Genomic DNA, 72,089 nt, shown 5'->3' with positions numbered 1-72,089 from the left:
GTTTCTTCTTTCTTTCCTATTGCCCATCTAAGCCCAAATGAATGTGAAGATTGTATGATGACACATCCCCAACCACTACTGTGCTGGCAAAGATACAAGGGAAGAAGGGAGGAAGGCTCTTTAGCAGAGTGTTCCTTCTTTTCTGAGCTTGGCAATAGTGTAGGCAGGCTTGCTCAAAGCAATAACTATCACATAGAATAACCACAACTCCATTGTTCAGCTAAGAAATATTTATCCTAGAAATACAAATTGAGTTAGAAAAGGCTTAATAATAATAATACATAGTGGCAGAAGATCAACCCAGGTGAAGAGCTTTGCAAATATCATCTTGTTTATGAGTTCTCACTTTGTGAGGCAGACAGGGCAATGTTATATTGTCCCCAAGGTAACACTGTTTCTTGTCACCATTTCTCATATGATAACCTGAGGCTCAGAGAGGGTAAATGACTTTCTTAAAGTGGGGAGGCCCACATGGGACGCCTGGGTGGCTCAATTGATTAAGCATCTGCCTTTGGCTCCGGTCATGATCCCAGGGTCCTGGATCAAGTCCTGTGTCGAGCTTCTTGCTCAGCAGGGTGCCTGCTTCTTCTCCCTCTGCCTGCTGCTCCCCTTGCTTGTGCTTTCTCTCTCTCTCTGACAAATAAATAAAGTCTTAAAAAGAATATGTATATGTATATATATATTATATATTCATATATACATATGACACACAACGGAGAAGTGGGGATCTGAGTTTTAACCCAACAGTGAACTCTTTCCCAGGAGCTGCCCTAAGTCATCAGAAGGGGTGAGTTCAGGAGACAGCTTTGAGATGTGAAATACGGTCACTTCTGTGAGGACTCCCAGACTGAGACCTCAATATCAGCTTCTGGAAAGGATGCATTCATTCTTTCAGACTCTCAGCCTAGGAATCTTTATTAGCCAGGATGACTAGAAGAAAGTAGATATGACAAATGGGAGGATTGCCTAGGGGGACCCTAGATTGAGGGAAAGAGAGAAATAGGTAGAGGCAGGAGGAAGCAAAGTAGGAAGGAAGTGAAAGTGGTGCCCTCCCCTCACTGCTGGTACATGCATATTTATTTATTTATTTTTCAGAATGCAACTTTCTTTTATTATTATGTTCAGTTAGCCACTGTATATATATATACATATACATATATACATATATACTATATATATATATAGTACATCATTAGTTTTGATGTAGTGTTCAATGATTCATTGGTTGCATATATAACACCCAGTGCTCATCACAACATGCGTATTTAAAAATATGTAGTCCATAAATGTCCTTTCCTTTCAAAGTATCTGATGTTTGTTGCTTGGAATGTTGGGGAGCTGTGTTAGCACTTTATATACCTTTTCAATGTGTCAGTAAATTGTTTCCAAATCCTTCCTCCAAATTCATGATTATCTTGTAAAAAAGACTATCTCATTCTTATGTTCTCTACCCTTTTCCATAGTGAACCCAGATCAGCCTTGGAGGTCTCAGGGTCTCTTCCCAAACCATGATATGTGAACACAAATATTGATCAGTATACATAAATATTTTCCCATTCAAAAAAGAGAGGGGAAAAAAAAGGAAAGGAAGAAGATTTGGGGAAGTTCCTCTGGTGAGCTGATTTCCCCCCGTCTGTTGTGCTCTCTCTCTCTCTCTAGACATTTTTCATTTTTTCCATTTTTTCAAGACATCACAGAACAGAAAAGAAACTTATCTCATCTAGGACAAGTCACCCACCCACACAATGAATACTGTAAGAGGGAGTGTGGTTAATCATTTCACAGAGAGAAACCTTTCTCTGGAGAAAGCAAAGGAGAAGAGGTTGAACTCTTTGGAGATTTACAAAATAAAATTGGAGAATTAGTATCCATAAGGCCAAGGGAGAAAGGGAAATATTGAAAGAACAGCTACATGGACTATCCCACCAATCTGTGTCTTTCATGACCCCACTGCCCTTCTCCATGTTTCTGGAAACCCAGATTTTGAGAGAACTTTGTTCAGGGATGATTATGGGGGGAAAGGGGATCTAGAAAAAACTTACAATCAAGTAGGATTTTTGCATTTCTGACCTCAAACCTGTGTGGACAATAAATGGAACTTTCCTTCTATAACTAGAATCAGTTTTTCTTTGTGTCCATTTAACTGGTTGGCAGAAACTTATTTTCAGCCAAGCTAGGCCTCTATCCCCTCCCCACCCACAAGCTTGTGCTCAATCATGAAAGCCAAGCTCTCTTCTTATGGTCCTATACAACCTCTGGACCACTCTCAGGTGTACAGGAAATCCCTCTATTATTGGCTGTTGGTGCCATGGCTGGAACACCATGAGCTGCACTGGGTCATCTTTCCAGACACACCATTTTTATTTTTGCTTTCTTGGTAATTCTTCTTTCACCCTGTGGCCATCTCTCACTCCATATTACCACTGTACTAGGAGTCATCTAGGTCTTCAGAGGAAAGTTATTCACAACATAAAGGGCAGTGAGAACTCTATGCCTGTGTTGCTCTTTGATCCTACAAGGAGAAGAAAACCTCTTAATTTGCTGCCAGCCTATTGGGTTATTTAAAAAATATTTTTAAGCTTTTATTTAAACTCCAGTTAGTTAACATACAGTGCAATATTAGTTTCATGTGTACAATATAGTGATTCAATGTTTCCATACAACACCCGGTACTCATCACAACTGGACTCCTTAGTCCCCATCACCTATTTAACCCATTCCCCCCACCCACCTCCCCTCTGGTAACCATCAGTTTGTTCTCCACAGTTAAGAATCTGTTTCTTTGTTTGTTTTTCTCATTTTTTCCATTTGCTCATTTGTTTTATTTCTTAAATTCCACATATGAGTGAAATCATAATGTATTTGTCTTTCTCTGATTGACTTATTTCACTTAACATAATACTCTCTAGCTCCATCCATGTCCTTGCAAATGGCAAAATTTCATTATTTTGTATGGCTGAGTACTATTCCATTGCATATATATACACCACTTCTTTAACCATTCATCAGTCAATGGACACTTGGGTTCTTTCCATAATTTGGCTATTGTTGATATATTGCTATAAACATCAGGGTATATGTATCCTTTCAAATTAGTATTTTTGTACCCTTTAGGTAAATACCTAGTAGTGCAATTGCTGGGTCATAAGGTAGTTCTATTTTTAACTTTTTGAGGAACCTCCATACTGTTTTCCACAGTGGCTGCACCAGTTTGCTTTCCCACCAACAGTGCAACAGCGTTTCCCTTTCTCCACATCCTTGCCAGCAACTGTTGTTTCTTGTGTTGTTGATTTTAGCCATTCAGACAGGTGTGAGGTGGTATCTCATCGTAGTTTTTGATTTGCATTTTCCTGATCTTTTCATGTGTATCTTGGTCACCTAAATGTCTTCTTTGGAAAAATGTCTATTCATGTCTTCTGGCCATTTTTTAATTGGATTATTCATTTTTTTTTTGGGTATTGAGTTTTATAAGTTCTTTATATATTTTGGATACTAATCCTTTATCTGGTATGTCATTTGCAAATGTCTTGTCCCATTCCATAGGTTGCCTTTTAGTTTTGTTGATTATTTTCATCATTGTGAAGAAGCTTTCTATTTTGATAGAGACAGATCTAGAAAAATGTGACAGCCAATGTCAGAGATCTGCCTATGCTCTCTTCTAGGATTATTGTGGTTTCAGGTCTCACATTTAGATTAATACATTTTGAATTTATTTTGTGTATAGTGTAAGAAAATGTTCCAATTTCTTTCTTTTGCATGTACCTGTCCAGCTTTCCCAACACCATTTTTTTAAAAAAGATTTTATTTATTTATTTGAGAGAGAGAGAGAATGAGAGAGAGAGAGAGAACACATGAGAGGGGATAGGGTGAGAGGGCGAAGCAGACTCCCTGCCAAACAGGGAGCCCGATGTGGGACTTGGTCCAGGGACTCCAGGATCATGACCTGAGCTGAAGGCAATCGCCCAACCAACTGAGCCACCCAGGCGCCCCAATACCATTTTTTGAAGAGACTTTTCTCCATTGTATATTCTTTCCTCCTTTGTTGAAAGTTGATTTGATCATATAATTGTGGGTTTATTTCTGGGTTCTCTGTTCTTTTTCATTGATCTGTGTGTCTATTTTAATGCCAGTACCATACTGTTTTGATTGCTACAGTTTTGGAATGTAACTTTAAGTCTGGAATTGTGGTAACTCCAGTTTTTTCTTTTTCAAGATTGTATTGGCTATTCAAGTCTTTTGTGGTTCCATATAAATTTCAGGATTGTTTGTTCTAGGTTTCTGAAAACTGCTGGTGGTATTTTTATAGGGATTTCATTAAATGTGTGTAGATTGCTTTGGGTAGAATAGACATTTTAACAATATTTGTTCTTCCAATCTATTGTCATGGAGTGTGTTTCCATTTCTTTGTGTTATTTTCAATTTTTTTCATGTGTTTTATAGTTTTCAGAGTACAGGTCTTTCAACTCTTTTATTAATTTTATTCCTAGATACTATTTTTGGTGCAATTATAAATGAGATTGTTTGCTTAATTTCTCTTTCATTATTAGTGTATAGGAATGCAACAGATTTCTCTACATTGATTTTGTATCCTGTGACTTTGCTGAATTCATTGATCAGTTCTAGTAGTTTCTTGGTGGAGTCTTTTAGGTTTCCTATGTATAATGTCATGTTATCTGCAAACAGTGAAAGTTTTACTTCTTCCTTACCAACTCGGATGCCTTTATTCTTGTTGTCTGATTGCTGTAGCTAGGACTTCCACTATTATGTTGAATAAAAGTGGTGAGAATGGACATCATTGTCTTGTTCCTGACCTTAGGGGAAAAGCTCTTAGTTTTTCCCTATTGAGGGTGATATTCCCTGTGGGTTTTTCATATATGCCCTTTATTATTTTGATGTACATTCCCTCTAGACCTACCTGTTTTTTTTTTTTATTATCATGAATGCATGCTGTACTTTGTCAGATGTACTCAACACATGTAGAAGATAGACTTGAAGCACCAGTTCTGGTGAACAGGAGACACTGCGCTGCAGGGCACTACCAAGCCTTTTCTTCATAATGCCACTACTTTCAAGAGCAGGAGATGTAGCTGACTTTTCTAACAAGAAACAGACACAGAGAATTAGACAAAATGAGGAGACAGGAATATGTCCCAAATGAAAAAACAGAAAAAAAAAATCACAGCAACAGAGCTAAGTGAAATGGAAATTAATATGCCTGATAGAGGATTTAAAATAATGGTCATAAAAATACTCACTGGAGCTAAGAAAAGAAGGGAGTCCCTCAGTGAAACCCTCAACAAAGAGATAGGATACATAAAGAAGAACCAATCAAAGATAAAGAACTCAATAACTGAAATTAAAAATACACTAAAGGGTATAAATACTAGACTAGAGGAAACAGAAGAATGAGTCATATACCTGGAGGACAGAGCATTGGAAAGCAATCATGCTGAACAGGAATTAGAGGAAAAAATAGTAAAAAATAATAGTAAAGAATACTAAAGGAACTCAGCAACACCATCAAACATAACAACATTCAGCTTATAGGGATCCCAGAAGGAGCAGAGAAAGAAAAGAGGGTAGAAAATTTCATTGAAAAAATAATAGCTGAAAAGTTCCTGAATCTGGGGAAGGAAACAGAAATCTGATCCAGGAGGCACAGAGATCCCTCAACAAAATCAACCCAAGGAGGTCTGCACCAAGATACATAGTAATTAAAAGTAGTGATAAAAAGAGAATTTTAAAAGCAGCAAGAGAAAAGAAAATGGTTACATACGAGGGGAAACCCCAAAAGACAATCAGCTGATTTTTTTACCAGAAACTTTGCAGGCCAGAAGAGAATGGCATGATATTCTTGAAATGATGAAAGAAAAAAAACCTGCAGCCAGAATACTCTATTCAGCAAGGTCATCATTCAGAGTAGAAGAAGGCATAAAGAGTTTCCCCAATAAAAGCTAACAAAATTCATGACTACTAAACCAGCTCTACAAGAAATGTTAAGGGGAACTCTCTGAGTGTAAAGGAAAGATGATAAGTACGAGTAAGAAAAGTAGGAAACACAAAAATAGTAAAATGAAGTATAGCTATAAAAATCAGTCAAGGGTTTAACAAAATTTAAAAATGTAAATTATGACACAATAAATCTAAAACTTGGTTGGGAGAGGAATAAAGAGTGAGTTCAAACTTAAGCAACCATCAACTTACTAATACTGCCATTTGCAGAGGATGTTATACACAAACTTAATGGTAAACACAAATCAAAAACAGTAATACATATGTAAAAAATAAAGAAAAAGGAATCCAAACATATCACCAAAAAAGCCAACAAACTGAGAGAAGACAGCAAAGGAATAACTGAACAAAGAGCTACAAAAACAACCATAAAACAAATAACAAAATGGCAATAAGTAGATACCTATCAATAATTACTTTGAATATAAATTGATTAAATGCTCCAATCAAAGAAAGACATGTATCATATGACCTCATTGATATGAGGAATTCTTAATCGCAGGAAACAAACTGAGGGTTGCTGGAGTGGGGGGTGGGGTGGGAGGGTTGGGGTGACTGGGTGATAGACACTGGGGAGGGTGTGTGCTCTGGTAAGCGCTGTGAATTGTGCAAGACTGTTGAATCTCAGATCTGTACCTCTGAAACAAATAATGCAATATATGTTAAGAAAAAAAAAAGAAGAAGAAGAAGTAGAAGGTAGCAGGAGGGGAAGAATGAAGGGGGGGAAATCGGAGGGGTAGACGAACCATGAGAGACGATGGACTCTGAAAAACAAACTGAGGGTTCTAAAGGGGAGGGGGGTGGGAGGATAGGTTAGCCTGGTGATGGGTATTGAGGAGGGCACATTCTGCATGGAGCACAGGGTGTTATGCACAAACAATGAATCATGGAACACTATATCTAAAACTAATGATGCAATGTATGGGGATATATAAGAATAAAAAAATTAAAAAAAAAGATAAATGTATAACATAGTGACATAGTAGATATTGTATTGTATACAATTGTATTGTATACAATTGTATAATGGAAATTTGCTAATAGAGTAAAATTTAAGTGTTCTTACAAAAAAAAGATATATATGTGAGGTGACGGACATGTTAATTAACTCAACAGTGGGAGTGTTTTACAATATATATGTATATAAAATCATCATACTATACACCTTAAATATATATAACTTTTATTAAAAATGTTTTACAAACAAACAAACAAACAAACAAACAAAAAAAGACATAGAATGATGGAGTGGATAAAAAACAAAAAGAGACTCAATTCAGACCTAAAGATACCTGCAGATTGAAAGTGAGGGGTTGGAGAAATATTCATCATACAAATGGGTGTCAAAGGAAAGCTGGGATAGCAAGACTTAGACAAAATAAACTTTTAAAGCAAAGACTGTAACAAGAGACAAAGTAAGACACTATGTCAAAATAAAGGGGACAATCCAACAAGAAGATATAACAATTATAAATATTTATGCACCCAGCATGGGAACACTCAAATACATAAAACAGTTAATAACAAACATAAGGGAACTAATCTATAGTAATAGAATAATAGTAGGGGAGTTTAACACCCCATTTACATCAATAGACAGATCAAACAAAAAATCAACAACAACAACAACAACAACAACAAAAACCAGTTGCTTTGAATGACACACAGGACCACTTGGATTTAACAGATATAGTCAGAACAATCCACCCTAAAACAGCAGAATATGCATTCTTTTCAATTGCACGTGGAATATGCTCCAGAATAGATCACATATCAGGCCACAAATCAAGTCTAACAAATTCAAGAATATTGAAGTCATGCTGTGAATCTTTTCTGACCACAAAGCTATCTAAAAATCAACCACAAGAAAAAGTCTGGAAGGGGCACAAATACAAGGAGGTTAAATAACATGTTACTAAGGAATGAATGGGTCAATTAAAACATCAAGGAAGAAATTAAAAATTAGATGGAAACAAATGGAAATGGAAACACACAGTCCAACATCTTACAGATGTGGCAAAGGCAGTTCTAAGAAGGAAGTTTACAGCAATACAGGCCTATCTCAAGAAGCAAGAAAAAGCTCAAATAAACAACTTAACCTTACACATAAAGGAGCTAAAAAAAGAACAAACAAGACCTAAACACAGCAGTAGGAAATAATAAAGATGAGAGTATAAATAAATGATGTAGAAACTAAAAAAACAATAGAACAGACCAGTGAAACCAGGAGTTGGTTCTTTGAAAATATCAACAAATTCAATAAACCTCTAATCAGACTCATCAAAAGTGAGAGAAAGAGAGAGAAGACATAAACAAAAATCACAAATAAAGAGGAGAAATGACAAACAATACCACAGAAATACAAACAACTACAAAAGAATATTATGAAAAACTATATGCCAACACATTAGACAAGCTAGAAGACATGGATAAGTTCCCAGAAATATGTAAGCTACAAAAGCTGAGGCAGCAATGAATAGACAATTTCAACAGACCAATTACCTGCAATGAAATTGAATCAGAAATCGAAAAATTCCCAATGAATAAAAGTCCAGGATCAGACAGCTCCACAGGTGAATACTACCAAACATTTAAAGAAAAGTTGATACTCACTACATAAAAAACTAATGACATATTGTATGGTAACTTATATAACATAATAAAATAAAATTAAAAGAAAAAGAAATAGCCACACACACACACAAAGTTGATACCTATTTTCAAATTATTCCAAAAAATATAAGAGGAAGAAAAACTTCCAGATATGAAGCCAGCATTACTGTGATACCAAAACCAGATTTAAAACAACAACAACACCACCACCACACACATGAAAAAGAGAACTACAGGCCAATATCTAACATAGATACAAAAATCCTCAACAAAATACTAGCAAATTGAATCCAACAATAAATTAAAAAAAGTCATTCACCACGATCAAGTGGGATTTATTTATTCCTGGGATGCAAGGGTGGTTCAATATTCACAAACGAATCAACATGATACATCATACCAATAAGAGAAAGGATAAAAACTATATGGTCATTTCAGTAGATGCAGAAAAAGCAATTGACAAAATACAGCATCCATTCACAAAGAACTTGGTAAAAAAAAAAAGAGTATGATTCTCACATTAATTCCAAAGTGACTGAATAAGGAAGGATGTAATCCACCATTTCATCCTTGTGACAGAGGCCTTAATTCTGTTGTGTTTTATTCTTTTGTTATTAGAGGAGATGAATTATTTTACTCCTAATGTACTTTAAAAAACAAAAGCTGGGGCGCCTGTGTCGCTCAGTCTGTTAAGCTCTGACTCCTGATTTCAATTCAGGTCATGATCTCAGGGTTGTGAGATCAAGCCCCACATCAGGCTCTGCACTCAGTGGGAGTCTGCTTGAGATTCTCTCTCTCCTTCCCCTCACTTGCTCTCTTTCTCTCTCTGAAATAAATAAATAAAATCTTTAAAAAGCAAAAGCTAACAACCAAAAATAACAACAATAAAAATACCACTTAAACTTGCTTTCTGCCCTGGATCACAGCTGTACTGAAGTCAGATCATTTGGAACACCCAGGAAAACAATCTGAGGACTAGAAGAAGGATCTCCATGGTTGAAGCGAGACAGCATGGCAGGTGTGAGGTGGCTCCACACTGGGCACAGAACTTGAGCTCATGACACTGGGAATGCAACTTTGGCTGAGATCAAGAGTCAGATGCTTGACCACTGGGTCACCTAGGTGCCGCTTTCCAGGCTTCTTCTTTTTTTCTTTTTTTTTTATTCTTATGTTAATCCCCATACATTACATCATTAGTTTTAGATGTAGTGTTCCATGATTCATTGTTTGTGCATAACACCCAGTGCTCCATGCAGAATGTGCCCTCCTCAATACCCACCACCAGGCTAACCCATCCTCCCACCCCCCTCCCCTCTAGAACCCTCAGTTTGTTTTTCAGAGTCCATCGTCTCCCATGGTTCGTCTACCCCTCTGATTTCCCCCCCTTCATTCTTCCCTCCTGCTACCTTCTACTTCTTTTTTTTTTCTTAACATATACTGCATTATTTGTTTCAGAGGTACAGATCTGAGATTCAACAGTCTTGCACAATTCACAGCGCTTACCAGAGCACACACCCTCCCCAGTGTCTATCACCCAGTCACCCCAACCCTCCCACCCCACCCCCCACTCCAGCAACCCTCAGTTTGTTTCCTGTGATTAAGAATTCCTCATATCAATGAGGTCATATGATACATGTCTTTCTCTGACTTATTTCGCTCAACATAATACCCTCTACTTCCATCCACGTCATTACAAATGGCAAGATCTCATTCCTTTTGATGGCTGCATAATATTCCATTGTATATATATACCATCTCTTCTTTATCCATTCATCGGTCGATGGACATCTTGGCTCTTTCCACAGTTTGGCTATTGTGGACATTGCTGCTATAAACATTGGGGTGCACGTACCCTTTCGGATCCCTACTTTTGTATCTTTGGGGTAAATACCCAGTAGTGCAATTGCTGGATCATATGGTAGCTCTATTTTCAACTTTCTGAGGAACCTCCATACTGTTTTCCAGAGTGGCTGCACCAGCTTGCATTCCCACCAACAGTGTAGGAGGGTTCCCCTTTCTCCGCATCCCCGCCAACATCTGTCGTTTCCTGACTTGTTAATGTTAGCCATTCTGACTGGTGTGAGGTGGTATCTCATTGAGGTTTTGATTTGGATTTCCCTGATGCTGAGCGATATTGAGCACTTTTTCATGTGTCTGTTGGCCATTTGGATGTCTTCTTTGGAAAAATGTCTGTTCATGTCTTCTGCCCATTTGTTGATTGGATTCTTTGTTCTTTGGGTGTTGAGTTTGATGAGTTCTTTATAGATTTTGGATACTAGCTCTTTATCTGATATGTCATTTGCAAATATCTTCTCATATTCTGTCGGTTGTCTTTTGGTTTTGTTGACTGTTTCCTTTGCTTTGCAAAAGCTTTTTATCTTGATGAAGTCCCAATAGTTCATTTTTGCCGTTGCTTCCCTTGCCTTTGGCGATGTTTCTAGGAAGAAGTTGCTGCAGCTGAGGTCAAAGAGGTTGCTGCCTGTGTTCTCCTTTAGGATTTTGATGGACTCCTGTCTCACATTGAGGTCTTTCAACCATTTGGAGTCTATTTTTGTGTGTGGTGTAAGGAAATGGTCCAGTTTCATTCTTCTGCATGTGGCTATCCAATTTTCCCAACACCATTTGTTGAAAAGACTGTCTTTTTTCCATTGGACATTCTTTCCTGCTTTGTCGAAGATCAGTTGACCATAGAGTTGAAGGTCCATTTCTGGGCTCTCTATTCTGTTCCATTGATCTCTGTGTCTGTTTTTGTGCCAGTACCATGCTGTCTTGATGATGACAGCTTTGTAATAGAGCTGGAAGTCTGGAATTGTGATGCCGCCAGCTTTGCTTTTCTTTTTGAACATTCCTCTGGCTATTCAGGGTCTTTTCTGGTTCCATACAAATTTTAGGATTATTTGTTCCATTTCTTTGAAAGAAGTGGATGGTATTTTGATGGGGATTGCATTGAATGTGTAGATTGCTCTAGGTAGCATTGACATCTTAACAATAATTGTTCTTCCAATCCATGAGCATGGAACGTTTTTCCATTTCTTTGTGTCTTCCTCAATTTCTTTAATGAGTATTTTATAGTTTTCTGAGTACAGATCCTTTGTCTCTTTGGTTGGATTTATTCCTAGGTATCTTATGGTTTTGGGTGCAATTGTAAATGGGATCAACTCCTTAATTTCTCTTTCTTTTGTCTTGTTGTTGGTGTATAGGAATGCCACTGACTTCTGTGCATTGATTTTATATCCTGCCACTTTACTGAATTCCTGTATGAGTTCTAGGAGTTTTGGGGTGGAGTCTTTGGGGTTTTCCACATAAAATATCATATCATCTGCAAAGAGTGAGACTTTGACTTCTTCTTTGCCGATTTGGATGCCTTTTATATCTTTTTGTTGTCTGATTGCTGTGGCTAGGACTTCCAATACTATGTTGAATAGCAGTGGTGATAGTGGACATCCCTGCCGCGTTCCTGACATTAGGGGGAAAGTTCTCAGTTTTTCCCCATTGAGAATGATATTCGCTGTAGGTTTTTCATAGATGGCTTTTATGATTTTGAGGTATGTACCCTCTATCCCTATACTCTGAAGATTTTTGATCAGGAAAGGATGCTGTACTTTGCCAAATGCTTTTTCTGCATCTATTGAGAGGATCATATGATTCTTGTTCTTTCTTTTGTTGATGTATTGTATCATGTTGATTGATTTGCAGATGTTGAACCAACCTTGCAGCCCAGGGATAAATCCCACTTGGTCGTGGTGAATAATCCTTTTAATGTACTGTTAGATCCTATTGGCTAGTATTTTGGTGAGAATTTTTGCATCCATGTTCATCAGGGATATTGGTCTGTAATTCTCCTTTTTGATGGGGTCTTTGTCTGGTTTTGGGATCAAGGTAATGCTGGCCTCATAAAATGACTTTGGAAGTTTTCCTTCCATTTCTATTTTTTGGAACAGTTTCAGAAGAATAGGTATTAATTCTTCCTGGAATGTTTGGTAGAATTCCCCTGGGAAGCCATCTGGCCCAGGGCTTTTGTTTTTTGGGAGATTTTTGATGACTGCTTCAATTTCCTTAGAGGTTATAGGTCTGTTCAGGTTTTCTATTTCTTCCTGATTCAGTTTTGGTAGTTGATACATCTCTAGGAATGCATCCATTTCTTCCAGGTTATCGAATTTGCTGGCATAGAGTTGCTCATTATATGTTCTTAGAATTGTTTGTATTTCTTTGGTGTTGGTTGTGATCTCTTCTCTTTCATTCATGATTTTGTTGATTTGGGTCATTTCTCTTTTCTTTTTGATGAGTCTGGCCAGGGTTTTATCAATCTTGTTAATTCTTTCAAAGAACCAGCTCCTAGTTTCGTTGATCTGTTCTACTGTTCTTTTGGTTTCTATTTCATTGATTCCTGCTCTGATCTTTATTATTTCTCTTCTCCTGCTGGGTTTAAGCTTTATTTGCTGTTCTTTCTCCAGCTCCTTTAGGTGTAGGGTTAGGTTGTGTATTTGAGACCTTGCTTGTTTCTTGAGAAAGGCTTGTATTGCTATATACTTTCCTCTTAGGACTGTCCAGGCTTATTTTAACAAACAAATCAAAGCACACCTAGTTAAATGTCCAAACAATCCCCACTGCATGAAAGGAGGAACTTGCAGAGGATTGACCAGCGGGAAACAGCAGCCAAAATGCAACAGCAGAGTGCACAATCCACCAGCAACACTTCCTGAAGTTCAAGGCCCTGGAGAGTGTATGACTCTTACTTTTTTTTTTAAAGATTTTATTTGTTTATTTGACAGAGAGACACAGCGAGAGATGGAACACAAGCAGGGGGGAGTGGGAGAGGGAGAAGCAGGCTTCCTGCTGAGCAGGGAGCCCAATTTGAGGCTTGATTCCAGGACCCTGGGATCATGACCTGAGCCGAAGGCAGATGCTTAATGACTGAGCCACCCAGGCGCCCCTGTATGACCATTTTAATTTAATATTACTCTCAGGTGCAGGAAACATAACAAGTTTTTTAAACACACAAAAGATAGAAACTAAGCCAAAATGACAAGACAGAGGAATTCTCTCCAAAAAAAGATCAAGAAGATATCACAGACAGAGACTTGCTCAAAACAGATATAAGCATATATCTGAACAGGAATTTATTTTTTTATTATGTTATGTTATCACCATACAGTACATCATTACTTTTTCTTGTTTTTTTTTTTTGACAGAGACAATAGCTAGTTTATTTTTAAAATTTTTATTTTTTTAATTATGTTATGTTAGTCACTATGCAGTACATCATTAGTTTTTGATTTGTGTTCCATGATTCATTGTTTGTGTATAACACCCAGTGCTCCAAGCAGTACATGCCCTCCTTAATACCCACCACCGGGCTCACCTATCCCCCCACCTCCCTCACCTCTCAAACCCTCAGTTTGTTTCTCAGAGTCCATACTCTCTCATGGTTCATCTCTCCCTCTGATTTCCACCCCTCCTTCATTGTTCCCTTCCTTCTCCTAATGTCCTCCATGCTATTCCTTATGTTCCACAAATAAGTGAAACCATATGATAATTGACTTTCTCTGCTTGACTTCTTTCACTTAGCATAATCTCCTCCAGTCCCATCCATGTTGATGTAAAAGTTGGGTATTCATCCTTTCTGATGGCTGAGTAATATTCCATTGTATATATGGACCACATCTTCTTTATCCATTCATTGGTTGAAGGGTATCTCGGCTCTTTCCACAGTTTGGCTATTGTGGACATTGCTGCTATGAACATTGGAGTGCATATGGCCCTTCTTTTCACTACATCTATGTCTTTGGGTAAATACCCAGGAGTGCAATTGCTGGATCATAGGGTAGCTCTATTTTTAATTTTTTGAGGCACCTCCACACTGTTTTCCAAAGTGGCTGTACCAATTTGCATTCCCACCAACAGTGTAAGAGGGTTCCCCTTTCTCCACAACCTCTCCAACATTTTTTGCTTCTTGCCTTGTCAATTTTTGCCATTCTAACTGGTGTAAGGTGGTATCTCAATGTGGTTTTGATTTGAATTCCCTGATAGATGATGATGATGAACATTTTTTCATGTGTCTGTTAACCATTTGTATGTCTTCTTCAGAGAAGTGTCTGTTCATGTCTTCTGCCCATTTTTTGACTGGATTATTTGTTTTTTGGGTGTTGAGTTTGAGAAGTTCTTTATAGATCTTGGAAATCAGCGCTTTGTCTGTAGTATTATTTGCAAATATCTTCTCCCATTCCGTGGGTTGTCTCTGTTTTGTTGACTGTTTCCTTTGCTATGCAGAAGATTTTTATCTTGATGAAGTCCCAAAAGTTCATTTTTGCTTTTGTTTCCCTTGCCTTTGGAGATGTGTCCTGAAAGAAGTTGTTCTGGCCGATGTCGAAAAAGTTACTGCCTATGTACTCCTCTAGGATTTTGGTGGATTAATGTCTCACATTTAGGTCTTTCATCCATTTTGAGTTTATCTTTGTGTATGCTGTAAGAGAATGGTCCAGTTTCATTCTTCTGCATGTGGCTGTCCAATTGTCCCAGCACCATTTATTGAAGGGACTGTCTTTTTTCATTGGATATTCTTTCCTGATTTGTTGAAGATGTAGTCCTTTTTTCCCTACTCAATACTACTTCTCTCTATATATACCAGTTTTAATTTCCCTGTATCTCTGGGAAGTACTATTCTCTAACAAAGAGAACAAAATACACCCAGGAAGAGCTGAAACTCTCTACTTCACCCACATAGAGGTCGTTTTTTTGGTCATTTTTTTTGGGGGGGGGGTTGTGGGTTTTGTTTGTTTATTTTTTTTATTTTTGTACTTTATAAATCTTATTCTCGGGTTTCATTTTGGCTGGGTTTTTTGGTGGTGGCTGCCAACTGCTCCTAAATTTCCCAGGGTGCACCTTGCCTGGATTGTGGTTGATATTTTCAACTGTACATCCCCTCAACCACAACTCAACAGAATGACTAGGAGGAGGAACTCCCAACAAAGAAAAGACCCAGAGATAATGCCTCTCCCACAGACCTAATGGATATTGATATAAACAAGATGTCAGAAATAGACTTCAGGGGGCGCCTGGGTGTCTCAGTCATTAAGCATCTGCCTTTGGCTCAGGTCATGATCCCAGAGTCTTGGGATTGAGCCCCACTTTGGGCTCCCTGCTCAGCGAGGAGCCTGCTTCTCCCTCTCCCGCTCCCCTGGTTGTGTTGCTGCTCTTGCTAACTCTCTCTCTGTCAAAGTAAATAAATAAAATCTTAAAAAGAAATGGACTTCAGGGTAACAGTTATGAAGACAATAGCTAGGCTGGAGAAAAACATTAAGGGCAACATAGATTCTCTAAGGGCAGAAATGAGAGCTAATCAGGCCAAACTTAAAAATGCTATAAATGAGATGCAGTGTAAACTAGATTCTCTACAGCTAGGGTAAACGAGGCAGAAGAAGGAATTAGTGATCTAGAAGACAAACTGATAGAAAAGAAGGAAAAAGGGGAGACCTGGAATAAACAGCTTAAAATCCATGAAAACAGTATTAGAGAAATAAGTGACGCCATGAAACATTTCAATGTCAGAATTATTGGGATTACTGAGGGGGTGGAGAGAGAGAGGACTAAAAGGTATATTTGAGCAAACTGTAGCTGAGAGCTTCCCTAATCTGGGGAAGGAAACAAGCATTCATGTCCAAGAGGCAGAGAGAACCCCTCCCAAAATCAATAAAATTTGATCAATGCCCCACATAAAATAGTGAAGCTTGTAAATCTTACAGCCAAAGAATCTATCCTGAGAATAGCTAGGGAGAGGAGGTTCCTTATGTATGGAGGGAGGAACATCAGAATAACATCAGACTTATCCACACAGACAGAACATTCCACCCTACAACAATAGAATCCTCACTCTTCTTGAATGCACATGGAACTTTCTCCAGAATAGACCACATACTGGGTCACAAATCAGGTCTCAAATGATACCAAAAGATTGAGATTATTCCCTGCCTATTCTCAGACCATAATGCTTTAAAACTGGAACTCAATCACAAGAAAAAATTTGGAAGAAATTAAAACACTTGGAAGATAAAGACCACTCTGCTGAACGGAATTTAGATAAATAGTCATAAGACTACTAGCTGGGCTTGAAAATAGCATAGAAGATAGCAGAGAAAAACCGTGCTGCAGAGATGAAAGACCTAAAACTTAGTAAGGCTGAAATAAATACTATAACTGAGATGCAAAAGTGACTGGATATAATCACAACAAGGACTGAAGAAGCAGAGAAGGGAATAGGTGAAATAGAAGATAAAATTATGGAAAATAATGAAGCTGAAAAGAGGAGGGAAAGAAAACTACTAGATCATGAAGGTAGACTTAGGGAACTCAGCAATTCCATAAAGCACAATAATATCTGTCTCATAGGAGTCCCAGAAGGAGAAGATTGGGAAAAGGGGGCAGAAGGTTTATTTAAACAAATTGTAGCTGAAAAATTCCCTAATCTGGGGAAGGAAACAAGCATTCAAATCCAAGAGGCACAGAGAACTCCCCTCAAAATCAACAAAAACAGGGCAAAACACAAAGATAAAGAGAGAATTCTGAAAGTAGCTAGGGACAAAATGTCCTTAACTTACAAGGGTAGACACATAAGGTTGGCAGCAGACCTGCCCACTGACACTTGGCAGGCCAGAAAGGAGTGGAAGAAAATATTCAATGCGCTAAATGGGAAACATATGCAGCCAAGAATACTTTATCCAGCAAGGCTGTCATTCAGAACAGAAGGAGAGATAAAGAGTTTACAAGACAAACAAAAACTAAAGGAGCTCGTGAAAACTAAAACAGCTCTGCAAGAAATATTAAAGGGGACCCTTTGAGAGAGAAAGAGGGACCAAAAGCAGCAAAAATTAGAAAGGAACAGAGACAATCTATAGGAACAGTGACTTTACAGGCAACATAATGGCACAAAATTCATATCTATCAATAATTATTCTGAATGTAATGGACTAGACACTCCAATCAAAAGACATAGGGTCCCAGAATGAATAAAAAAAGAAGACACATCAAAATGCTGATTACAAGAGACTCATTTTAGACCCAAAGCCACCTCCAGATTGAAAATGAGAGGGTGGAGAACCATTTATCATGCATATCGTGCATCAAAAGAAAGTTAGAGTAGCCATATTATATTAGACAAACTAGATTTTAAAACAAAGACTATAATAAGAGCTGAAGAAGAACACTATATCATAATAAAGGGGTCTATTCAACAAAATATCTAACAATTATAAATATTTATGCCCCTAACTTGGGAGGAGCCAAATATATAAGTCAATTAATAACAAACTTAAAGAAACTTATTGGTAATAATACAATAGTAGTGGGGGACTTTAACACCTCACTCACAACAATGGACAGATCATCTAAGCAGATGGTCAAGGAAACAAGGGCTTTGAATGGCACACTGGACCAGATAGACTTATCAGATATATTAAGAGCATTTCATCCTAAAGCAACACATTCTTTTTGAGTGTACATGCAACATTCTTTGGAACAGATCACATACTGGGTCACAAATCAGGCCTCATCCAGTACAAAAAATTGAGATCATACCATGCATATTTTTCAGACCACAATGCTATGAAACTTGAAGTCAACCACAAGAAAAAAATTGGAAATACCACAAATACATGAAGGTTAAAGAACATTCTACTAAAGAATTAATGTGTTAACCAGGAAATTAAAGAAGAATTTTAAAAAATACATGGAAGCAAATGAAAACTAAAACATGACAATCCAAAACTTTTGAGATGCAGCAAATGCAGTCCTAAGAGGGAAGTATATAGCAATACAGGACTAACTCAAGAAGAAAGAAAGTCTCAAATACACAATCTAAACTTACATCTAAAGGAACTGGAAAAAGAACCACGAATAAACCCTAAATCCAGCAAAAGAAGGGAAATAATAAAGATTAGATCTGAAATAAATGATATAGAAATAAAAAAAACAACAACAACCAGTAGAACAGATCAATGAAACTAGGAAATGGTTCCTTAGAAGAATTAACAGAATTGATAAACCCTAGCCAGATTTATCAAAAAGAGAAGAGAAAGAACCCAAATAAATCAAATCATGAGTGAAAGAAAAGAGATCACAGCCAACACCACAGAAATGCAAGCAATTATCAGATATTACTATGAGCATTTGTATGCCAAAAAATTAAACAATCTGGAAGAAATTGATAAATTCCCAGAAACATATAAACGACCAAAATTGAAACAGGAAAAAATATAAAATCTGAACAGACCCATAACTAGCAAAGAAATTGAATCAGTAACCAAATGTCCCAACAAATAAGAGTCCAAGATTGGATGGCTTCCCAGAGCAATTCTACCAAACATCCAAAGATGAATTAATATCTATTCTTCTGAAACTGTTCCGAAAAATAGAAATGGAAGGAAAACTTCCAAATTCATTCTACAAGACCAGCATTACCTTGATTCCAAAGCCAGACAAAGACCCCACGAAAAAGGAGAATTACATGCTGTAATCCCTGATGAACATGGATGCAAAAATTCTCAACAAGATCCTAGGTAATCTAATTCAATAGTACATTAAAAGTATTATTCACCAAAACCAAGTAGGATTTATTCCTGGACAGGGGTGGTTCAGTATCTGTAAATCAATTGATGTGAGACACCACATTAATAAAAGAAAGGCCAAGAACCATATGATCCTCTCAATAAATGCAGAATAAGCATTTGACAAAATACAGTATCCTTTCTTGATAAAAACCCTCAAGAAAGTAGGGATAGAAGGGACATACCACGGGCGCCTGGGTGGCTCAGTTGGTTAGGCGACTGCCTTCAGCTCAGGTCATGATCCCAGGGTCCTAGGATCGAGTCCCGCATCGGGCTCCCTGCTCTGCGGGGAGCCTGCTTCTCCCTCTCCCACTCCCCCTGCTTGTGTTCCCTCTCTCGCTGTGTCTCTCTCTGTCAAATAAATAAATAAAATCTTTAAAAAAAAAATTAAAAAAAAAAAAAAAAAAGAAGGGACATACCACAACATCATAAAGGTCCTATACAGGATACCCACAGCTAATACATCCTCAATGGGGAAAAACTGAGAGCTTTCCCCTAAGGTCAGGAACACAACAGGGATGTTCACTGTCACCACTGTTGTTTAACATAGTACTGGAAGTCCTAGCCTCAGCAATCAGACAACCAAAAGCAATAAAATGCATCCAAATAAGTGAGGAAGAAGTCAAACTTTCACTATTCACAGATGACATGATACTCTATGTAGAAACTCCCCCAAAAAAAGAAAAAAAAAGAAAACCCAAAATACTCCACCAAAAATTGCTAGAACTGATACATGAATTCAGCAACATTGTGGGATAAAAAATCAATGCACAGAAGTCTGTTGCATTTCTGTACACCAATAATGATGCAGCAGAAAGAGAAATCAAGGAATTGATCCCATTTACAATTGCACCAGAAACCATAAGATACCTAGGAATAAACCTAACCAAAGAGGTAGAAGTCTGTACTCTGAAAACAGAACACTTCTGAAAGAAATTGAGGAAGACAAAGAAATGGAAGGACATTCCATGCTCATGGATTGGAAGAACAAATATTTTTAGAATGTCTATAGTACCCAAAGCAATCTACACATTCAGTTCAATCACTATCAAAATACCACCAGCATTTTTCACACAGCTAGAATAAACAATTCTAAAATTTGTTTGGAACCAGAAAAGACCCCGAATAGCCAAAGTAATGTGAAAAAGAAAACCAAAGCTGGAGGCATCACAATTCTGGACTTCAAGCTGTACCATAATCATCAAGATGGTATGGTACTGGAACAAAACCAGACACATAGATCAGTGGAATAGAATAGAGAACCCAGAAAGGGACCCACAGCTCTATGGTCAACTAATCTTTGACAAAGCATGAAAAAATATCCAGTGGAAAAAAGTCTCTTAAACAAATGGTGTTGTTTAAAACTGGATGGCAATGTATACTAAGAATGAAACTGGACCAGTTTCTTACAACCTACACAAAACTAAATTCAAAGTGGATGAAAGACCTAAATGTGAAACAGAAAACCATCAAAATCCTGGAGGAGAATATAGGCAGCCATCTCTCTGACCCAGGCTTCAGCAACTTCTTACTAGACATGTCTCCAGAGGCAAGGGAAACACAAGCAGAAATGAACTATTGGGACTTCATCAGCATAAAAAGCTTTTGCATAGCAAAGGAAACAATTAACAAAACTGAAAGGCAACCAACTGAATGGGAGAAGCTATTTGCAAATGACATGTCAGATAATGGACTTTTATCCGAAGTCTATGAAGAACTTATCAAACTCAACACCCCCAAAATTTTTAAAATCCAGTTAATGAAAAAGGGCAGAAGATATGCAGAGACATTTCTCCAAAGAAGACATACAAATGGCTAACAGACACATGAAGAAAATTACTCATCATCAGGGAAATACAAATCAAAACCACAATGAGGTGCCACCTCAAATCGGTCAGAATGGCTAAAATTCACAACTCAGTAAACAGTAGATTTTGGCAAGGATGCGGAGAAAGGGGAATCTCTTACACTGTTGATGGGAATGTAAACTGCAGTGCAGTCACTCTGGAAAACTCTGGAAAACGGTACAGAGGTTCCTGAAAATGTTAAAAATAGAACTACCCTATGATCTAACAATTGCACCACTAGGTATTTATCCAAGGGATACAAAATTAGTGATTTGAAGGGGCATGTGTACCCCAATGTTTATAGCAGCAATGTCCACAATAACCAGAATATGGAAAGAGCACAAATGACCATCCACTGATGAATGGATAAAGAGATGTGGTATATATATATATATATACATACACAATGGAGTATATATACAATGGAATAAGCCATCACAAAGAATGAAATCTTGCCATTTGCAACAACGTGGATGGAGCTAGAGTATATTATGCTAAGCAAAATAAGTCAGTCAGAGAAAGACAAATACCATATGATTTCATTCATATGTGGAATTGAAGAAACAAAACAGATGAACATAGGGGAAGGGGGGCAGTAAAATAAGATACAAATAGGCAAACCATAAGAGATCTTAACTACAGAGAACAAACTGCAGGTTGCTGGAGGGGAGGTGAGTGGGGTGATGGGGTAAATGGGTGATGAGCATTGAGGAGGGCACTTGATGTAATGAGCACTGCATGTTATATGCAAGTGATGAATCACTTAATTCTACCCCTGAAACTAATACTATACTATATGTTAACTAACTTGAATTTAAATAAAGTCTTGAAAGAAAAAAATACCCGTTAAACTTGTGTTAAAACTGCAGTGACAAAATCTATTTTAACAAAGTTAGCATTTTCCTTGTATTGCCATATCTCAGGATGAGTTTTCCAATGGCCATCAGCCAGAAATTTCTTCTGAGGGACTTAGCATCCCTTGCTGCAGGCCATTCTCTTCAGCTATACCTTATCCACCCCTGCACTGTGAAATTTTATTTACCAGAAACTGGGCCACTTAAAGATAACATTTCTTATCTTTATTCAGTCTATGGGATTTGATTGCACAGAAATTATCTTATAGTTGCTCACTGAAGGATTTCACTGCATATGAATTCATTGTAAATGCTCCTCACTACTGCATGGTTATTAGGTCACTAAAGGAAGTCCCTCCATGACCTGGACTCTGGCTTGTGGTTTTTCAGTTAACTGTGTGCAACCTTGAGTTAATCATTTAATCTCAATTCTGTAAGTTTCTTACATTCTCCTAAAAGCTGTTTTTCTTTTATCTTTACGAAAATAATGCTTGATTACTGATGTTTAAGTCTTTGAATGAGCCTTTCAAATTAATTGCCAATCTTGCTCCTTTGGCATTCCAAATCCTATATTAAATTTTTGCTTTGTTTATTTACTTATAAACTTGTTATTTTGGAATAATTTCAGACTTTCATAAATAGCACAAAGGATTCCCATATTTCCTTAACCAGAAATCCACAAATGTTAATATTTTATTAGATTTATCTATGTTACTGTTTTTAACAAAGCAGTGATCTCTAGAGTGGATTATAGAACATGGGTTCATCAAGTGGCTGGCAATCAATTAACACTAAAATGTAAAGTGCTAACAAGGCAGCTTGTTGCTATTCAAAACTCGTCTCCAACTTCATTTTTATTATTATTATTATTGTTGTTGTTATGTTAATCACCATACATTACATCATTAGTTTTTGATATAGTGTTCTATGATTCATTATTTGCGTATAACACCCAGTGCTCCATGCAGAACGTGCCCTCTTTAATATGCATCACCAGGCTAACCCATCCTCCCACCACCTTCCCCTCTAGAACCCTCAGTTTGTTTTTCAGAGTCCATCATCCCTCATGGTTCATCTCCCCCTCCGATTTCCCCCCCTTCATTCTTGCCCTCCTGCTATCTTCCTTTTCTTCTTCTTCTTCTTTTTTTTTAAAGATTTATTTATTTATTTATTTGAGACAGAGAGAATGAGAGAGAGAGAGAGCACATGAGAGGGGGGAGGGTCAGAGGGAGAAGCAGGCTCCCCGCCAAGCAGGGAGCCCGATGCGGGACTCGATCCCGGGACTCCAGGATCATGACCTGAGCCGAAGGCAGTCGCCCAACCAACTGAGCCACCCAGGCGCCCTTCTTCTTCTTTTTTAAACATATAATGTATTATTTGTTTCAGAGGTACAGATCTATGATTCAATAGTCTTGCACAATTCACAATGCTCACCATAGCACATACCCTCCCCAATGTCTATCACCCAGCCACCCCATCCCTCCCACCCCCCACCACTCCAGCAACCCTCAGTTTGCTTCCTGAGATTAAGAATTCCTCATATCAGTGAGGTCATATGATACATGTCTTTCTCTGATTGACTTATTTTGCTCAGCATAACACTCCATGTCATTGCAAATGGCAAGATTTCATTCCTTTTGATGGCTGCATAATAAGAAACAGAACAGATGAACATAGGGGAAGGGGGGCAGTAAAATAAGATACAAATAGGCAAGCCATAAGAGATCTTAACTACAGAGAACAAACTGCAGGTGGCTGGAGGGGAGGTGAGTGGGGTGATGGGGTATAACCATTGTATATATATACCACATCTTCTTTATCCATTCATCTGTCGATGGACATCTTGGCTCTTTCCACAGTTTGGCTATTGTGGACATTGTTGCTATAAACACTGGGGTGCACATACCCCTTCGGATCCCTACATTTGTATCTTTGGGGTAAATATCCAGTAGTGCAATTGCTGGATCATATGGTAGCTCTATTTTCAACTTTTTGAGGAACCTTCATACTGTTTTCCAGAGTGGCTGCACCAGCTTGCATTTCCACCAACAGTGTAGGAGGGTTCCCCTTTCTCCACATTCCCGCCAACATCTGTCGTTTCCTGACTTGTTAATTTTACCATTCTGACTGGTGTGAGGTGATATCTAGTTGAGGTTTTGATTTGGATTTCCCTGATGCTAGTGATGTTGAGCACTTTTTCATGTGTCTGTTGGCCATTTGGATGTCTTCTTTGGAAAAATGTCTGTTCATGTCTTCTGAAATTTCTTGATCGGATCATTTGTTTTTTGGGTGTTGACTTTAAGAAGTTCTTTATAGATTTTGGATACTAGCCCTTTATCTGATATGTCATTTGCAAATATCATCTCCCATTCTCTCGGTTGTCTTTTGGTTTTGTTGAATGTTTCCTTTGCTTTGCAAAAGCTTTTTATCTTGATGAAGTCCCAATAGTTCATTTTTGTCCTTGCTTCCCTTGCCTTTGGCAATGTTTCTAGGAAGAAGTTGCTGTGGCTGAGGTCGAAGAGATTGCTGCCTGTGTTCTCCTTTAGGATTTTGATGGACTCCTGTCTCACATTGAGGTCTTTCAACCATTTGGAGTCTATTTTTGTGCGTGTTGTAAGGAAATGGTCCAGTTTCATTCTTCTGCATGTGGCTATCCAATTTTCCCAACACCATATGTTAAAGAGACTGTCTTTGTTCCATTGGACATTCTTTCCTGCTTTGTCGAAGATTAGTTGACCACAGAGTTGAGGGTCCATTTCTGGGCTCTCTATTCTGTTCCATTGATCTCTGTGTCTGTTTTTGTGCCAGTACCATACTGTCTTGATGATGACAGCTTTGTAATAGAGCTGGAAGTCTGGAATTGTGATGCCGCTAGCTTTGCTTTTCTTTTTTTAACATTCCTCTGGCTATTCAGGGTCTTTTCTGGTTCCATACAAATTTTAGGATTATTTGTTCCATTTCTTTGAAAGAAGTGGATGGTATTTTGATGGGGATTGCACTGAATGTGTAGATTGCTCTAGGTAGCATTGACATCTTCACAATAATTGTTCTTCCAATCCATGAGCATGGAACGTTTTTCCATTTCTTTGTGTCTTCCTCAATTTCTTTCATGAGTATTTTATAGTTTTCTGAGTAGAGATTCTTTGCCTCTTTGGTTGGATTTATTCCTAGGTATCCTATGGTTTTGGGTGCAATTGTAAATGGGATCAACTCCTTAATTTCTCTTTCTTCTGTCTTGTTGTTGGTGTATAGGAATGCCACTGACTTCTGTGCATTGATTTTATATCCTGCCACTTTACTGAATTCCTGTATGAGTTCTAGCAGTTTTGGGATGGAGTCTTTGGGGTTTTCCACATAAAATATCATATCATCTGCAAAGAGTGAGAGTTTGACTTCTTCTTTGCTGATTTGGATGCCTTTGATTTCTTTTTGTTGTCTGATTGCTGTGGCTAGGACTTCTAATACTATGTTGAACAGCAGTGGTGATAGTGGACATCCCTGCCGTGTTCCTGACCTTAGGGGAAAGCTCTGTTTTTTCTCCATTGAGAATGATATTCGCTGTGGGCTTTTCATAGATGGCTTTTATGATATTGAGGTATGTACCCTCTATGCCTATACTCTGAAGAGTTTTGATCAAGAAAGGATGCTGTACTTTGTCAAATGCTTTTCCTGCATCTATTGAGAGGATCATATGCTTCTTGGTCTTTCTTTTATTAATGTATTGTATCACTTTGATTGATTTGCAGATTTTGAACCAACCTTGCAGCCCAGGGATAAATCCCACTTGGTCGTGGTGAATAGTCCTTTTAATGACTGTTGGATCCTATTGGCTAGTATTTTGGTGAGAATTTTTGCATCCATGTTCATCAAGGATATTGGCCTGTAATTCTGCTTTTTGATGGGGTCTTTGTTTTAGGGATCAAGGTAATGGTGTTCTCATAAAATGAGTTTGGAAATTTCCCTTCCATTTCTATTTTTTGGAACAGTTTCAGAAGAATAGGTATTAATTCTTCTATAGATGTTTGGTAGAATTCCCCTGGGAAGCCACCTGGCCCTGGGCTTTTGTTTTTTGGGAGATTTTTGATGACTGCTTCAATTTCCTTAGTGGTTATAGGTCTGTTCAGGTTTTCTATTTCTTCCTGGTTCAGTTTTGGTAGTTGATACATCTCTAGGAATGCATCCATTTCTTCCAGATTATCTAATTTTCTGGCATAGCGTTGCTCATAATATGTTCTTAGAATTGTTTGTATTTCGTTGGTGTTAGTTGTGATGTCTCCTCTTTCATTCAGGATTTTATTTACTTGGGTCATTTCTCTTTTCTTTTTGAAAAATCTGGCCAGGTTTTTTTTTTTTTAAGATTTTATTTATTTATTTGAGGCAGAGAGAATGACAGACAGAGAGCATGAGAGGGAGGAGGGTCAGAGGGAGAAGCAGACTCCCTGCCGAGCAGTGAGCCCGATGCGGGACTCGATCACGGGACTCCAGGATCATGACCTGAGCCGAAGGCAGTCGCTTAACCAACTAAGCCACCCAGGCGCCCTGGCCAGGGGTTTATCAATCTTGTTAATTCTTTCAAAGAACCACCTCCTAGTTTCGTTGATCTGTTCTACCATTCTTTTGGTTTCTATTTCATTGATCTCTGCTCTAATCTTTATTATTTCTCTTCTCCTGCTGGGTCTAGGCTTTATTTGCTGTTCTTTCTCTAGCTCTTTAGGTGTAGGGTTAGGTTGTGTACTTGAGACCTTTCTTGTTTCCCGAAAAAGGCTTGTATTGCTAAATGCTTTCCTCTTAGGACTGCCTTTGCTGCATCCCAAAGATTTTGAATAGTTGTGTTTTCATTTTCTTTGGTTTCCATGAATTTTTTAAATTCTTCTTTAATTTCCTGGTTGACCCATTCATTCTTCAGTAGGATGCTCTTTAGCCTCCATGGATTTGCGTTCTTTCAGACACCCCTCTGGTGATTGAGTTCTAGCTTCAAAGCACTGTGGTCCGAAAATATGCAGAGAATGATCCCAATCTTTTGGTACCAGCTGAGACCTGATTTGTGACCCTAGGATGGGATCTATTCTGGAGAATGTTCCATGGGCACTAGAGAAGAATGTGTATTCTGTTGCTTTGGGATGGAATGTTCTGAATATATCTGTGAAGTCCATTTGGTCCAATGTGTCATTTAAAGTCTTTATTTCCTTGTTGATCTTTTGCTTAGATGATCTATCCATTTCAGTAAGGAGGGTGTTAAAGTCCCCAACTATTATTGTATTGTTGTCAATGTGTTTCTTTGCTTTTGTTATTAATTGGCTTATATAATTGGCTGCTCCCATGTTAGGGGCATAGATATTTACAATTGTTAGATCTTCTTGTTGGATAGACCCTCTAAGTAGGATATAGTGCCCTTCCTCATCTCTTATTAAAGTCTTTGGTTTAAAATCCAATTTGTCTGATATAAGGATTGCCACCCCAGGTTTCTTTTGGTGTCCATTAGCATGGTAAATGGTTTTCCACCCCCTCATTTTCAATCTGGGGGTGTCTTTCGGTCTAAAATGAGTCTCTTGCAGACAGCATATTGATGGGTCTTTTTTTTTATCCAATATGATACCCCGTGACTTTTGATTAGGGCATTTAGCCCAATTACATTCAGGGTAACTCTTGAAAGATATGAATTTAGTGCCATTGTATTGCCTGTAAGGTGACTGTTACTGTATATTGTCTGTGTTCCTTTCTGGTCTATGTTACTTTTAGGCTCTCTCTTAGAGGACCCTTTCAATATATCTTGTAGGGTTGGTTTCGTGTTTGCAAATTCCTTCAGTTTTTGTTTGTCCTGGAAGTTTTTTATCTCTCCTTCTATTTTCAATGACAGCCTAACTGGATATAGTATTCTTGGCTGCATATTTTTCGCATTTAGTGCTCTGAATATATCCTGCCAGTCCTTTCTGTCCTGCCAGGTCTCTGTGGATAGGTCTGTTGCCAATCTAATGTTTCTACCATTGTAGGTTACATATCTCTTGTCCCGAGCTGCTTTCAGGATTTTCTCTTTGTCTCTGAGACTCGTAAGTTTTACTATTACATGTCAGGGTGTTGACCTATTTTTATTGATTTTGAGAGGGGTTATCTGTGCCTCCTGGATTTTGATGCCTGTTTCCTTCCCCAAATTAGGGAAGTTCTCTGCTATAATTTGCTTCAATATACCTTCTGCCCCCCTCTCTCTTTCTTCTTCTCTTGGGATCCCAATTATTCTAATGTTATTTCATCTTATGGTATTGTTTATCTCTCGAATTCTGCCCTCGTGATCCAGTAGTTGTTTATCTCTTTTTCTCAGCTTCTTTATTTTCCATCATTTGGTCTTCTATATCACGGATTCCCTCTTCTGCCTCATTTATCCTAGCAGTTAGAGCCTCCATTTTTTATTGCATCTCATTAAGAGCCTTTTTGATTTCGACTTGGTTAGATTTTAGTTCTTTTATTTCTCCAGAAAGGGTTTCTCTAATAACTTCCATGTTTTTTTCAAGCCCAGCTAGTATCTTTAAAATCATCATTCTTAACTCTAGTTCTGACATCTTACTAATGTCTGTATTGATTAGGTCCCGGCAGTCGGTACTGCCTCTTTTTCTTTTTCTTGAGGTGATTTTTTCCATCTTGTCATTTTGTCCAGAGGAGAACAGATGAATGAGAGAACAAAATGCTAACAGGGTAACAATGTCCCCAGAAAATATACACTAAATAAATCAGAAAAGACCTGAAACCGGGGGAAGAGAAAGGGAAAGAAAGAAAAAAGAAAAAGAAAAAGATAAAAACAAACAAAAACAAAACAAAACAAGAAAACCAGAATATGATCAAATATGATCAGGCTGGTGCATAGATCAGTGTCACACACTAGATTTTGGGTGTATTTTGGTCTGTTAGAAGAAAGTGCCTCCCAAAATTTTAAAGAAAGAAAAACTTATATATGTACAAAAATAAGGGTTAATACCATGAAGGGATGGAATATGATTGTAAAGATGAAAATTATAAAAGATTTTATAAAAGGAATTGATGATAAGAAGTTGTTTGAAAAAAGAAAGAAGAGGATTTAAAAAAAAGGGAGACAATGTGATCAGGCAGGAGAGTAGAAAAAAGCCATACACTAGAGACTTAGGGTATATTTCGATCTGTTAGAAAAAACTGTATCTCAAAATTTTAAAGAGAGAACAACTTATATAGATATACCAAAAATAAGGGTAACTACTATGAAGGGATAGAATACGACTCTAAAAATGAAAAATAAAAATTATTTTTTAAAAAAGGGATTGATAAGATGTTGGTTGAAAAAGGGAAAAAGAGAAGTTCAAAAAAAAATACAAAGAAAGAAAAGATAGTTAAAAAAAATTAACTTTGATAGACTAAAGAATCATGGTAAAAAAGCCATGAATTCTATGTGCAGTATTCCCCTAGCGCTGGAGTTCTGCCTTTCTCATTGATTGGTAAACTTGGTCTTGGCTGGCTGTTCTTGCTGATTTTCTGGAGGAGGGGCCTGTTGTCGTGGTTCCCAAGTGTCTTTGCCGGAGGCGGAATTGCACCGCCCTTGCCAGTCCGGGCTAAGTAATCTGCTTGGTTTTGCTCTCAGGAGATTTTGTTCCCTGCAAGCTTTCCATACAGCTTTGGAGGCCGAGAGTGAAAATGGCGGCCTCCCAATCTCCGCCCTGGAGGAGCTGAGAACTCAGGGCCCCACTCCTCAGTGAGGCCCCAGAGAAAAGCAGTCAGTCACTTTCGTCTCCCCGGTCTCCGGCCGCACTCCGTGCTCACCCGGCCTGTGACTGAGTGTTTCTATCTCTGGCACATGACCCCGTGTGGAGTCTCCAAACCCAGCAGATCCCTGCAGTATACTCCCTCACTGCTCACCGCTCCTCCCCAGGGGAGGATGGGGAGTCTCCCCGGATCTGCCCGACTGTGCCGTGGATCACGGTTTATGGCAACCCTGAGCTGAGAGCCCACGCCTGGGCTCTGTCTCTGCAGTCGGCTTCCCCGCTCCGATACCTGGGAGCTCTGCTGCACTCAGGCACCCCTGATCTTTCTGTGACCCTGAGGGTCCTGAGACCACACTGTCCCAGGGAGGGTCCACCCCTGCTTAGCCACTGGAGTGACATCCCTCAGCAGAGCAGACTTCTAAAAGTTCCGATTTTGTGCTCTGCAGCTCTATCACTGGCCAGAAGCGGTGGAAGGAGGCCCCCTCCCCCGCCATCTATCCTCCTGAATATCACCTCGGATTCACTTCTGCGCATATCCTATCTTCCAGAAAGTGGTCGCTTTTCTGTTCAGAGAGTTGTTGCTATTTTCTTTTATCTCCTGTTGAGTTCGTACGTGTTCAGAATGGTTTGATCCCTATCTAGCTGAATTCCTGGGACCAGATGAAATTCAGGTCTCCTACTCCTCTGCCATCTTGCTCTGCCCCTCCAACTTTCTTAATCAGTTGGGTCTAGTTTTCCTTCATAGTTTTGTTTGAATCTTGAACCCTGTTTCACAAAGTCTTAGAAATATATGTTCTTGTTTATTTAAAAACATTAAAGGACCTGAAAGAGTGTGTCCTCAATTATTTCATAACAGAAACTAAAGCAAGTTTTAGCATGTCAGTCTGATATTGTAAGCCATCCACAGGAAACCCATGTTTATCACAGAGTATCTTCTAGTAGTAAGTCAGGCATTATTGCTTCTTCTTCTTCTTTTTTTTTTTAGGCATTATTGCTTCTAATAAAGTATTCTCTAAAGTAAGGCTGACACCAACTTATCAGCATGCATAGATTAGCTCAGATATTAAACAAATTAAAGAGATTTTTATTTTCTACCTGACAATAATAAATTAATTGTCACAATAAGTAAAACAATTACAAAACTCAAAAATATTTGTAATGTCATGTAATATATATTTTCTGGTTTGAGATAAATAATAAAGACATTTCTTTGACACCATAATTACTTTTTTACTCTTTTTTCTTGTCTATGGAAGACAAGAAATTAATTGCATAGCATTAGATTATTCATAATTTTTAGTTCATGACACTCTCACCTTGGTCCTTCTTTTATTAATTTGCTCATTTACTTATTTTTAATAATGTGTAAAACATCTACCACCTGTCACTGCCAATACAAAAATCAGTACTTTAACGATATTTTAATTCTAGTATTCTGGTTCTCTTGCATCTTATATCTCTGCCTCTCTCCCCCCAACATTTAGGATGGTAATTACCATCCTAAATCCTGGATTCATTATTCCCTTGCTGTCCTTTTTAAAGTAGATTTTTTTTTCTTTGTGTATCTTGGTTAGCAGGTCTGTTTTAACTCCTTTCCAGGTCCCACTCAGATATGCCTTTCACAATCATTGTATTTGAGAGAATGTTTTTTACCCATCAGTTTTGGGGTAATCAATTCTTCATTTATTCTTATGACTGGCAAGGGCAGAGAAATATCCCATTTCAGTGGACAGTAAAACCAAGAAGTACTTTTGTGGGTTGTCTTGGTTACCTCATGTTGGGTCTTTTCATGACACACCAGCTTTGGGTGACTCCTCTCCCATTTGTTGAATGGTGTCTGTGGCTAGCCAAGCCCAGTGATGATCAACACCAGGAATTTCCTTTTTGAGAGTTTTCCATATGGTGAATTATGAACCTACACTGAGGAAGTTTTAAAGAGAGGAGGCTGACTTTGGGGGCTTGTGGGTGTATTATCCATTGAGGTCAATGGAAGTTGGTTCAGCATGAAGGGAGTGTCATAGGGCAATGAAAAGAATATTGGCTTCAGAGCTTGGAGACATGAATTGTATTTTCAGTTCTGCTGCTAACTAGCTGTGTGAATTTGGGCAAATGGTTTGTACCTTTCTGGGCCTTAGCTTCCTCTTCTGTACAATAGACACTTAAACCAAATAATTTCTAAGGGCCCCTTCAGATGAGTAAACTGGAGAAAGAGTGGTTAAGTAACCTGTTCAAGGTCCCAGTGTTCTTCCTTCACTCATATAGTTTTAGAATCAACTACATTCCATTGAGCTGCTACAATGTGCCAAGGATACAGGGATGAATAAAACAAATGCAGTTCCTGGGGGTGCCTGGGTGGTTCATTCAGTTAAACATCTACCTTCGGCTCAGGTCATGATTTCAGGGTCCTAGGATCAAGCCCTGCATCGGGCTCTCTGCTCAGTGAGGAGTCTACTTCTCTCTCTCTCTGCCCCTCCCCCTGCTAATGCTCTCTCTTGTGCATACTCTCTCTCAAATAAATAAGTAAAATCTAAAATAAAACAAAACGAACAACAAATACAGTTCCTGCCTCAAGAATTCAGAGTTGTGCAACACCAAGTATCGTATAATGTATTTTTCAGTTTGTCTTACTAAGTTGAGATCTGCTTATGGGCAAGGACACCATGTTAAGACTTAATTGTAAGCAACAGAAGCACACTGGAGCTAACTTAAGCTAAAGGAGATATTTATTATAAGAACACAGGGATATGGAGTATTTCATGGAAGTCATAAGCAGGGGTAATTTGGGGACTCAGTAAAAGATGAAATACAATAACAATAATCCTAGGAGGTTATCTCCATCATCTCCACTTCTCCTTTTCAGCCTGTTCCATTTATTTTTGCAGTAACTACTACTTGGCAGAAAATAGCTTTGACAGCCACACTGTATTATATGGAGGGAGACAAACTTTTCCTCTCTCAGTCTCAATTCCAAATTCCTAGGAAATAATTGTGATTGGCCAATTTTGTGTTAGCCATTTGCCTCCTCAAATCCGATCTACTGTGTCCAAGACAGTAGAGGTTCGGAAGTTATGTTATACAATTATGGCCTCTTGTTCTTCCACCATAAGAGTGGGATGGGGGAGTCACATGCCTAGAAATGGCATCCTGGTCTCTAGCTCTGACATATGCCCATGGTCAATGCTACATACTCATCTCTCACTTTTGGGCTCTACCCCAAATGTGTACTTAGTACATGCTTTTTGAATGAATGCACAAATGAGTATGATTAACTGAAAGTGAAATTTTAGGAAAAGGCTCCCCAAGTAGACTACACATTTGGCTTTAAAAAGAAACTAAAAGAGGGGGGAGTTAAGATGTCAGCATAGCAGGAAAACTCTAGGCTTGCCTTGTCCCTCAAACACAACTAGATAACTCTCAAATTGTTCTGAATACTCAAGAAATTGACATAAGAACAGACAGAACAAACTGCACAACTTCAGGGAGAGAAGAGCCCACTTCAAAGAAGGTAGGAAGTGGGAGATATGGTTTGAGGGAGAAATGGATTGTGGGTGCTGTGGAGGAGAGGGAGTCCTAGTCACAGAGAAAGATGAGAGAGAGAGAGAGAGTGGAATGCACAGGGATACACATGAGGAGAATACTTCTCCAAAGCCATTGGCTGGGAAAATGAGAGGGGCTGAGTTTTTGCAGCCAATGAGGCTCAAACCCTGAAGTTTGAGAGCTTGGCAGGCTTGGCTGGCATAGAGTTCTGAGGACGCTGCCCTATTCCTTAAGTGGAGGCAGGCAAACAACCCTGGGGCAAACTGCATGATCTGAGAATCACCTAAGTGGCACAGGGAGAAACTTTTAATTCTTTTTGGAGTGCATCTGTGAGAGGTGACATTGCCTCTCTGAGGACAAAAGAAGTGGCAAGTGCCATTTCCCTCCTGCCCCTCAGCATAGGTTCAGAGACACCTGTTGAGAGGAGCTGACCAGGACAATAATTCTTTAGCCTGCTTGCTCCAAATACGACACTTATGTGCTCTGGCACGACTGCCCTTCTGGGCCAAACTTGCATCAGTCCCAGCATGATGAGACTCTTTCTCAGAGGACCAGCACAGGTCCCCACTACACCAGGTCCCTGAAGTTTGGAATTTTAAAAGTCAGTGGGCTTGGCTAGGGTGCTCAAGCTGCCCTGTGCTGCTCCAGGCAAGCTGGTGACCCAGAGTGAGACACTGTGAAGTCAGTAATCTGAAAAATGCCTGTGATGCATGAGGGGGAAATTATTCACTCCTCTGACAGTGCTTCCCTGAGAGCTACAAGCACAGTCTACCTTCTCTAGGGACAAAGGGGCTGGTTAGCGTCATTTCCATCACCCAGCCCTCCAGCATAAACCAACTTCAGTAAACAGCGTGGAACCAACAATGACTGCCTAACGTTCTTACACCAAGTCTCATCCCCCTGAGCTCTGCTGGGACTGTTTTCTCAGGTAAGTGGGCCTTAGGACTGCAGGGGGTCCCTCCCCCAGAAGACCAGCACAATCCCTTCCCCCAGTCTACTGACAAGAAGTATTGCAAAGCATCAGTTATACTGGAAATAGCATAAGTCTCCTTTAAAAAGCCCAGAGCACAAAGCAGAGGAATGAATATATGATATAGAAGATATAGAAGAAGAATTATGGAAAATAATGAAGCTGAAAAAAAGAGAAAGAAAAATCTTGGATCACGAAAGTAGACTTAGGGAAAACGCAGTGACTCCATCAAACTTAACAACATTCATATCATAGGAGTCCCAGATGAAGAAAGGAGAAAAAGGTGGCAGAAGGTTTATTTCAGGAAATTACAGCTGAAAACTTCCTTAATCTGGAGATGGAAACAAACATCCAAATCCACAATGCACAGAGAACTCACATTAAATTCAACAAAAGCAGGCCAAACCCAAGACTGTAGTTAAATTTGCAAAATAACAGTGATAAAAAGGAGTGCCTGGGTGGCTCAGTGGGTTAAGCATCTGCCTTTGGCTCAAATCATGATCTCAGGATCCTGGGATTGAGCCCCGTATCCGGCACACTGCTCAGCAGGGAGTCTGCTTGTCCCTCTGCCCCTCTGCCTGGCTTGTTCACTAATCCTCTCTCTCTCCCCCTCAAATAAATAAATAAATAACCTTAAAAAAAGTTAGCAGTGATACAGAAAAAAATCACAAAAGCAGCAAGAAAAAAGAGGTCCCAAAATTACAAGGGAAGACCCAGAAAGGTAGCTGCAGCTCTCTCCACAGAAACTTGGCAAGCCAGATATACACATGATATATCCAACACGCTGAATGGAAAAAATCTGCAGCCAAGAATACTCTCTCCAGCAAGGCTATCATTCAGAATTGAAGGAGAGATAAAAAATTTCCCAGACAAACAAAAAATAAAGGAGTTTGTGATCACTAAACCAGCCCTGCAAGAAATATTAAAGGGGACACCTTGAGGGGAAAGGAAAGACCAAAAGTGACAAAGAGTAGAAAAGAACAGAGAAAATCTCCAGTAACAATGACAAAACAAGTAATAAAATGGAAATAACTACATATCCATCAATAACTACTCTGAATGTAAATGGACTAAATGCTCCAACCAAAAGATATAGGATGCCAGGATGGATTAAACACACACACACACACACACACACACACACACACACAAACAACAAGACCCATATATATGCTGCCTAGAAGAGACTCATTTTAGACCTAAAGACAACTGCAGATTGAAAGTGAGGGGATAAAGAAAGATTTTTCATACAAATGGACCTCAAAAGAAAGCCAGAGAAGCAATACTTATATCAGACAAACTAGATTTTTAAGACAAAGAGTGTAACAAGAGATAAAGACGGGCACTATATCATAATAAAGGGGGCAATCCAACAAGACGATCTGACAATTGTAAATATTTATGCCCCCAACATGGGAGCACCCAAATATATAAAACAACTAATAACAAACATAAAAGAACTCATTGAAAATAATACAATAATAGTAGGGGACTTTAGCACCCCACTTCCATCAATGGACAGATCATCTAAGCAGAAAATCAACAAGGAAACAATGGCTTTGAACGACACACTGGACCAGATGGTCTTAACAGATATGTTCACAACATTTCATCCTAAAGCAGCAGAATACACGCTCTTTTCAAGTGCACGTGGGACTTTCTCCAGAATAGATCACATACTAGCTCACAAATCAGGCCCCAACAAGTAGAAAAAGTTTGAAATAATACCATGCATATTTTTCAGACCACAATGCTATGAAACTTGAAGTCAACCACAAGAAAAAAGTTGGAAAGACCACATATACATGGAGGTTAAACAACATCCTACTAAAGAATAAATGGGTCAGCAAGGAAATTAAAGAAGAAACTTAAAAAATACATGAAAACAAATGAAAATGAAAATATGACAGCCCAAAACATTTGGGATACAGCAAAAGTGGTCCTAAGATGGAAGTATATAGCAATACAGACCTACCTCAAGAAGCAAGAAAAATCTCAAATAAACAACTTAACCTTACACCTAAAGGAGCTAGAAAAAGAACAACAAATAAAGCCTAAAGCCAGCAGAAGATGGGAATTAATAAAGATTAGAGAAGAAAGAAATAAATGAGCTATGAACAAACAAACAGTAAAAGAGATCAGTCAAACCAGGAGCTGGTTCTTTGAAAGAGATGAATAGAATCAATAAGCTTCTAGCCAGACTGATCAAAAAGAGAAGAGAAAGGACTCAAATAAATAAAATGACAAATGAGAGAGGGGAAATAACAACCAACACTTCAGAAATAAAAACAATTATAAGAGAATATTATGAAAATGTATATGCCAACAAATTGGAAAACCTGGAAGAAATGGATAAATCCCCAGAAACATATAAACTACCAAAATTGAAATAGGAAGAAACAGAAAACTTGGACAGACCAACAACCAGCAAAGAAATTGAATCAGTAATCAAAAATCTCCCAACAAACAAAAGCCCATGGCCAGATGGCTTCACAGGGAAATTCTACCAAACATTTAAGAAGAGTTAATACCTGTTTTTCTCAAACTATACCCCCAAAATAGAAATGGAAGTAAAACTTCCAAAATCATTCTATGAGGCCAATGTTACTCTGATACAAAAACCAGACAAAGACTCCACTAAAAAAGGAAATACAGGCAATATTCCTGATGAATATGGGTGCAAAAATTCTCAACAGAATACTAATAAATCAAATCCAACAGTGTATTAAAAGAATCATTCACTTTGGGCGCCTGGGTGGCTCAGTCAGTTGAGCCTCTGCCTTCAGCTCAGGTCATGATCCCAAGGTCCTGGGATTGAGCCCTGCATGGGGCTCCCTACTCCACTGGGAGCCTGCTTCTCTCTCCTCCCTACTCCTGCTCTCTCTTGCTCTCTCTCTCTCAAATAAATAAAATCTTAAGAAAAAAAAAAAAACAAACCATTCACCAAGATCAAGTGGGTTTTATTCCTGGGTTGTAAGTATGGTTCAGTATTCACAAGCTAATCAATGCAATAATCCACATTAATAAAAGAAAGACTAAGAAACATATGATCCTTTCAATAGATGCAGAAAAAGCATTTGACAGGTTGAAACATCCATTCATGATAAAAATCCTCAACAAAATAGGGATAGAGGGAACACACTTCAAAATAATAAAGCCCATATTTGAAAAACCCACAGCTAATATCATTCTTAATGGGGGAAAACTGACAGCTTTTCCCATACGGTCAGGAACAGACAGGTATGCCCACTCTCACCACTCTTATTTAACATAGTACTGGAATTCCTAGCCACAGCAATCAGACAACACAAAGAAATAAAAGTCATCCAGGGTGCCTGGGTGGCTCAGTTGGTTAAGTGACTGCCTTCAGCTCAGGTCATGATCCTGGAGTCCCGGGATCAAGTCCCGCATCGGCTCCCTGCTTAGCAGGGAGTCTGCTTCTCCCTCTGACCCTCTTCCCTCTCATGCTCTCTCTCTCTCTCATTCTCTCTCAAATAAAAAAAAAAAACCTTAAAAAAAAAAAGAAATAAAAGGCATCCAAATTTGCAAGGAAGAGGAGGAGCAAGATGGCAGAGGAGTAGGAGACCTAAGTTTCGTCTGGTCCCAGGAATTCAGCTGGATAGGGATCAAAACCATTCTGAACACCTACGAACTCAACAGGAGAGCAAAGAAAAGAATAGTAGAAACTCTCTGAACAGAAAAATGACCACTTTCTGGAAGGTAGGACATGTGGAGAAGTGAATCCGAGGTGATATTCGGGAAGATAGACTTCAGGGGAGGGAGCCTCCACTGGCCAGCTACCGGCAAGTGATAGAGCCAAGGAGCACAAAATTGGAAACTCTCAAAAGTCTGCTCCGCTGAGGGACGTCGCTCCAGTGGCTAAGCGGGGGTGGACCCTCCCTGGGACAGTGTGGTCTCAGGACCCTCAGGGTCACAGAAAGACTGGGGGTGCCTGAGTGCGGCAGAGCTCCCAGGAATCAGGGTGGGGAAGCCAGCTGCAAAGACAGAGCCGAGGAGTGGGCTTTCATCTCGGGGTTGCCATGAACTGTGATCTGCAGCACAGTCAGGCCACTGCTCTTCCAGCAGGGACCCAACAAGCGGCAGATCCAGGGACACTCCCCTTCCTCCCCCAGGAGGAGCGGCGAGGGAGGGCACCGCAGGGAACTGCTGGGTTTGGAGACTCCACATGGGGTCGTGTGCCAGAGATAGAAACGCTCAGTCACAGGCTGGGTGAGCACAGAGTGCGGCCGGAGTTGGGGAGACAGGAGTGATTGACTGCTTTTCTCTGGGGGCGCACTGAGGAGTGGGGCTCTGAGTTCTCGGCTCCTCCCAGGTGGAGATTGGAGGGCGCCATTTTCACTCTCATCCTCCAAAGCTGTATGGAAAGCTTGCAGGGAACAAAAGCTCCTGAGAGCAAACACATTCCTTAGCCCGTACTGGCAAGGGTGGGGCAATTCCACCTCCGGCAAAGACATTTGAGAATCTTGGCAACAGGCCCCTCCCCTAGAAGATCAGCAAGAACAGCAAGCCAAGACCAAGTTTACCGATCAATGAGAATGGCAGAACTCCAACGCTAGGGGAATACAGCAGAGCGAATTCATGGCTTTTTTCCCCCCTGTTCCTTTAGTCTTTCAAACTTAGTCTCTTTAATTTTCTTTTTTTTTTGAATTTTTCTTTTTCTTTTTTGTTTTTAAAGATTTTATTTATTTATTTGACAGAGCGAGACACAGCGAGAGAGGGAACATAAGTAGGGGGAGTGGGAGAGGGAGAAGCAGGCTTCTGCAGGGAGCCTGATGCAGGGCTCGATCCCAGGACCCTGGGACCATGACCTGAGCCAAAGGCAGATGCTTAACGATTGAGCTACCCAGGCACCCCTCTTTTTCCCTTTTTCAACCAACATCTTATCATTCTCTTTTTAAAAAGTCTTTTTTATTTTTCATTTTTAGAGTCATATTCTATCCCTTAATAGTAGTTAACCTTATTTTTGGTATATATATAATTTGTTCTCTCTTTAAAATTTTGGGATACACTTTCCTATAACAGACCAATATACCCTAATTCTCTAGTGTATGGCTTTGTTCTAGTCTCCTGCCTGATCACATTCTCTCTCCCATTTTTATTTAATTTCTCTTCTTTCTTTTTTTAACCAACTTCTTATCAATTCCTTTTATAAAATCTTTTATAATTTTCATCTTTACAGTCATATTCCATCCCTTAATTGTATTTACCCTTATTTTTGTACATATATAAGTTTTTCTTTCTTTAAATTTTTGGGAGGCACTTTCTTTTAACAGACCAAAATACACCCAAAATCTAGTGTGTGGCACTGATCTATTCACCAGCCTGATCATATTTGATCATATATATATGTTTTTTAATCTTTTTCTTTTTTCTTTCTTTCCTTTTCTTTTCCCCCAGTTTCAGGTCTCTTCTGATTTGTTTAGTGTATATATTTCTGGGGTCATTGTTACCGTGTTAGCATTTTGTTCACTCATTCATCTATTCTCTGGACAAAATGACAAGATGGAAAAAAATCACCTCATGAAGAAGAACAAGAGGCAGTACCGACTGCCAGGGACCTAATCAATACGGACATTAGTAAGATGTTGGACCTAGAGTTCAGAATGACAATTTTAAAGATACTAGCTGGGCTTGTAAAAAACATGGAAGATATTAGAGAAACCCTCTCTGGAGAAATAAAAGAACTAAAATCCAAGTTGAAATAAAAAAAAGGCTATTCGCTATGAATTGTGCAAGACTGTTGAATCTCAGATCTGTACCTCTGAAACAAATAATGCAATATATGTTAAGAAAAAAAAAAAAAGAAGAAGAAGAAGGTAGCGGGAGGGGAAGAATGAAGCGGGGGAAATCGGAGGGGTAGATGAACCATGAGAGACGATGGACTCTGAAGAACAAACTGAGGGTTCTAGAGGGGAGGGGGTGGGAGGATGGGTTAGCCTGGTGGTGGGTATTGAGGAGGGCACATTCTGCATGGAGCACTGGGTATTATGTACAAACAATGAATCATGGAACACTACATCTAAAACTAATGATATAATGTATGGGGATTAACATAAGAATAAAAAAAATGTTAGTCTTGAAAAAAAAAGTCTTAATGAGGTGCAATAAAAAATGGAGGCTCTAACTGCTAGGATGAATGAGGCAGAAGAGAGAAATAGTGATATAGAAGACCAAATGATGGAAAATAAAGAAGCTGAGAAAAAGAGAGATAAACAACTACTGGATCATGAGGGCAGAATTCGAGAGATAAGCGATACCATGAGATGAAACAACATTAGAGTAATTGGGATCCCAGAAGAAGAAGAAAGAGAGAGAGGGGCAGAAGATATATTGGAGCAAATTATAGCAGAGAACTTCCCTAATTTGGGGAAGGAAACAGGCATCAAAATCCAGGAGGCACAGAGAAACCCCTCAAAATCAATAAAATAGGTCAACACCCTGACATCTAATAGTAAAACCTAGCAGTCTCAGAGACAAAGAAAAAATCCTGAAAGCAGTTCGGGAGAAGAGATCTGTAACCTATAATGGTAGAAACATTAGATTGGCAACAGACCTATCCACAGAGACCTGGCAGGACAGAAAGGACTGGCATGATATATTCAGAGTACTAAACGAGAAAAATATGCAGCCAAGAATACTATATCCAGGTAGGCAGTCATTGAAAATAGAAGGAGAGATAAACTTCCAGGACAAACAAAAACTGAAGGAATTTGCAAACACGAAACCAACCCTACAAGATATATTGAAGGGGGTCCTCTAAGCAAAGAGAGAGCCTAAAAGTAACATAGACTGGAAAGGAACACAGACAATATACAGTAACAGTCACCTTACAGGCAATACAATGGCAATAAATTCATATCTTTCAAGAGTTACCCTGAATGTAATTGGGCTAAATGCCCTAATCAAAAGTCACGGGGTATCATATTGGATAAAAAAAAAAAAAGACCCATCGATATGCTGTCTGGAAGAGACTCATTTTAGACCCAAAGACACCTCCACATTGAAAGTGATGGACACCAAAAGAAAGCTGGGGTGACAATCCTTATATCAGACAAATTAGATTTTAAACCAAAGACTATAATAAGAGATGAGGAAGGACACTATATCCTACCTAAAGGGTCTATTCAATAAGAAGATCTAACAATTGTAAATATCTATGCCCCTAACATGGGAGCAGCCAATTATATAAGTTATTAATAACAAAAGCAAAGAAATACATTGACAATAATTCAATAATAGTAGGAGAATTTAACACCCCCCTCACTGAAATGGACAGATCATCTAAGCAAAAGATCAACAAGGAAATAAAGACTTTAAATGACACACTGCACCAAATGGACTTCACAGATATATTCAACATTCCATCCCAAAGCAACAGAATACACATTCTTCTCTAGTGCCCATGGAACATTCTCCAGAATAGATCATATCCTAGGTCACAAATCAGGTCTCAGCTGATACCAAAAGATTTGGATCATTCCCTGCATATTTTCAGACCACAATGCTTTGAAGCTAGAAGTCAGTCACAAGAGGAAAGTCTGATAGAACTCAAATACATGGAGGCTAAAGAGCATCCTACTAAAGAATGAATGGGTCAACCAGGAAATTAAAGAAGAATTAAAAAAAAAACCATGGAAACCAATGAAAATGAAAACACAACTGTTCAAAATCTTTGGGATGCAGCAAAGGCAGTCCTAAGAGGAAAGTATTTAGCAATACAAGCCTTTTTCAAGAAACAAGAAAGGTCTCAAATACACAACCTAACCCTCCACCTAAAGGAGCTGGAGAAAGAACAGCAAATAAAGCCTAGACCCAGCAGGAGAAGAGAAATAATAAAGATCAGAGCAGAGATCAATGAAATAGAAACCAAAAGAACGGTAGAACAGATCAATGAAACTAGGAGTTGGTTCTTTGAAAGAATTAACAAGATTGATAAACCCCTGGCCAGACTTTTCAAAAAGAAAAGAGAAATGACCCAAATAAATAAAATCCTGAATGAAAGAGGAGAGATCACAACCAATACCAACGAAATACAAACAATTCTAAGAACATATTATGAGCAACGCTATGCCAGAAAATTAGATAATCTGGAAGAAATGGATGCATTCCTAGAGATGTATCAACTACCAAAACTGAACCAGGAAGAAATAGAAAACCTGAACAGACCCATAACCACTAAGGAAATTGAAGCAGTCATCAAAAATCTCTCAATAAACAAGATCCCAGGGCCAGGTGGCTTCCCAGGGGAATTCTACCAAACGTCTAAAGAAGAATTAATACCTATTCTTCTGAAATTGTTCCAAAAAATAGAAATGGAAGGAAAACTTCCAAACTCGTTTTATGAGAACACCATTACCTTGATCCCTAAAACAAAGACCCCATCAAAAAGGAGAATTACAAGCCAATATCCTTGATGAACATGGATGCAAAAATTCTCACCAAAATACTAGCCAATAGGATCCAACAGTACATTAAAAGGACTATTCACCACGACCAAGTGGGATTTGTTCCTGTGCTGCAAGGTTGGTTCAACATCCGCAAATCAATCAAAGTGATACAATACATTAATAAAAGAAAGACCAAGAAGCATATGATCCTCTCAATAGATGCAGGAAAAGCATTTGACAAAGTACAGCATCCTTTCTTGATCAAAACTCTTCAGAGTATAGGCATAGAGGGTACATACCTCAATATCATAAAAGCCATCTATGAAAAGCCCACAGCGAATATCATTCTCAATGGGGAAAATCTGAGAGCTTTCCCCCTAAGGTCAGGAACACGGCAGGGATCTCCACTATCACCACTACTATTCAATATAGTCTAGAATTCCTAGCCACAGCAATCAGACAAAAACCAAAAAATAAAAGGAATCCGAATCAGCAAAGACGAAGTCAAACTCTCACTCTTTGCAGATGATATGATACTTTATGTGGAAAACCCCCACAACTCCACCCCAAAACTGCTAGAACTCATACAGGCATTCAGTAAAGTGGCAGGATATAAAATCAGTGCACAGAAATCAGTGGCATTCCTATACACCAACAACAAGATAGAAGAAAGAGAAATTAAGGAGTCGATCACATTTACAACTGCACCCAAAACCATAAGATACCTAGGCATAAATCTAACCAAAGAGGCAAAGTTTCTATACTCAGAAAACTATAAAATACTCATGAAAGAAATTTAGGAAGACAAAGAAATGGAAAAACGTTCCATGCTCATGGATTGGAAGAAAAAAATATTGTGAAGATGTCAATGCTACCTAGAGCAATCTACACATTTAATGCAATCCCTATCAAAATACCATCCACTTTTTTCAAAGAAATGGAACAAATAATCCTAAAATTTGTATGGAACCAGAAAAGACCCCGAATAGCCAGAGGAATGTTGAAAAAGAAAAGCAAAGCTGGCGGCATCACAATTGCAGACTTCCAGCTCTATTACAAAGCTGTCATCATCAAGACAGCATGGTACTGGCACAAAAACAGACACAGAGATCAATGGAATAGAATAGAGAGCCCAGAAATGGACCCTCAACTCTATGGTCAACTCACCTTCGACAAAGCAGGAAAGAATGTCCAATGGAAAAAAGACAGTCTCTTCAACAAATGGTGTTGGGAAAATTGGACAACCACATGCAGAAGAATGAAACTGGACCATTTACTTACACCACACACAAAAATAGACTCCAAATGGTTGAAAAACCTCAATGTGAGACAGGAGTCCATCAAAATCCTAAAGGAGAACACAGGCAGCAACCTCTTTGACCTCAGCCGCAGCAACTTCTTCCTAGAAACATCGCCAAAGGCAAGGGAAGCAAGGGCAAAAATGAACTATTGTGACTTCATCAAGATAAAAAGCTTTTGCAAAGCAAAGGAAATAGTCAACAAAACCAAAAGACAACCGACAGAATGGGAGAAGATATTTGCAAATGACATATCAGATAAAGGGCTAGTATCCAAAATCTATAACGAACTCGTCAAACTCAACACCCAAAGAACAAAGAATCCAATCAAGAAATGAGCAGAAGACATGAACAGACATTTTTCCAAAGAAGACATCCAAATGGCCAACAGACACATGAAAAAGTGCTCAATATCGCTCGGCATCAGGGAAATCCAAATCAAAACCTCAATAAGATACCACCTCCCACCAGTCAGAATGGCTAACATTAACAAGTCAGGAAACGACAAATGTTGGCAGGGATGTGGAGAAACGGGAACCCTCCTACACTGTTGGTGGAATGCAAGCTGGTGTAGCCACTCTGGAAAACGGTATGGAGGTTCCTCAAAAAGTTGAAAATAGAGCTACCATATGATCCAGCAATTGCACTACTGGGTATTTACCCCAAAGATACAAAAGTAGGGATCCGAAAGGGTATGTGCACCCTGATGTTTATAGCAGCAATGTCCACAATAGCCAAACTGTGGAAAGAGCCAAGATGTCCATCGACAGATGAACGGATAAAGAAGATGTTATGTATATACACAATGGAATATTATGCAGCCATCAAAAGGAATGAGATCTTGCCATTTGCAACAACGTGGATGGAACTGGAGGGTATTATGTTGAGCGAAATAAGTCAAACAGAGAAAGACATGTATCATATGACCTCACTGATATGAGGAATTCTTAATCTCAGGAAACAAACTGAGGGTTGCTGGAGTGGGGGGTGGGGTGGGAGGGATGGGGTGACTGGGTGATAGACACTGGGGAGGGTATGTGCTCTGGTAAGCGCTGTGAATTGTGCAAGACTGTTGAATCTCAGATCTGTACCTCTGAAACAAATAATGCAATGTATGTTAAAAAAAAATAAAAGAAGAAGAAGATAGCAGGAGGGGAAGAATGAAGGGGGGGAATTCGGAGGGGTAGACAAACCATGAGAGACGATGGACTCTGAAAAACAAACTGAGGGTTCTAGAGGGGAGGGGGGTGGGAGGATGGGTTAGCCTGGTGGTGGGTATTGAGGATGGCACATTCTGCATGGAACACTGGGTGTTATGCACAAACAATGAATCATGGAACACTACATCTAAAACTAATGATGTAATGTATGGGGATAATATAAGAATAAAAAAATTAAAAAAAATCTAATGATGTATTGTATGGTGATTAACATAATATAATAAAATTTAAAAAAATCTGGAAGAAGTCAAACTTTCACTATATGCAGATGACATGAAACTCTATAGAGAAATCCCAAAAGATGACCGAAAAATTGCTAGAACTGATACCCAAATTTAGTAAAGTCAAAGGATACACATTTGATGTACAGAAATTTGTTGCATTACTATATACCAACAATGAAGAGGCAGAAATATAAATCAAGCAATGGATCCTACTTGCAATTGTACCAAAAAATATAAGATACCCAGGAATAAACCTAACCAAATTGTAAAAGATCTGTACCCTGAATATTATGAAATACTGATGAAAGAAATTGAAGATGACACAAAGAAATGGAAAAAGATTCCATGCTCATGGAGTGGAAGAATAAATATTGTTAAAATGTTTATACCACCCAAAGCAATCTACACATTTAATGTAATCCCTATTGAAATATCACCAGCATTTTTCACAGAGCTGAAACAAACAATCCTAAAATTTGTATGAAACTACAGAATACCCCAAATAGCCAATCTTGAAAAAGAATGGCAAAGCTGGAATCATTGCAATTCCAGACTTCAAATTATATTATAAAGCTGTAGCCATCAAAACAGTATGGTACTGGCACAAAAAAAGACACATAGATCAATGGGACAGAATAGAAACCCCAGAAATAAACCGATTTTATATTATCCATTAATCTTTAACAAAGTAGCTTTCCTGCTTTCCTTCATATCCAATGGGAAAAGGACAATCTCTTCAACAAATTTTGTTGGGAAAACTGGACAGCAACATGCAAAAGAAATTGGGCCACTTTACTACACTATACAAAAATATAAATTCAAAATGGATGAAAGACCTAAATGTGAGACCCGAAAGCATTAGAGTCCTAGAAGAGAACACAAGGCAGTGATCTCCTTGACATTGGATGGAGAAACTTCTTACTAGATATGTCTCCTGAGGCAAGGGAAATAAAAACAAAAATAAACTATTGGGATTTCATCAAGATAAAAAGCCTCTCCCTAGCGAAGAAAACAATCAACTAAACTAAAAGGCAACATTTGGAATGGGAGCAGATATTTGCAAATGGCATACCCGATAAAGGACTAGTATTGAAAATATATAAAGAACTTATAAAACAAATAATCCAGTTTAAAAATGGGCAGAAGACACAAATAGACATCAAAATCCTAGAGGAGAACATAGGCAGTAAGCTCTTTGACATCAGCCACAGCAACTTCTTTCAAGATACATCTCCAAAGGCTAGTGAAACAAAAGCAAAAATGAACTTTTGGGACTTCATCAAGATAAAAATTTCTGCACAGCAAAAGAAACAGTCAACAAAACAAAGTGACAACCCACAGAATGGGAGAGGAAATTTGCAAATGACACTATAGACAAAGCACTGATTTCCAAGATCTATAAAGAAGCCTTCTCAAACTCAACACCCAAAAACAAATAATCAAGTAAAAAAAAAAAATGGGCAGAAGACATGAACAGACACTTCTCCAAAGAAGACATACAAATGGCTAACAGACACATGAAAAAATGTTCATCATCATTAGCCATCAGGGAAATTCAAATCAAAACCACATTGAGATACCACCTTACACCAGTTAGAATGGCAAAAATTGACAAGGCAAGAAGCAATAAATTTTGGAGAGGTTGTGGAGAAAGGGGAACCCTCTTACACTGTTGGTGGGAATGCAAGTTGGTACAGCCACTTTGGAAAACAGTGTGGAGGTGCCTCAAAAATTTAAAAATAGAGCTACCCTATGATCCAGCAATTGCACTACTGGGTATTTACACCAAAGACACAGATGTGCTAAAAAGAAGGGCCATATGCACTCCAATGTTCATAGCAGCAATGTCCGCAATAGGTAAACTGTGGAAAGAGCCAAGATGCCCTTCAACAGATGAATGGATAAAGAAGATGTGGTCCATATATACATTGGAATATTACTCAGCCATCAGAAAGGATGAATACCCAACTTTTCCATCAACATGGATGGGACTGGAGGAGATTATGCTAAGTGAAATAAGTCAAGCAGAGGAAGTCAATTATCATATGGTTTCACTTATTTATGGAACATAATTATGGAACATTATGGAACATTATGGAACATGCTATCCCCCAAGGAATAGCATGGGGGACATTAGGAGAAAGAAGGGAAAAATGAAGGGGGCAAATCGGAGGGGGAGATGAACCATGAGAGAGTATGGACTCTGAGAAACAAACTGAGGGTTTGAGAGGGGAGGGGGTTGGGTGGATGTGTTAGCCCAGTGATGGGTATTAAGGAGGGCATGTACTGCATGGAGCACTGGGTGTTATATGAAAACAATGAATCAATGATCACTACATTAAAAACTAATGATGTTTTGTATGGTGACTAACAACATAATAAAAGAAAAGAAAATTAAAAAATAAAAAGAAGATATCCAGATGAGTAACAAACAGATGAAAAATGCTCGACATCACTCATCATCAGGGAAATACAAATAAAAAATACAATGAGCTATCACCTCATACATGTCAGAAAGGCTAAAATTAACAACACATGGAACAACAGGTGTTGGTGAGGATGCAGAGAAAGGGGAATCCTCTTGAAAACAGTATGGAGGCTCCACAAAAAGTTAAAAATAGAACTACTCTATGATCCATCAATGTCACTACTAGGTTTTTACTCAAAGGATACAGAAATGCTGATTGGAAGGGATATGTGCACCCTGAGTTTTATAGCAGCATTATCAAAAATAGCCAAATTAGGGAGAGCCCAAATGTCCATTGACTGACAAATGGATAAAGAAAATGTGGTCTGTATATACAATGGAATATTCCCCAGCCATAAAACAGAATGAAATCTTGGGATTTGTAATGAAGTGGATGGAGCTAGAGAGTACTATGTTAAATGAAATAAATCAGTCAGAGAAAGACAAATACCATATGATCTCATTAATATGTGTAATATAAGAAACAAAACAAATTAGCAAAGGGAAAATAAAAGAGAGACAAATTACAAAACATACACTTAATTATAGAGAATAAGCTGATGATTACCACGGGGTGGGGAATTGGGGGAGGGATGGGTTAAGTAGGTGATGGGGATTAAGGAGTGCATTTGTCATGATGAACACAGGGTAATGTATGGAATTATTGAATCATTATATTGTACAACTGAAACTGAAATATAACACTGTATGTTAGCTAGAATTATATCAAAACCTTAAAATAAAATAAAATAAAAGATAAAACAAAAAATGCAACAGAGATTGCAAATTTACCTCTGTTGGGCATTTCATTCTGACTACAAAAGGTTTTAATTTTAAGGATAGTTGCCAACATATAAAAGTTGGAAGATTTCATATAGTCCAGATTTCTAGCCCCTGTTTATAAACTGGAGGATCTGATAACCCTAAGTCTTTATTCTTCATAGTCAACCAGTGTTTGGCTGGCTTTGAGTAACAGCTGCCTCCTCTGGACATTTCCCACCATTTGGCCTGCTTCATGAATAGTACCTATAACTACACTCTCTCTCTTAAATCTGTTTTCTCAAATTGCACTCAATTGTCATGGCTTCTCCACTCCTCATGGTAGAGGTGCTTTCCTATGCACATTTGGCAGTCATGTTAAGAACTAAACACAGGCCTTCAGATGTCATCAGGGTACAACTGAGCTATATGCCATGTCTTCACTTCATGTGAATAATACTCTTCTATTATTTCAACTTCACATCATGTCACATTTTTGTTCTCATTATTGGCCTGCTGGGAGCTTTGGTCAACTAAATCCTCCAGTTCTTATTTATGTTGATGGTCTTATTTGAAGTTCTCCTATATTCATATATTTTTAAAAAATATAAATGCAGAACTTAAAATACTTCTTTTATTTCATCTTGTTGGTTTAAGGCTCTAATTGCAGCCCATCAGAGAGTATTTATAATTCCTTAACTTGTCATCTGATGTATTCTGAGCCATCTGTTTTCTACACATTTAATATAATAAATGATCACTGTGGGTCTATGTACCAGTTGTCAATTAAATGCTACTTGGAACCATTCTCCTGGTTATCACTGATTCATTAATCAAGATTCTTGAAAATAGCTATTTAACTTTTTGTATCATGTTTTTGCAAATTTTTATTTGGCCAGTTCTGGTGGAAGGTCCTATGTAGTACAAATTGTAACTGGATCAGAAACAAGTAAAGTATGAGTTTAAATTACACCATTGAATTCTTTTTTTAAATTTAGTTCAATTAGTCAATAATACCATTGAATTCTTGTGTTAAGGATTCTTCAACAAACAAAAAAAGAATTAAATGTGGTTTCTTCAAGACCACCCTCAGGTTCAATTATCATTAAAAAGACTCACAGAAAAATGTCTGTTCATGTCTTCTGCCCATTTCTTGATTGGATCATTTGTTCTTTGGGTGTTGAGTTTGGTAAGTTCTTTATAGATTTTGGATACTAGCCCTTTATCTGATATGTCATTTGCAAATATCTTCTCCCATTCTGTCGGTTGTCTTTTGGTTTTGTTGACTGTTTCCTTTGCTTTGCAAAAGCTTTTTATCTTGATGAAGTCCCAATAGTTCATTTTTGCCCTTGCTTCCCTTGCCTTTGGTGATGTTTCTAGGAAGAAGTTGCTGTGGCTGAGGTCGAAGAGGTTGCTGCCTGTGTTCTTTAGGATTTTGATGGACTCCTGTCTCACATTGAGGTCTTTCAACCATTTGGAGTCTATTTTTCAGCAATTGCACTACTGGGTATTTACCCCAAAGATACAAATGTAGTGATCCGAAGGGGTATGTGCACCCCAATGTTTATAGCAGGAATGTCCACAATAGCCAAACTGTGGAAAGAGCCAAGATGTCCATCGACAGATGAATGGATAAAGATGTTATACACACACACACACACACACACACACACACACACACACTGGAATATTATGCAGCCATCAAAAGGAATGAGATCTTGCCATTTGCAATGACGTGGTTGGAACTGGAGGGTGTTATGCTGAGCGAAATAAGTCAATCAGAGAAAGACATGTATCATATAACCTCACTGATATGAGGAATTCTTAATCTCAGGAAACAAACTGAGGGTTGCTGCAGTTGGGGGTGGGGTGGGAGGGATGGGGGTGCTGGGTGATAGACACTGGGGCGGGTATGTGCTATGGTGAGTGCTGTGAATTGTGCAAGACTATTGAATCACAGAACTGTACCTCTGAAACAAATAATGCAATATATGTTAAGAAAAAAAAAGAAGAAGAAGATAGCAGGAGGGGAAGAATGAAGGGGGGGGAATCGGAGGGGGAGACGAACCATGAGAGACTATGGACTCTGAAAAACAAATAGGGTTCTAGAGGGGAGGGGGGTGGGAAGATGGGTTAGCCTGGTGATGGGTATTAAAGAGGGCACATTCTGCATGGAGCACTGGGTGTTATGTACAAACAATGAATCATGGAACACTACATCAAAAACTAATGATGTAATGTATGGTGATTAACATAACAATAAAAAATTTTAAAAAAAAAGACTCACAGAGTTTGGCAAAGCTGTTATAATCATGATTACAATTTATTATAGCAAAAGGATACAGATTAAAACCAGCAACTGAAAAAGGGACATAGAGCAGAATACAAGAGACCAGGAACAGGCTTCCAGATGTCCCCTCCCAGGGCAGTCTTATTGATAGCATTTAATTCCCCAAGCAATGGTGCGTGAGAACATGCGGAGAGTACTTCCAACCAGGGAAGCTCACCCAACCCTTGATGTCCAGGATCATGTATACATGGCCAACTATCCATGTGGCTGACTTTGGTCTTCAGTCCCTCCAGAGATCAAACTGATACCATGTGGCCCAAGGTCCCCACCATAAATCAGGGTATTGGTGTAAACTATCTGGTATGGCCTCAGGTAAACAAAAAATAGTCTTAACTGACAGGATATTCCAAAGACTTTGTGGTTATCTCCCAGGAGTCTAGTATGGACCTGAACTTCCTTTAAAAATAAGGTCTGGATGACCCAGAACTGCTAAATTAACCTTTTACTGCATAGAAGGTAGTCTCTATTTCAACAATTTCACTTTGATCCATTTTATTTAATTAAAAATAAAGTTTTAATTAAATAAAACTCAAAATTCAAAAAGTACAAAATGATATACAGTGAGAAATATTTCTCTCCCCTTTATCCTGGCTACTTCAGTTCCCCTCCCAAAAGCAATATATTCTCAAATTCTTGTGTGTAATTCCAAAGATACTTAGATGTTTATACACATATAAGCAAATATGCATTTTGTGTGCTCTTTTCTCCTCTTTTTTAACAAAAACTTTAGCATACTATACACATTTCATCACTTTTATTTTTTCACTTAATATTATTTCTTGGTAACCCTTCTCTACCAACTTTCTTCCTCGTTATTATACATACATAATGTGTGCACCATACATACTATGGTTATTTAAGCATACCTTAACTAATGGGCATTTGGATCATTTCCAAATCCTATGATGAAACAAATATTGTTTCAATAAATAACTTATACATACATCACACCTGTGCAAGTATATCTTCAGGACAAATTCCTAGAAATGGAATTGTTGGGTCAGAGAGTACGGGTATTTGGACTTTGAGAAATGTCACCAAATATCCTTCCAGAGTTGTTTTACCAGTTGACATTCCCATCAGATATATAGAAAATTGCTTTCTTCTCTACACTCTATATTTTTTTTAAGACTTAGTGATTTTGTTAGTTTAGAGAATAAATTTTAGTGAATTTTTATAAAATCTTTTTTTAAATTTAATTTAATTTTATTATGTTACGTTAGTCACCATACCATACATCATTCGTTTTTGATGTACTGATCCACAATTCATTGTTTTCATATGACACCCAGTGCTCCAGGCAGTACATGCCCTCCTTAATACCCATCACTGGGCTAACCCATCCCCCACCCCTCTCCCCTCTAAAACCCTCAGTTTGTTTCTTGGAGACCATAGTCTCTCAGAGTTCCTCTCCCCCTCCTACGTCCCCTGCTTCATTTTTCCCTTCCTTCTCCTAATGTCCCCCATGCTATTCCTTATGTTCCATAAATAAGTGAAACCATATGATAATTGACTTCTTTTGCTTGGCTTATTTCACTTAGCATAGTCTCCTCCAGTCCCATCTGTGTTGATGTAAAAGTTGGGTATTCATCCTTACTGATGACTGAGTAATATTCCAATGTATATATCGACCACATCTTCTTTATCCATTCATCTGTTGAAGGGCATCTTGGCTCTTTCCACAGTTTGCCTATTGCGGACATTGCTGCTATGAACATTGGGGTGCATATGGCCCTTCTTTTTACTACATCTGTGTCTTTGGGGTAAATACCCAGGAGTGCAATTGCTGGATCATAGGGTAGCTCTATTTTTAATTTTTTGAGGTACCTCCACACTGTTTTCCAAAGTGGCTGTACCAACTTGCATTCCCACCAACAGTGTAAGAGGGTTCCCCTTTCTCCACAACCTCTCCAACATTTGTTGCTTCTTGCCTTGTCAATTTTTGCCATTCTAACTGGTGTAAGGTGGTATCTCAATGTAGTTTTGATTTGAATTTCCCTGATGGTTAATGATGATGAACATTTTTTCATGTTCTGTTAGCCATTTGTATGTCTTCTTTGGAGAAGTGTCTGTTCATGTCTTCTGCCCATTTTTTTTGACTTGATTATTTGTTTTTTGGGTGTTGAGTTTGAGAAGTTCTTTATAGATCTTGGAAATCAGCGCTTTGTCTGTAGTATCATTTGCAAATATCTTCTCCCATTCTGTGGGTTGCCTCTTTGTTTTGTTGACTGTTTCCTTTGCTATGCAGAAGCTTTTTATCTTGGTGACATCCCAAAAGTTCATTTTTGCTTTTGTTTCACTAGCCTTTGGAGATGTATCTTGAAAGAAGTTACTGTGGCCGATGTCAAAGAGGTTATTGCCTATGTTCTCCTCCAGAATTTTGATGGATTCCTGTCTCACATAGGGATCTTTCATCCATTTTGAGTTTATCTTTGTGTATGGTGTAAGAGAATGGTCGAGTTTCATTCTTCTGTATATAGCTGCCCAATTTCCCCAGCATCATTTATTGAAGAGACTGTCTTTTTTCCATTGCATATTTTTTCGGGCATTGTCGAAGATTATTTGACCATAGAATTGAGGGTCCATATCTGGGCTCTCTATTCTGTTCCTTTGGTCTATATGTCTGTTTTTTGTGCCAGTACCATGCTGTCTTGGTGATCACTGCTTTGTAATATAGCTTGAAATCGGGCAACGTGATGCTCCCAGGTTTGTTTTTCTTTTTCAACATTTCTTTGGCGATTCGGGGTCTTAAAAAATCTTGATGAGTTGAATTATCTCAAATGTCAAAACAGAATTCTGTCTCTTAGCCTGCTCAAGTTCAAGATAAACCACTTTTTACCTCTTTTGACCCTTTCCTCAATTTTGTGCCTTAAGTACAAAAGTAGCATTTGAATTTTATTGAACACTATGTCTTGGCCATAAGTTCTTTTCTTTTTAATATTCTTTTTAAAAAAATTATTTATTTTTAATTTTTTTATTATGTTCAGTTAGCCACTGTATAGTATATCATTAGTTTTTGATGTAGTGTTCAGTGATTCATTAGTTACGTGTAACACCCAGTGCACATCACAACCGATGCCATCCTTAATACCCATCACCCTGTTACCCCCTCCCCCCCACCTCCTTCCCTTCTGAGACCCTCAGTTCTTTTCCTGGAGTCCATAGTTTCTCATGGTTCATCTCCCTCTCTGATTTCTCACCCTTCAGATTTCCCTCCCTTCCCTTATCTTCCTCCGTGCTATTGCTTATGTTCCACATATGAGTGAAACCATAGGATAATTGTCTTTCTCTGCTTGACTTACTTCACTTAGCATAATCCCCTCCAGTTCCATCCATGTCAATGCAAATGGTGATTATTCATCATTTCTGATGGCTGAATAATATCCCATTGTATATATGTACCACATCTTCTTTATCCATTCATCTGTTGAAGGCCATAAGTTCTGATATGACACCCATTTATAACCTTTGTGCTCTTTCTCTTTTCCCATTTTCCTTCTTCCTCTTTTTTTTTTTTATCATCATTGTGCCTGCTAAATGCTCTGACCTAAGTTCTGTTCTCTCTTTAAAAAGTAGGTAAGTTCTACACATCGTCTCTGCCATTCTTTTACATTTCTGAGCATCCTTGCCTTGGATGGCACTCTACTAAGTGTCAGTTAACATCTAAGTTCATTATGTATTCTTTCTGCTCATACCATACACAAAGACTGCAGCACAACAAGAATCTCAAAGGCTGTCTCACCCAGGGCTTAGGGGAAAATCGTCATGTGATTGTATACCTTTGTAGCTAGCTCCAGGAATTCTGACTTTCCCTAATTAAGTTGCAAAATGTTTGCCATTATACATTCTCTCTATCAAGAAAAGCTCTACTGGTCCAGTGCATTCTAGAATTGAAATGTATCTTTTTAGAATATTATTTATAATCACAAATATTGGTCACATAGGCTGGTGGAGGAAGCTGTAAGAGTAGCTGGCACTGGGAGATAGTTTGAGTGTTTTATGGAAGAAGAACAAGTGTTCTGAGGCTTCCTGTCCACCCAGACATCCAGGAATAATGGGTGTAATGTTAAAGTAATGTGTCTTATCAACTGTGAAGCAGATAGAGGAGGAAAAAGAAGAAGACAAAGAAAGCTCTCATACCTCTGTATAAATCTTGGGCCACTCAGCTCCTAGAACTTCTGGTAAAGATAGTGTGATCTGTCAATGGCACAGAAGACAAGAATCACATGTTTGAAATCTCTAGCATAAATAGCAACTCAAAGTGGTGAGTGGAAAAATGACACATATTACTCACTTTTTTCCTTTGAGGCACTGTTTCTTCTTCTTTTTTAATTGTGGAAAAATATATGCAACATGAAATTTGTCATTTTAAATATTTTTAGATGTATAATTCAGTCTCATTGATTACATTTACAATGTTGTGCCACTGTTCTATTTCCAAAAATTTGTCATCACCCCAAAAAGAAATTTTGTACCCAATAAGCAATAATTCCCTGTTGCCCCCACACCCTTGCCAAGTTCTTAATAACCTTTAATTTACTTTCTGTCCCTATGTATTTGCCTATTCTAGATATTTCAAATAAGAGGACTCATATAATTTTTGTCCTTTTGTGTCTGGCTTATTTCACTTAACATTGTTTTCAAGGTTCATTCCTCTTGTAGCATGTATCAGAATTTCACTCCAGTTAATGGTCAAATAATATTCCATTGTATTTATATACCACATTTTATGTATCCATCCTCTGTTGGCAGATATTTTATTTATTTATTTATTTATTTACTTATTTTACTTACTTATTTATTTATTTGTTATGTTAATCACCGTACATTACATCATTAGTTTTTGATGTAGTGTTCCATGATTCATTGTTTGTGCATAACACCCAGTCCTCCATGCAGTACGTGCCCTCTTTAATATCCATCACCAGGCTAACCCATCTTCCAACCCCCCTCCCCTCTAGAACCCTCAGTTTGTTTTTCAGAGTCTGTCGTCTCTCATGGTTCGTCTCCCCCTCCGATTTCCCCCCCTTCATTCTTCCCCTCCTGCTATCTTCTTCTTCTTTTCTTAACATATATTGCATTATTTGTTTCAGAGGTACAGATCTGTGATTCAACAGTCTTGCACAATTCACAGCACTCACCATAGCACATACCCTCCCCAGTGTCCATCACCCCGTCACCCCATCCCTCCCACCCCACCCCCAACTGCAGCAACCCTCAGTTTGTTTCCTGAGATTAAGAATTCCTCATATCAGTGAGGTCATATGATACATGTCTTTCTCTGTTTGACTTATTTCACTCAGCATAACACCCTCCAGTTCCATCCACGTCATCGCAAATGGCAAGATCTCATTCCTTTTGATGGCTGCATAATATTCCATTTTATATATATATATATATATATATATATATATATATATATATATATATATATATATATATATAACATCTTTATCCATTCATCTGTCGATGGACATCTTGGCTCTTTCCACAGTTTGGCTATTGTGGACATTGCTGCTATAAATATTGGGGTGTATGTACCCCTTCAGATCCCTACATTAGTATCTTTGGGGTAAATACCCAGTAGTTGTTGGCAGATATTTGAATGGTTTCCACCCTTTGGTTATTGTAAATAATGCTATAATAAACATAGGCATAAAAACATCTGTTTGAGTTCCTGTTTTGAATTCTTTGGGGGTATATACCTAGAAGTGGAATTCCTGGGTAATATGATAATATTATGTTCAACCTTTTGAGGAACAATCAAACTGCTTCCAACAATGGCTGAACCATTTTAAATTCCCATCAGCAATGTACAAGGGTTCTAATCACTCCATATCCTTGCCAACACTTATTATTTTTTATTCTTTTAAATTACAGTCTTCCTGGTCAGTGTAAAGTGATGTCTCATTGTGATTTTGATTTACATTTCTCTAATGATTAATAATGTTGAAAATCTTTTCATGTGCTTATTAGACATTTGCATATCTTCTTTGGAGAAAGACCTATTTAAGTCCTTTGCCAATTTTATTCAGTTATTTGTCTTTGTTATTGAGTTGTAGAAGTTCTTTATATATTTTGGATATTAATCCCTTACCAACCATATGATTTGCAAATATTTTTCTCCCATTCAGTAGGTTGTCTTTCATATTCCTAATAATGTCTTTTGATGTACAAAAGTTTTTAATTTTGATGTTCAATTTCTTTATTTTTTTTCTTTTGCTGCTTGTGCTATTGGTGTCTTATCTGAGGATTCATGAACAAATTCAAGGTCATGAAGATTTATGCCTATGTTTTCTTCTAACAGTTTTATTATATCAGCTCTTATATTTAGGTATTTTTCCATTTTGAGTTAATTTTTATATATGATATAAAGTAGGGGTCCAATTTTATGCTTTTGCAAATGGAAATTCATTTGCCCTGCACCATTTTTTGAAGAGATTATTCCTTCCACTGTGAATGGACTTGGTGTTCATGTCAAAAGTCAGTGGCCATAAATGTATGGGTTTATTTTGGGACCTTCAATTTTATTCCATTTATCTATGAGTCTTTCCCTATGCCAGTACCACTTTGTTTTGATTACCATAGTTTTGCAGTAAGTTTTGAAATCAGGAAGCATGCGTTTCCCTACTTTGTTTTACTTTTTTCAAAATTGTTTTGGCTATTCAGGAACACCTGCAGTTCCTGAATGAATTTGAAGATCAACTTTTCATTTTTGCAGTAAAGGTTGTTGGAATTTTGAAAGTGATTTTGCTGAATCTGTCGATGGTTACAGGTAGTATTAACATCTTAACAATATTAAGTCTTCTATCCATAAATAAGGGGTGTCTTTCCACTTATTTCTGTTTTCTCTAATTTCTTTCAGCAATATTTTATAGTTTTCAGTGAAATGTCTTTCATCTCTTTGATTAAATTTATTCCTAGGCATTTATTCTTTTAGATGCTACTATAAATGGAATTTCTTTCTAAATTTCTTTCTTGGATTGTCCATTACTGGTGTATAGAAAACTAATTTTTTGTGGGTTGATTTTGTAAACTACAACTTTGCTGGACCTGTTTTCTTGTGGGTTCTTTGGGATTTTCTATATGTATAATCATGTCCTCTGCAAACAGAGATAGTTTTACTTCTTCCTTTTCAATTTGGATAGATTTAATTTTTCGTCTAGCTGCTTTGGCTAGAAATTCCAGTACAAAGTTGAAGCAGGAGTAAAAATGGGCATCCTTGTTTTATTTCTGATCTTAGGCAAAAAGTTTGCAGACTTTCACAATTAAGTATGATGTTAACTGGAAGTTTTCCATAAATATCCTTTATCATGTTCAGGATGTCCTCTTCTGTTCCTTATTTCTGAGTGTTTTGTTTTGTTTTGTTTTTACCATGAAAGGGTGTTGAATTTTGTGAAATGCTTTTTCTATGTCAATCTAACTGATCATATGGATTGTTTTTCCTTATTCCTCCATTAATGTAATCAATTTTTACATTGATCCATTTTCTTATTTTGAACCACCTTTGCAATTCCATTTAATGGGATGGACATTTTAATATGTCATTGGATTTTGTTTGCTAATATTTTTTTGAGGATCTTTCTATCTATATTCATAAGAGATGTTGGTTTGTAATTTTCTTTTCTTGTGATATCTTCTGACTTTGATATCAGTGTAATGCTGGCTCCATAGAATGAATTGGGGAGTATTCTCTCCTTTGTTATTTTTTGGGAAGAATTTATGAAAGATTTGCTGTTAATTCTTTAAATGTTTGGGAGAATTCAACAGTGAAGTCATCTGGTCCTGGACATTTCTTTGTTGGAAAGGTTTTTTATTCTATTTTATTTAAATTCAGTGAATTAACATATAGTGTATCATTAGTTTCAGATGCAGAGTTCAGTGATTCATCAATTGCATATAACACCCAGTTCTCCTTACATCACGTGCTCTCCTTAATGTCCATCACCCACTTAACACATCTCCCCACCCACCTCCCCTCCATCAACCCTCAATTTGTTTCCTATAGTTACGAGTCTCTCATGGTTTGTCTCCCTCTCTGATTTCATCTTATTTTATTTTTCGCTCCCTTCCCCTATGATCCTCTGTTTTGTTTCTTAAATTCCACATATTAGTGAAACCATATGATACTTGTCTTTCTCTGATTGAATTATTTTGCTTAGCATAATACCATCCAGTTTGATCCACGTCGTTGCAAATGATAAGATTTCATCCTCTTAGATGGCTGAGTAATATTCCATTGTGTGTATATTCCACATCTTCTTTTTAAAAAATTTTTTTATTGTTATGTTAATCACCATACATTACATCATTAGTTTTTTTTTTTTTAAAGATTTTATTTATTTGACAGAGAGAGAGACAGCAAGAGCAGGAACACAAGCAGGGGGAGTGGGAGAGGGAGAAGCAGGCTTCCTGCCGAGCAGGGAGCCCGATGTGGGACTCGATCCCAGGACCCTGGGATCATGACCCGAGCTGAAGGCAGACGCTCAACGACTGAGCCACCCAGGCGCCCACATCATTAGTTTTTGATGTAGTGTTCCATGATTCATTGTTTGTGCATAACACCCAGTGCTCCATGCATAACGTGCCCTCTTTAATACCCAGCACCAGGCTAACCCATCCTCCCACCCCCCTCCCCTCTAGAACCCTCAGTTTCTTTTTCAGAGTCCATCATCTCTCATGGTTCATCTCCCCCTCCGATTTCCCCCCCTTCATTCTTCCCCTCCTGCTATCTTCTTCTTCTTTTTTTTCTTAACATATATTGCATTATTTGTTTCAGAGGTACAGATCTGTGATTCAACAGTCTTGCACACTTCACAGTGCTCACCATAGCACATACCCTCCCCAGTGTCTATCACCCAGCCCCCCATCCCTCCCACCCCACCCCCAACTGCAGAAACCCTCAGTTTGTTTCCTGAGATTAAGAATTCCTCATATCAGTGAGGTCATATGATACATGTCTTTCTCTGTTTGACTTATTTCGCTCAGCATAACACCCTCCAGTTCCATCCACATCATTGCAAATGGCAAGATCTCATTCCTTTTGATGGCTGCATAATATTCCATTTATATACCACATCTTCTTTATCTATTCCTCTGTCGATGGACATCTTGGCTCTTTCCACAGTTTGGCTATTGTGGACATTGCTGCTATAAACATTGGGGTGCAGGGACCCCTTCAGATCACAATGTTTGTATCCTTTGGGTAAATATCTAGTAGAGCAATTGCTAGGTTGTAGGGTAGCCCTATCTTTAACTTTTTGAGAAACCTCCATACTGTTTTCCAGGGTGGCTGCACCAGCTTACATTCCCACCAACAGTGTAAAAGGTTTCCCCTCTCTCCACATCCTCACCAATATTTGTTTTTCGCTGACTTGTTAATTTTAGCCATTCTGACTAGTGTGAGGTAGTATCTTATTGTGGTTTTGATTTGTATTTCCTTGATGCCAAGTGATGTGAAGCAGTTTTTCATGGGTCTGTTGGCCATTTGTATGTCTTCTTTGGAGAAGTGTCTGTTCATGTCTTCTGCTCATTTCTTGACTGGGTTATTCATTTTTTGGGAGTTGAGTTTGATAAGTATTTACAGATCTTGGATACTAGCCCTTTATCTGATATGTCATTTGCAAATATCTTCTCCCATTCTGTAGGTTGTCTTTTGTTTTTTTTTTTTGGCCATTTCCTTTGCTGTGCAAAAGCTTTTTATCTTGATGAAGTCCCAATAGTTCATTTCTGCTTTTGTTTCTCTTGCCTTTGAAGATGTGTCTAACAAGAGGTTGTTGTGGTTGAGGTCAAAGGGGTTGCTGCCTGTGTTCTCCTCTAGGATTTTGGTGGTTTCCTGTCTCACATTTAGGTCTTTCATGGATTTTGAATTTATTTTTGTGTATGGTGTAAGAAAATAGTCCAGTTTCATTCCTCTGCATGCTGCTGTTTAATTTTCCCAGCACCATTTATTAAAGAGACTGTCTTTTTTCCATTGGATATTCTTTCCTGCTTTGTCAAAGATGAGTTGACCATAGAGTTGAGGGTCCATTTTTGGGTTCTCTATTCTGTTCCACTGAATCTATGTGTGTTTTTGTGCCAGTACCATACTGTCTTGATGATGACAGCTTTGTAATAGAGCTTCAAGTCCGGAATTGTGATGGCCCCAGCTTTGTTTTTCTTTTTTGACATTCTTCTGGCTATTTGGGGTCTTTTCTGGTTCCATACAAATTAGGATTGTTTGTTCTAGTTTGCTGAAAAATGTTGATGGTATTTTGATAAGGATTGCATTGACTATGTAAAGTGCTCTGGGTAGCATAAACATTTTAACAATATTTGTCCAATCCATGAGCATGGAATGTTTTTCCATTTCTTTATGTCTTCCTCAATTTCTTTCATAAGTGTTCTATAGTTTTCTGAGTATAGATCCTTTATGTCTTTGGTTAGATTTATTCCTATGTATTTTATGCTTTTGGGTGCAATTGTAAATGGGTTCAATTCCTTGATTTCTCTTTCTCCTGCATCATTGTTAGTGCATAGAAATGCAACTGATTTCTGTGTATTGATATTATATCCTGCCTTGTTGCTGAATTACTGTATGAGATCTAGAAATTTGGGGGCAGATAGATCATATAAGCAGAAGATCACAAGGAAACAAGGGCTCTGAATGACACACTAGACCAGATGGACTTCACAGATATATTCAGAGCATTTCATCCTAAAGCAACAGAATGCACATTCTTCTCAAGTGCACATGGAACATTCCCCAGAATAGATCACATATTGGGCCATGAATCAGGCCTCAAACAGTATCAAATGATTGGGATTATTCTCTGCATATTTTCAGACCACAATGCTTTAAAAATTGAACTCAATTCCAAAAGAAATTTGGAAGGAACACAAATACATGGAGGTTAAAGAGCATCCTACTAAAGAATGAATGGGTCAACCAGGAAATTTAAGGGGAATTTAAAAAAAGTCATGGAAACAAATGAAAATGAAAACACAACAGTTCAGAACCCTTGGAATTCAGTAAAGGTGGTCCTAAGAGGGAAGAATATAGCAATACAGGTCTTTCTCAAAAAAACAGGAAAATTCTCAAATACACAAGCTAACCTTATACCTAAAGGAGCTGGAAAAGAACAGAAAATAAAGCCTAAACCCAGCAGGAGAAGAGAAATAATAAAGATTAGAGCAGAATTCAATGAAATAGAAACCAAAAGAACAGTAGAACAGATCAATGAAACCAGGAGCTGGTTCTTGGAAAGAATTAATAAGATAAATAAATTCCTGGCCAGACTTATCAAAAAGAAAAAAAAAAGAACCCAAATAAATAAAATCACGATTGAAAGAGGAGAAATCACAGCCAACACCAAAGAAATACAAACAATTATAAGAACATATTAGGCAATCTGGAAGAAATGGATGCATTGCTGGAAACATATAAACTACCAAAACTGAAACAGGAAGAAAGAGAAAACCTGAACAGACCCATAACCAGCAAGGCAATTAAAAATCTCCTAACAAACAAGAGTCCAGGGGATAGATTCCCAGGGGAATTCTGCCAAACATTTAAAGAAGAATTAATACTATTCTTCTGGAAGGGTTTTGTTACTGATTCAACCTTTTTACTTGTTTTAGATTGGTTTAGATTTTAGATTTCTTCTTTTTTTCAGTTTAACTAATTTGTGTTTTTCTAAGAATTTGTCCATTTCATTAGGTTATCTAATTTGATGGTTATAATTGTTTATAGTATTATCTTATAATCTTTTTATTTCTGTGAAATCAGTACTCTTATTTGTGGCTTCTTTTTTCTTTGCCAGTATAGCTAAAGTTTTGCCAATTTCATTAATCTTTTTAAAAAACTAACTTTTGTTTTTATTGATTTTATATTTTTCTTTCTTGATTTCACTCATGTCCACTCTAACCTTTATTATTTTCTTCCTTATTTAATTTTGCCTAAGTTTAGTTTTCTCTCCTTTTTATAGCTCCTTCAGGTGTAAAGGTAGGTTATTAAATTTGAACTCTTCTTTTTTTTTAATGTAGCTATTTACAGTTATATATTTCCCTTTGAATGCTGCTCTTGTTGCATCCCATGAGTTCTGGTACATTGTCTTTTCATTTTTATTGATCTCTAAATATTTTCTAATTTCCTTTGTGATTCTTCTTTGACCCATTATTTGTTTAGGAGCATTTTGTTTAAGTTCCACATATTTTATTTTTCTAGTTTTCCTTTTGGTGTTTTGTTTGTTTTTCTAGTTTATTCCATTGAGATTGGAGATGATACTTTGTATTATTTCAATTTTTTAAAATGTATTAAGACTTATTTTGTGCCCTAATATATAATTCATCCTGGGGAATGTTCTATGTGCACTTGAAAGGAATGCATATTCTGATGTTGGGTGCAGTGTTCTATATATGTGTATTAGACCTTTGGTTTATAAAGTTGTTTGAATTATATATTCTTATTTATTCTTTTTTTCTATGTTCTATCCATTATTGAAAATGGCATGTTGAAGTATTCAACTACTATTATGGAACTACTTCTCCCTTCAAATCTGTCAGACTGCTTCATATATTTGGGCTCTCCTGTTTTGTGCACATATTTTTATAATTGTTAGATCTTTTTCATGAATTGATTCCAATGCTCTTGCCAGCCCAGTGTTATCAAACTGTCACCTCTACCAATGCATTTGGTTCATTTGAATTTTTCTCATTATAAATGCAACTGAGCATCCTTTTTACATAATAAAAAGTCGTTTTTTTTCTTTTCTATAAACTCTTTGCTCATATTGTTAGCTCCTTTTTTTCTCCTGTTTTTTGTATAATAGTCAGGGATTCTTGACTCAAAGGTTGTTTTGAAAACTCTTTTGTCACTTAATTTTTTTAGTACTTTCTGTTTTCATATTTAAAAAATACTTGTTATTAAATAACTTCTATCGGGTATACTGGTGCAAAGTGTGAGCTAAGGATCCATACTTACTTATTTTTCTAGAGGCTTTTCAGATATTCCAAACTATATATCAACAAGTCTATCTATTCAACTAGTTTTGATGTGACCCAACTTTAATAATTTGATGTTCTCTCTGATCAGAATTCTGTCCACCACAGTACTACCTAATAAAAGCCCACCTGAGAATGTAGTTCTTTCCCATATTTTAGTACCAAACTTGTCCAGAGAAGAGAAGACATCTAGGGATCTCTATGGTAGATTACTGCCACCAAGTTGATATTCCTGTTTGTTCCAGTCTGACCTATTCCAGTTTAATAAATGGGCATTCAATAATCAAGACTCTATCTGTATCCCATTTCAGGATTTCTTTATTTTATACAGATTTAAGTGGGCTACTGCCTTGAAAACCTGTTTTGTACTCTTACTCTTTTCATGACTGGGTAATGGAGCCCCATTATAATCTGCTGTGAGAATACCCCAACACCAACCATTTATCTGCTTAGTGGTATCTCTGAATGTTGCTTTCTCAGACTTCTTATTGTGAAGCTCCACAGGAAAAAACATTTGTAAATCATATATCTGATAAAAGACTTGTATCTGGAATTATTAAGAATTCTCAAAGCCCAATAATAAGACAACAAAAACCCCACTGAATGATCAATTTGTATAGACATTTCAACAAAGAGAATTATACAAATGGCAAATAAGTGAAGGAAAAGATATTCAACATTTTATGTCATTAGGGAAGGAAAAACCACTTTACACCTATGAGAATATCTAAAATTATAGAGACTGACCAAGCTAAGTGTTGTTGAGGATTTGGAACAACTGGAACTCTCATATACTTCTGGATATAAGTTAACATACTCAAACATACAGCTTGTATGTAAACACTTATGACAGTTTTATGTGTACTAACCATAAAATAAAAACAACCTAAATATCCATCAACAGGTGAATGGAAAAACAAATTGTGGTATACCCATACAATTGAATACTACTCAACAATATAAAAGGAATAAATTATTGATAAATAAACACTGTGGATGAATCTCAAAATAGCTATGCAAAGTGAAAAGTGAAAGAAGACAGACAAAAAAGTGTAGAAACTACATGTCTTCATTTATATAAAATTCTAGAAAATACAAACTAATCTTAATAACAGAAAGCAGGTTGCCTGGGGATGGAAGATGGGCAGAGAAAGGCAGGACAGAGGAATTACAAAAAGGGGAGTGAAAAAACTTTTGGGAATGATGGGTAAATTTATTCACTAATTATTAATTATTCTAATTGTGGGATGGCTGCTTAAGCAATACATACATATGTCAAAACAACAAATTGTACACTTCAAACATGTGCAGTTTATTGCATGGCGATTACACCTATTCAATTAAGTTGTAAAAATAGGTATATATGTTGAAAATTGGTATTTGAATCTGTATGTAATTGGGGGGGCACTAGAAGATTTTAAGAGAAAGATGATGCCCATGGTGCTACATGTAAAATTAGCATTGAATTCATGAAACTGATTTTTCTGGAAAAAAATTTCAAAGTATTACCCCCTAAAATGAACTATATGGTATTAGGTTACAGTTAGAGACATCAGAATGAATTCCTTTTTAGCCTAATATAAGTACCAGTTAATAGATAAAGAAATAATTGTAGATAAGTGAGTATATGTGGGTTACTATGTACATATATATATCCTAGCTCTGTCTATTAAGAGGGCCTAGAAGCAATGGGACCCACCCTGGTAGCAATGAGCATACCTAGCACACAGATGTTGATTTTTAATAATACCATTCTCCAATAAAAGGAATGAGGGCTCTTGGAGGGCTGATTCTTGGATTGTGACAGAAAATACAAGGTAGATCTGGAGCATCTAGTGGTGCCAGCAAGAAAGGAAGTATACAAGAAACAAAATGATTAGAACATGTTGAAGGGACATACGAGCAAAACTGAAAGGGCTTCCAATGGCCAAATTTGGAGGAATCGGAGCAACAAAAATAATGACATAGTATTGGACTGTAACCCAAAGTGTAGAATAAAAATCCAGGAGTCCATACTGATAGAAATAATGAATGAATAATTGAATGAACTAATGAATGAATGAATAAATATTGACAAATCTTACATATAGAAGAATCCCAAATAATTTATGTATAACCTTTGCCCTCTAGGAGATGTAGCTTAGTCCTTCCTCCCTGACCCAACCTCCTCCTTTGTAAAGGCTTTGCTTGATGATTTTGTTTGATGACTTGCTTCCAAAGAGAAGAGTATAGACATGAGAGGGGTAACGTTACATGTGGAGACACCTGGAAAACACTACTTCAGTTAGTTAATCCAGGCTATTATCATTGATGTCATGTTAATAGCATGTACCCTTAATATGATATAATGAGAATGGCACTTCAACTCTGTGGTCTTCCTCCAAAAAACCCATAACCACAGTCTAACCATTAGGAAACATTGAGGAACATTTCTACAAAATACCTGACCAACACTGCTCAAAACTGTCAAGGTTATCAAAAACAAAGTAAGACTGAAAAACTGTCATAGATCAGAGTCAGATGACTAAATGTAATGGTGATATCCTTGATGGGATTCTGGAACAAAAAAAAAAGACATTGGAAAAATTAGTGAAATCCAGATAAAGTTTGGAATTCAGTCTATAGTAATGTACCAGTGTTGGTTTCCTAGTTTTGACAGCTGTACTATGGTTATATATAATGTTAACTGTGGGGACTAGATAGGGCAATTCTCTGCTCTATCTTTGCAACATTTGTATAAATCTAAACCTATTCTAAAATAAAATGTTTATTTAAAATGTGTTATCCACCTCATTCTGTTCTTTAGGCAGACTAGTATGACCCCTGCCCCCAAAAAAGTTAACAACCATATGACCAAGATCAACCTTTATTCACCTCAAAGTAATTTCTCATGAAAAAAGAAGAGAAAGTCCTCCTCCAATATAATACTTGGCTCTTGGTGTTACCAGCATAAATTTTCAAAGTTTTACAGCTTAAATATGAGGTCTTACTGTTCTAAACCTGATAAAATTTCATAAAGGGAACTATTAGGGGTCTAGCAGGGGTTTAGTGAATTTGTGGAGGCCCCCGGAGATATAAATTATATTGATGGCTTCTTTCAGTTGAAGAGAAAGCTTTAGAAGAAAGGTACAAGAAGGCTTTATTCAGGGACAGAGGATGAGTTAATGAGCCCCACTATCAGAACTAAAACCTGAGAGCACAAGTCTTTGAAGTTCCCAGTTGTAACTTTGTAAGTATTCTGGCTATATCACGAGCACCTTGGTTAGATCCTTTACTTTGCTTTCAAGCACTCTAAATATCCCATTATTGCAGTTGTGATTATCTAGTTAATATTTATCTCCCCAACCAGACTATGATCTTCATGAGGCCAGGCCCCTGCCTGTATGCTCCCCAACTCACCTCAACTCTGGCCTAGTGCCTCACACTCAATAATATTTTGTATTAGTTTCTTCCCTAACATTACCACAAATTTAGTGACTTAAAACAACACAAATTTATTAGTTTATAACTCTGTAGGTCAGAAGTCTGACATGGGTTTCACTGGGTTAAAATCAAGATTCCAACAGGCTACATTCCTTTCTGAAGGTTGTAGGGGAACATCTGTTTCCTTTTCATTTGGTCTGTTGACAGAATTTCGTTCTTTGTGGTTGTTGGACCTAGGCTTGTGTTTTATTGCTGGCAGTAAGCTGAGGGCCAGCTTACTGGCTCCAGCTTCAAGGGGCCTCTGGAATGTGCTCATGGTCCCATTCCTCCATCTTTAAGGAACTGACAGGTTGAGTCTTTTCTCACGTTGTATCTTTCCAGTCTACTCTTCTTTTGTCATTCTCCACTTTTAAGGATTGGGCCAAGATAATCACCCCATCTTAACGTCCTTAATCTTAATCACATCTGCAAAACCCTTTTTGCCATGTAAGGTAACATATTCACAGATACCAGGGATGGTGGGGGGGAGACATTATTCTGCTTACTACACATTTGTTATATAAATGTTGGATGAAAGAGTCAAAACTATAGGGTGGGAAATTCTTTTACAATTCACTATACACTATGGGAACTTTGTAAGTTTTGTAACTTCTTTACTTTCTAAAAATGTGTTGTTACAGTCAGGAAACAACAAATGTTGGTGAGGATGCAGAGAAAGTGGAACCCTCTTACACTGTTAGTGGGAATGCAAGCTGGTACAGCCACTTTGTAATGGGTATGGAGATTCCTCAAGAAGTTAAAAATAGAGCTACCCTGGGGCGCCTGGGTGGCTCAGTCCTTAAGCGTCTACTTTCGGTTCAAGTCATGATTCCAGGGTCCTGGGATCAAGCCCCGCGTCCGACTCCCTGCTCAGCGGGAAGCCTGCTTCTCCCTCTCCCACTCCCCCTGCTTGTGTTCCCTCTCTCGCTGTGTCTCTCTCTGTCAAATAAATAAATAAAATCTTAAAAAAAATAGAGCTACCCTATAACCTAGCAATTGCACTACTAGATATTTACCCCAAAGATACAAATGTAATGATCCAAAGGGGCACATGCACCCCAATATTTATAGCAGCAATGTCCACAATAGCCAAATTATGGAAAGAGCCAAGATGTCCATCAACAGATGAATGGATAAAGAAGATCTGGTATATATATACAATGGAAATTTACTCAGCCATCAGAAAGCATGAATATTTACCATTTACATCAACGTGAATGGAACTGTAGGGTGTTATGCTGAGAGAAATAAGTCAATCAGAGAAAGACAATTATATGGTTTGACTCATATGTGGAATATAAGAAAGAGCACAGAGGATCTTAGGGGAAGGGAGGGAAAATGGAATGGGAAGTAGTTAGAGAGGGAGACAAACCATGAGAGACTCTTAACTATCGGAAACAAACTGAGGGTTGCTGGAGGGGAGATAGGTGGAGGGATGGGGTCATTGGGTGATGGGCATTAAGGAGGGCACGTGATATGAGCACTGGGTTTTATATGCAACTGATGAATTATTGAACTCTACATTTGAAACTAATGATGTACTATATGTTGGCTGATTGAATTTAAATAAAAAAAAAAAATTTGTTGTTACATCATTTCAGTTTCCCTGTACTGATTAGTTTTGTTGTAATTGGCATTGACACCCTTAAAAACAAAAGAATAAAGTGTTCCACTTTAGAAAATCAAATGATAAAAGCACTTACTAAGCATTAAGATGACCCAGAGACTTGGCTAAGTGCTTGAGATGCATCAATTTATTTAATTCTCACAAACTCTAGAAAATGAATACAAGTGTAATGTCTTCATTTTGCAGTTGAGCAAGCAACTCATTTTGTAGTTAAGCCAAGTTTTAAAGATTTATTAAATCTCCCAAGTTTGTACAGCTAGTCACTAGTGGAGGAACTAGTATTCAGAACCAGTTCTGACAAAGTCCATCACAGAAGTATCTACTCAAAGAGCAACTCTGCCAGGCATTAGCCATTATCTGAGTTTGGGAGCTAATAATCCTAAGAGATGGAATAGGTGGTGTCTAATTACCTATCGAGAAAAAAAGAAAGAAAAAGTCCTTGGTGGCCTTAGCAAAGAAAAAAATAAGAGTAAGTGAGGGAATCTGAGTGGCTCAGTTGGTTAAGCATCCGACTCTTGATTTTGGCTCAGGACATGATCTTAGGGTTGTGGGATCAAACCCCACACTGGGCTCCATGCTCAGCAGGGAGTCTGCTTGAGATTCTCTCTCTCCCTCTCCCTCTACCCCTCCCTCCTGCTCTCTCTCTCTACCCCCCAAATAAATAAATAAATCTTTAAAAAAAATTAAGAACAAGTGGGGCAAAGCTACAACTGAGGGTGGATTAGAAGAGTTGATCTGAGCCTGAGAAGGGATCCAGAAACGGACTTCATCCTCTCTATTTAAATTTTATGTAGATATATAAAATTTATTTTTATAATCTTTAAGCATTCTCAGCATTTTTACCAACACCATTATTGAGTTATAATTCACATAACATGCTGACCCTTTCTTTTTATTTTTTTTGAATCTGCAAAATGAAGCTTTTATTGTGTTGATGATATTTTTAGATCTGAAAAACATTGTGCATTTAAGCAATAAGCTTTTTTATACATCTTCTTCAGCCATATGTATTTTTTAAGTTTTATTTATTTATTTTTGTTTCTTTTTTTTATGTTATGTTAGTCACCATACAGTACATCATTAGTTCTTTTTTTCTGTTTTTTAAAAAATTTTTATTGTTATGTTAATCACCATACATTACATCATTAGTTTTAGATGTAGTGTTTCATGATTCATTGTGTATTACACACAGTGCTCCATGCAATATGTGCCCTCCTTAATACCCATCACCGGGCTAACTCATTCCCCAACCCTTCCCCTCTAAAACCCTCAATTTGTTTCTCAGAGACCATAGTCTCTCAGGGTTCGTCTCCCCCTCTGATTTCCAACCCCTTCATTTTTCCCTTCCTTCTCCTAATGTCCTCCATGCTATTCCTTATGTTCCACAAATAAGTGAAACCATATGATAATTGACTTTCTCTGCTTGACTTATTTCACTTAGCATAATCTCCTCCAGTCCCATCCATGTTGATGTAAAAGTTGGGTATTAATCCTTTCTGATGGCTGAGTAATATCCCATTATATATATGGACCACATCTTCTTTATCCATTCATCTGTTGAAGGGCATCTTGGCTCTCTCTCTTCACAGATGACATGATACTTTATGTGGAAAACCCAAAAGACTCCACCCCCAAATTACTAGAACTCACACAGCAATTCAGTAATGTGGCAGGATACAAAATCAATGCACAGAAATCAGCTGCTTTCTTATACACTAAAAATGTAACTGTAGAAAGAGAAAGAGAATCGATTCCAATTACAATAGCACCAAAAACCATAAGATACCTTGGAATAAACCTAACCAAAGAGGTAAAGGATCTATACTCTAGGAACTACACAACACTCATGTAAGAAATCGAAGACACAAAAAGATTAAAAAAGATTCCATGCTCACGGATTGGAAGAATAAACATTGTTAAATAACTATGCTGCCCAGAGCAATCTATACCTTCAACGCCATCCCAATCAAAATACCAATGGCATTTTTCAAAGTGCTGGAACAAACAATCCTAAAATGTGTATGGAATCAGAAAAGACCCTGAATTGCCAAGAAAATGCTGGGGGGGGGGGGAACAAACAAACAAACCCACAAAGCTGGGGGCATCACGTTGCCTGATTTAAAGCTATATTACAAAGCTGTGATCACAAAGACAGCATGGTACTGGCACAAAAATAGACAGACAGACCAATGGAACAGAACAGAGAGCCCAGATACGGACCCTCAACTCTATGCTGACCCTTTTTAAAGTGTACAACTCAATGGCTTTTAGTATATTCACAGAATTGTACAATAGTAACAATCTAATTGCAGAATATTTTCATTACCTAAAAAGAAAAAATACTCATCAACAGCCACTCTCCATTCCCATCTTCTGATCCCCAGGCTAAGGCAAACACTAATTTACTTCTGATTTGTATAGATTTGCCTATTCTGGACATTTCACATGATTGGATCATACAATATTTATCTTTCTGTATCTGGCTTATTTCAGTTAGCATAAGATCTTCAAGGTTCATTAGGTGATAGCATGTAGCAGAATTTTATTTCATTTTAAGGCTAAATAATATTGCATTGCATGATATACCACAGTTTGTTTACCCATTCATCCTTTGATGAGCATTTGGATTGTTCCCACCATTTGGTTATTGTGAATAATGCTGCTATGAATGGAAGTGTACAAATATCTGTTCAGATCTCTGATTCAATCATTTGCTGTACATATTCAGAAGTGGAATTGCTGGATCATATGGTAATTCTGTGTTTAATATTTTGAGGAACCACGTCATTGTTTTCCAAAGTGTCTGCACCATTTTTATATTCCCACCAGCAATGCATAGAGTTCCAATTTCTCCCCATCCTCACCAAAATTTATTTTCCGTTTTTGTTGTTGTTTTTACTGTTGTTTTTAAAAATTTTTTTTCTTATGTTAATCCCCATACATTACATCATTAGTTTTAGATGTAGTGTTCCATGATTCATTGTTTGTGGATAACACCCAGTGCTCCATGCAGAATGTGCCCTCCTCAATACCCATCACCAGGCTAACCCATCCTCCCACCCCCCTCCCCTCTAGAACCCTCAGTTTGTTTTTCAGAGTCCATCGTCTCTCATGGTTCATCTACCCCTCCGATTTCCCCCC

This window comes from Mirounga angustirostris, unplaced genomic scaffold (genome assembly GCF_029215605.1).
Source record: "Mirounga angustirostris isolate CCGP_5_RB_7025 unplaced genomic scaffold, mMirAng1.0.hap1 SCAF_8, whole genome shotgun sequence".
Taxonomy (NCBI): Eukaryota; Metazoa; Chordata; class Mammalia; order Carnivora; family Phocidae; genus Mirounga; species Mirounga angustirostris.
Note: the sequence above shows the minus strand (reverse complement) of the source record.